Source organism: Ptychodera flava, chromosome 1 (genome assembly GCF_041260155.1).
Source record: "Ptychodera flava strain L36383 chromosome 1, AS_Pfla_20210202, whole genome shotgun sequence".
Taxonomy (NCBI): domain Eukaryota; kingdom Metazoa; phylum Hemichordata; class Enteropneusta; family Ptychoderidae; genus Ptychodera; species Ptychodera flava.
The window spans coordinates 19,946,384-20,018,472 of NC_091928.1; the positions used below are offsets into that span (position 1 = coordinate 19,946,384).

A 72,089-nucleotide genomic window follows, 5' to 3' on the forward strand; every position below is an offset into this window, starting at 1 on the left:
TATATATATATATATATATATATATATATATATATATATATATATATATACAATTTCAAACAAGGCGTTGAGTTTGTACACATCAGTGTAAATAAATGTACAGAGGTAATTATTACTTGTTGGCGACTCCACAAGAAACACAAATTTTATAGAGGTTCCTACTGTGTATTATAGACTGACAGAAAGACAAGATATGTACACGTAGCTTTAGGCAATACTTTTTAGAAGTAAAAAGAAGGAACATCGAGTGTATTAACTTTGAGAAATAGACATTGAAATAACTTTTAACAGTTGACCTAAAGGTTTATTTACTTGTGTGTTCAAAAATATGGGCTGGGGTGGATGGATTGATGGATGGATCGGGATGGATGGGGTAACTGCGCGGCACAAGCTTGTTTTCCCGAGGGACTGCTAATCACCCCGCCCCAATGCACATGTTTCCCGAGGCCGCAGAGGTCATGGGAAATCGACATGTGTAAAAATATGTATGCAATATACGAGAAAAAAATTGCTAACGTCTCCAAGGTCATTAAATAAAACAATATATAGTTTTACTTCTTTCATACCTCATCAGCCAATACGGGAATTTATAATCACGTGGGACTTGGCACTGGTGCATTAATTGCAAAGAGACATAAAGCCAGTTGATAGTTTTGGAACGGTAACTCCCCGGATAACAGTCAATATGTGTGCAATATAAACATTTATTCCTAAGAAACGAACCCGTAAACTCTGAAGAGCCGTGAAAATGTTAATCTAGCTTTCCATGCCAAAAGAACCGTCTCTGACATTTATAACTACGTTATAAATCGCCGAAAATATTTCGTCGTTATCCTTGACGCACTTTAACTTAGTATGCGTATCGAGAGTAAAATACTTAAACTTTCGCTCAAAATTTCCTCAAGCTTTCAACCATTCATTGTCAAAATCAAGAACAAAAACCGAGGGTCACCGTGCAATTTTTTGTGGTAGAGAAACAAATTTCCAAGGTTTATCGGTACTTGAAATTCAAAATGGCCGCCATCCCTGTGTTAACTCTATGGGCAAAAATAAAACTTTCGATTTTCAAAAAAAAAAAAAAACTAAGACAGTGAAACTTTTTTATACAAAGAGCTTTAAAATGAACCCACACAAGTGGTAAATCAGGAAAGAATTGAAAAGGTTTGAGAGTTCGAATATCTGTCCCCGAGGCGCATTCTACCATAATATCATCGTCCAGTTTCTTTATCCATCCATCCACGTGAGTTTCCAGTTGAGTAGCTTCGACAGATGCCGGTTGTAGGGTCTGTAGAATTCCCGTAGCACCCGCAATACCTTCTCATCGGCTGTTCTCAAAGTCCGTCCATGTACTGCAGATGGGCATATTTTGATTGGGAAAGTGAGACAATAGACTTCGCTGTCGGAGTTGTAGTAGAAGTGGCTTGCATTAAAGTAAGCTGGTACCTCCAAAAACTTCTCCAGTCGTTGCATTTCTGAGACGATATCAGATTTGAATAACCCCGCATCAACAGCATGTATCTGACTCGGTGGAAAATACTCTAACCATCGCAGTATGTGCTTAATATATATTCCAGTGTCGATTAATTCGTTGTAGTAGTTTAAATTCCCGGATTTTTCCATGACCGACTCTGCAAAATTCGTAGCCAAGAAGTAATGATTTGGAATTCTTGAGGTTTCCATGCGCTGTCCTACTGACGAACGTATGAGACTTTCGTGAAGAAAATCGGATACGGCTCGACGAACAGGGTCGCAGAGAATAAGAACTATTTTCACAGTCGGAGACAGATCAGTGTACATTTTCCTGGGCACGTCGTGCGGAAAAACAAAATATTTAGGTGTTTTCTCAAATACGAGCTGCTTGGCTGTTGTGTAAGGCATACGTTGTGTGTACCAGGACAATCCCTTGTCGTAGTTTGCGTCAAAGAAGTGGATTTCTCGTCCTGCCCAGGCAATTCCTGGGTGTGTGTTCAAAAAATAAGTCAGCGCGCCCGTTCCACATTTCTTTGCTCCAATGATGACAAAGTCTGGAAGCCGCTTTCGGCAGCCGCGATGTTGCCTCTCTACGTCTGGCAGAAGCGTTTCTTCACTGTGTGCAAAGGGACTCGCCGAATCCGTCAAACTGTAGCAAGAGTTGTAAGACCGAATCTGAAGATAATCTTCAACGTTCAGGCGCCCATACAAAGACTTAATGTCGCTGGTAGTTTTTGCTGTGACATGGATGGACGAAGAATCGTTCTGATCCAGGAAAATATTGCTTCCTTCTCCGACGGACAACTTTTTAAAGTGGTTCCTCAGATCCACGGTGTCTAAAACGATGTAAACTAGTGCAGCAACAGCACAGGCCACAAAAATAGTTAGGTTTCTCATGCTAAATATATATTTCCACTCCATTGCCGTTGGATGCCGGCGCGGCTCCGATTCATCGCATGGGTACTTGCAGTCTGCTTTGCACTGGACCATTGTCAGTCTCTCACAGACCTTGATCCGCTGGTATCAGTGGTCGACAAACATCGGAATCAACAGAAGTCCATGAAGAGGTAATATTTAATGGAATGACCTCGATCGGATTTATCTTCAGAAACTTCTCACTCTGCCATAAGAAACCCTCTGTTGATGCTCAAAAAACGAAAATTGTCATTGCATCATGATGATTTAATTTTCATCTCCGTGGCAACTGTCTACGAATGGATCAAATACGTCCATAACACTACAATGCAGTCTCCCCAAGCGCCCGTATATTTTCCAAAGCCTCCCTAACACTCTCATGATGGTTCGATATTTCACGACCTTGAGAACGCATAAAAGAGATTAAGTTAACGAACTTTTCTCAGTACAACGGTAAGAATAAACTCGATAAGTACAAGTCAGTTACCGCTATCGTTCTTTTGAATACAGGTCAAATATTAAGGACATCCAGTTTTCTAATGATGTGCATCATCTCGGAATTGTTTTTTCATGCTATTTCAAAAATGGGATGATTCAAAGTTTATGAACGAACATTGAAATTTATTATGTCTAAGAACTCATTCAAGTCTAATTCATCAGAAAGCACACCTGCACTTGTCTTTATGAACACTTCATTTCGTCTACTCATGTTTGTCGTTGTTTTATATAAAGGTGCCCCTGGAAAAATAATTGCGGACTATTTAAACGTTTACTTTTACTTTTTGTCTACCACTTATTGGGGCTTATTTTTCTTGTGGAACAAATAAAGTTTGTATCGGATTATGTTGCGAAAAACCAAAAAGTTAATTTTTCCTCATAATTATCACACGGATAGAGACCACTTTGAATTGCAATAACAATGGTTTGTGTCTTCATCTACAGCTAGTGCCAAAATTTCGCACGGTGATCCCTGGTTTTTATTTTCCATGAAAGGGAAGTGGTTTAAAGTTCTAAAGGAAAGTTTGAAAAGGTTATTTAAGTCTAACACGATTGAAAATAATTTGGGATAATATGGATTTTCATATTTTTCAAATTTCTCAAAAGTGTTAGGTGCCCTATAATGCCTGAATGTTGCAATATTGCAAATTACTCATAAAAACAATTAGTGTATAACTTAAAAAGGAAAGCAGATGAGATTACATTTGTAGGTTAAATCGACATTACTTCACCATCCAATTATCCCAAATTAGTTCCAATCGTGTTGTCTTTAGATTTCGAGGCGTGAACCACCTTAAGGTATTATGCACCTCGAAAGTGAAAGACTTAAACTTTTGCTCAACTTTCCTCAAGGGATCTTTCAATCATTCTCTTTCAAAATCAAGAATAAAAATAGGGGGTCACCGTGCAAATTTTTGTACTAGAGAAACAAATTACACAAGATTTACCGATTTCGGAAATTCAAAATGGCCGCCATCCCTGTGTTAATTCTATGGAGAAAAATAAAAATAAGCCGGTAAAACGTTTTCTTTCACCAAGAGCTTTAAAATGAACCCCCACATGTGGTATATAAGAAGAGAATTGTAAAAGTTTGAGAGTCCGAATGCGCCTCGAAAGTATAAGACTTTTGCTCAAACTTTCCTCAAGGAATCTTTCAACCATTCTCTTTCAAAATCAAGAAAAAAATCGGGGGTCACCGTGCAACTTTTGTTACTAGAGAAACGAATAATCCAAGGTTTACGGATATTTAAAATTCAAAATGACCGCCGTCCATGTTAACTCTATGGAGAAAAAACAAAAAATTTCGATTTTCGAAAAACTAAGCCACTGAAAATTTTCCTTACACCAGAACTTCAAAATAAACCCTCATAAGTGGTAGATCAGAAAAGAATTGTAAAAGTTTGAGAGTCCGAATATCTGTTCACAAGGCGCGTTCTACCTTAAAGGGGCAGTCCCCAATCCTTGGTTCTGGCATTAGTACTTGTTGAGTATTTACATGATGTTAGTCCTCTGCTTTCCATTGAAATTTTTATCAAGTTGGTCCTGCCAATTTGCTTTGAGATAAAGTTGATAAATAATCTGCAGTTCCACTTCATAGTTTTGAGGTCTCTTGCAATGCATTGTTCAATGAACAAAGAATGCCTCTATTACACTCATTACAAGCATTCTTCTAATTGGCAGTGTTCGTCATGAAATTAATGAAAATATTATTGAGTGGCCCTCCTAAATTCACAAGTATGGAGACAATTTCTAATTAACCCAAAATGAAGATAATTTACTCCTTTCTTGTTCGTTGCTGTCTCCGTCGTCTCTGACAGTAGGGGAACAATCGATTTGGCTTTGAGGAGGTCAGATACAGACCTCCTCAGCACAAAATCGCTCACACATACAACCGATTCGACAGTCCCAAACTGCAGGTGATCTGACCCACGCGGATTCACCGATATTACATTTATCTATGAACTCGTGCTAACGAGCTGTTTCGTCAGGGAGATAATCAGTGGCGTTGGTGATCGGTAGAAAAAACTAATGAAGGGATTGGGGAGGGTAATCAGCATATATAAAGCGTTTTCTTTGAAATACTATACAGAGATAGGCACACATTCGACCCAGGTAAGGTTTGCATAACGAAACAATGTTTAACAATTTATTATAAAAACGAGGCTAATGCATTGTTTGCAAAGTCCTGTTGGCAGAGCACAATACTTTCGCTGTGTACCCTGTTTTCATTTCGTACTTATGTGGATATATTTTTCGCAAAAAAAGTGGGACTACAATTCTAATTTTTTTCCTTTCAGGTTTTATCTTCAACTTTGGCAGCCCAGTCCCGAGATCCAACGGTTGCTGCCAGCAAAGAAGTGGGGTCAAATAGCTATAAAACATTGAAGCGTTTGACAAGATGATTTTCTTTTTATTCTTCCGCGCACTCACCTCCAAATCGGGTACAGTTGTATCTTAAACAGGTCAAACCATAAAGCACAGACTACAATTTACCGTCCAATCGGGAGCTAAAAGTCTATATGTCCTAAATACTAGCGTAAAATCTCTATATCTTCTTAAAAGAAATGGGCCAAAATCTTGTTCGAGGCAAAAAAGGTTAAAAAGGCCACAATTTGTCAACATCTTTTTGACGGTAGGTTTACCTAATGAGAAAAAAGCGGGGATCAATTCAAAACCGCATAACATAAAACCATGTGCATAGTATTCCTATATATGGCAGTGCCGTTACCCCGAGGGTTGTCACATTTAAATTAATCCTCATCTATTTGCCATGCGCATTTGTCTGAGATGCAATATATGCTTTTTTCAGAATTGAATATTGGGCCATACTCAGTCTGTTGATAACAGCCATTCATGAAACCATTGAGGTAGGGTGATCTCCCTGCATGACGGAACGTACAGTTTTACAGAAAGATACCATTTTCACGTGGCGGGGCAGGGTTTGAGATGTCGAAAATATGAATGCATGCCGATCACGTCAATCTTTAAGGTAAGCGTATATATATTCACATTTCTACTATCTAGCCCTTTGGTGTGAGCCGTAAGTTGTTGGCAGTGTATTACTACACGTAGTGCCACGAGATCATATACGACACTGGGGGCGCTATTCTGTCAGCATTCTGAACTGCACTCGGAATTACACAATGCCTCTGGCATTGGCGCTCCAGGATTATTGTTAGGGGACTTTTAGGTTAGTATCAATTATGAAACATGTAAATACATCAAATACGAAGATAAGGGAATTTATTCTCAGTATGGCAAACTATTGTTACAGTAATTATTTCTCTCCATTAGGACAGTGTAGAGAGTACCCTACTTCTAGGTAAACAAAAGAGGGCTGGAGTTTCATGATCTTAAAATTTCACGAAACTGACTGTTGCATTAGAATATTAGCAATTGAACCAACATGAGTAGATTGTAATAGGCACAGTGCAAAATTACCAATATTATAAGAAGACTATAAACAACACACCATTTGGGAAATTCCTCATTTAATGGTTTTCGGGGAATATGACTATTGGGTACTAGCTAAGTGTCAAAATAAAGTACTGAAAATAATATAATATCTGCGTCTCCGACAGCAGGGGAAACATCGATTTGGCTTCGAGGTGGTCAGATACAGTGCAGTCCCCCTCAGGACAAAATCACTCACATATTCAACCGATTCAATAGTCTCAAACTGTAGGTGATCTAGGCTAACCAACGCGGATTCACCGATATTACATTATCGATGCGACACCCTATGAACTGCTAACGAGTTATTTGGTCAGGGCGATAAGCCCCTGTGTTGAGTGATCGGCAGAACAAATTAATGAAGGGGATTAGGGAGGGTAATGTAAACTATTTTCTTTGAAATTCTATACTGAGATAGCGAGGGTAAAGTAGTAGGCACACAGGCAACACAGGTAAGGATTGCATAATGAAAAAAAGTTTAATGCATGAAACATATAACTTCTACAAGAATAATGCTTGCAATACCCTGTGGTCAGAGTGAGAAAATTATTTGTCTTGCAGTCACTCAAATTCCAAAAAAATAAGTGGGTAAGGTGTTAATTTACGGCAAAAACTTCAGCAAAACTTTCCCAAAAACTTCAGCAAAAAATCAGATACCGTCATTTGACAGTTTTCCCATGGTCTGTTCATTCCTATAACTATATGTGCTGCATGGTGTCTCATTAAGTGATGAAGTGTTGGTGAGAGTGATGACTAGTCGACAAACACAGGGTTTTATATGATCACTGCTGACCTAGGGAGTTCATTAGTATTCATAAAAAAAGATGACATAGCCAAGGACCCCCAAGAAAGCCTTTCTTGTTTGTATCCAACGATTTCGAACGCTAATCTTCACTCGTGCAAGAACGTTTTTGTTGGGGTTTCCACTGTGAAGACCAAATAATGGCATGAAAACCACGAAATAAGAATATGCATCCAGCAGTGATTCTGTTGTACAGCAAGATGCTTCATGTATCGTACAGTACTGAAACTTTGATAACAGTAATCAAAGTTTCGTACAACTTTTTAATTGATTTAATCTTATCATGGATAAATAATTCAAGATCAGGATTTTATTTTTAATCAAAATTTCAGAGCACTGAAAATAAGGTTGACATGAACGAGGGTGAAAACTACAACATTACTCTATTTTTGTGGCCTTATCGAGGTAAACACATGACAAGTCTGCTTCGTTCCTCACAATCATGGAGTCACTCTAATGTACCTAACTGGTACGGATCTGTCTGTGCTGCCTGAATATTTACAAAATATTCTTCAGAAAGTCATTGAAAACCTCCCCTCCATACCCAAGCCAACAGAATTTGGCGATAGAAAAAATGACCAAGAGAATGATTAAAAGTAACACTTGATACTTTACTTTACTTTGACAAATGATCGCTTCTCCAAAGTTGAAATGTACTTCTAGAAATGAAACTGCTATCACAAGTTTCTAAAATCCATAACTTATGCAGCTGACTATTGAAAACCATCAAATTTTCATGGCAGTTTAAATTGCTATAATGTTTGGTCTTTTACAACTGATTCGAGTTCTATATCAAGGGTGAAAGTAGAAATCTTTTGAGAATTTCTTCCCGGTTTTACACAGAGATATTTTTGCTGGAGAATCCAACCAACATGACACATCCATACCATGAGCAGTTATTTGTATGTTGAAAACATACAAATCTTAAATTATTTCAGTTTGCCATTTTTCAAACTCAGAATTTTACTCCAAAATAAACTGAAGATACCAGTGCGATGGGTATTGAATCTTAGTCGAAACTCTGCTTTAGTCTTTCCTACGTACGGTTTTTGCATCTGTGGCAGGTTATGAGATATATTATGTTTTTAGATTTGCATGTAATGTTTTGTGTAATGGTGGGAACTGTGTTGTTTGAGTGGCTATGAAAACTGGTGGCATTTGTCGAATGTTTGCAGATGTTGCAGCCCCTGGTTGAGCCACATTTGTTAAAACCTGAAGGTTAATCGGACTGTTGTAGCTCAGTGTGAACCAGTAGATCTCGCAGGTTTCTACTACGGCGGTATGCTATGATGTAGAAGTTTCCGCGATCGCACTTTTACAATGGGGTGATTTTTGTAATATATTGAAATGAGTGTTAACGATCTGTTTGATGTTTGGGTTGCCTTGGGTTAAAGGTAACTACAAATGGTATACGTGTTTGCTGTGGTTTATTTTGTATTTAGAAGGGTGTTTCTGGGAATTGATTTGCCCCGATTTATTTTGTCTATAACCAAGCTTTCTGGGTATCCCCGCTTGATTAATGATGTTGTCAATTCCTTTAAGCGGGTGTCCCTCCAGTCATGCCTGGAGCATATTCTACATATGCAGATGGCTAATCCAGAAGGTATGCCTAGATTTGTGTGTCTGGGATGTGATGACGTGAATGCTAAATGTGATTAGTGTCTTTGGTTTTTTGTACAATCTGTTTCTATGTTACCCTCTTTATCTAAGTGTTGCGAGATGTCAAGAAAGGGACGGAAGTTTGTGGGAGCGTCATAGGTGAATTCTATTGTAGGGTGTATATAGTGTTAATGAATTGATGGAATGCATTGACTATGGAAATATCATGTGCCCAGATGGAGTTAATATCATCTTAAATCTGGCCCAATCAAGTGGTGTTGTGGCATTTTGTATAGATTTGCATTTCCAGTTCGCCCATAAAAATATTAGCATAGCTAGGGGCCATCTTTTGGCCCATCGCTGTGCCGAACACCTGTAGAAAGTGTGAGTTATTGAAAGTGAAGTTATTGTTGTGGAGAATGAGTTTGAGGAACCTGATTATTGTTTTTGTGGGTGGAACCTGTTCTGTGCGTTTGTCAAGTGCTTTTTGACATGCTGCAATACCCTCATCTATGGGAATGTTGGTGTAGAGGAAGTGACGTCAAAGGTGGCGAGAATACGTCCTTAGGTACTTGCCCGAGGTTTTGAATACGTTGAAGGAAGTGGGTTGTGTCTTTAATGTATGAGGGTAGAGTGAAACAAGTGGTTGTAGATAATGGTCAACATATTCAGAAATTTTGAGTGGGATGATTAATGGTAGAAAGTATAGGTCTGAGTGGGATGTCGGGTTTGTGTATTTTTGGCAGCATATAGAACTTCCCTGGATTTTGATTCGTACATATAAGATAATCCCTAGTATCTTTGCATATGTTACCTTCTTTATATTCTTCCTCGATTGCTACTCTAATGACTTTGTTTATTCTATCAGTTGGCTCTGAATGGAGTTACTTGCAATGCTTTGGATTGTTGAGAATTTTCTCTGCTTCTGAGACGTAGTGGCTTTTATTCACAATAACAATTGATGACCTCTTGATACACTCTACAATAAAATATATATATATATATATATATATATATATATATATATATATAATATATATATATATATATATTATATATATGTATTTCTAGAGCCTGATGAAATATGACTTTGATAAGGTCTGAGGCGACGACTGCTGTGGCTCTTTCTTGTATTTTTGTAAGCAATTGTTTATATTGAATGTAGTAGTGTGTATGACAAGAACTGCTTCTTTGCTACTCTTGTTTTTCTTGTATTACATCAATATCAACACATGGTACAGGAGTTACGGCTATTACTACCGGAACTGCTGGAATAGCGGCCATTATGGCAGAGCTTGTTAAGAATATCTTTCGTTATGTTAAGACCCATGTCAATTCGCCCCATTAATTTAAAACTGCGACGATATCCAGCACTGGTTCTTTCGATGTATTAAAAAAAACAAACCCGTCCACCCTGAAGAGCTGCAAAATAATTTTTTCCACAAAAAATGTGTCTGAAATTCATATTTACGATGTATATCGCAGCAAATATTACGTCGGTATCCTGGACGCACTTTTAATATATCATCGCTAAGTTTCTTTATTCCATGTGAAGTCCCTGTTGAGTAACTTTGACAGATGTCGGTTGTAGGGTCTGTAGAATTCCCGTAGCACTCGCAATACCTGCTCATCGACGGTTCTCGAAGTCCCGCCATGTACTGCAGATGGACACGTTTTGATTGGGAACGTGAGACAATAGACTTTGCTCTCTGGGTTGAAGTGGAAGTGGCTTGCATTAAGTAAGCTGGAATCTTCAAAAACTTCTCCAGTCGTTGCATTTCTGAGACGATATCAGATTTGAACAACCCTGCGTCGACAGCATGTATCTGACTCGGTGGAAAATACTCTAACCATCGCAGTATGTGCTTAATGTATATTCCAGTGTCGATTATTCGTTGTAGTAGTTTAAATTCCCGGATTTTTCAATGACCGACTCTGCAAAATCGTAGCCAGGAAGTAGTGATTTGGAATTCTTGAGGCTTCGATTCCCTTAGTGGACGAACGTGTGTGACGTTCGTGAAAAAAATCGGATACAGCTCGGTGAGTAGGGTCGCAAAGAATAAGAACGATTTTGACCGTCGGAGACAGATCAGTGTACATTTTCCTGGGCACGTCGTGCGGAAAAAAAAAATATTCGGTGTTTTCTCAAATACGAGCTGCTTGGCTGTTGTGTATGGCATACGTTGTGTGTACCAGGACAATCCCTGGTCGTAGTTTGCGTCAAAGAAGTGGATCTCTCCACTGTCCAGGCAATGTCCGGATGTATGTTCAAGAAATAACTCAACGCACCCGTTCCGCATTTCTTTGCTCCAATGATGACAAATTCTGGAAGTCGCTTTCGGCAGCCCCTAAGTTTCCTCTCCACGTCTGGCAGAAGTGTAGCTTTTCTGAATGAAAAGGGACTCACCTGATCCGTCAAACTGTAGCAAGAGTTGTTAGACCGAATCTGCAGGTAATCTTCAACGTTCAGGCGTCCATAGAAGGAATTTATGTTGCTGGTACGTTTTGCTGTAACGTGGCTGAACGAAGAATCGTTTTGCTTCAGGCAAATGCTGGTTCCTTTTCCGACGGACAACTGTTTTAAATGCTTCCCAGACCCACGTTGTCGAAAATGACGTAAAGTAGTACAAAACTAGCACAGACCACAAGAATGGTTAGGTTTCTAATGCCGATATGTCTCGACTCCATCGCAAAATGACAGCGGCTCTTCTTGTACGTATACGGTAAGCCCTCTTTTGATGTGCGCAAACACGAAATTGTCATATCAACTTATGATGATGTTATTCCAGTTCCCTATGGGCAGCTGTCTGCAAAAGGATTATATTATTAGGGGTGGACCATTTGATATCCTGGGGGGGGGGGCTTGGAAGATTTGGGGAAAAAAAGATGCCAGGTGGAGTTGCTCGAAAAAAAATCTGGCTTTAAGTGGCTGATGAGAAAACAATTATGGACCATTGCGACTCGGAAAAAAAAAATCTTGGCAATTGTTCGATGCACACTGCAGCATCAATAAAAATCAAGCAGTCGCTCTGGAGTTTTATAAAGCATAAACCATTTCAAGCTTGAGGAACAATAACTGAATATGAACAATTGTACAGTATACATGACCTTCTGATTAGAGGAAGTATGCTGAAATTGAAATTGCTCACCAGTGTTTTCCAGAAATGTGTAAATCTGAATGTATGGATTTTGTCAAAATACCACAAGAAGAGAGACAGCCTGCAAACATTTTACTATTATCGTTTGCGTATAGAAAACTCATAACAATGAAAAAATGCGTAGAGACTCAATCCAATGCGTAATATTATTACGCATTGTATCGACTCTCTACACATTTTTTCATTGTTATGAGTTTTCTATATACGCATGTTTTATTCGTAAATGAGAACACTGTTATAGTGAATTATCTTACCAAAGTTTCTCTTAACAAAAGCGAATGTGTTTTGATTAGAATTGAATGAGTTTGATGGTTTTGGGGAAACTACTATGTGGTAATGAAGAATGGGAAATGAGCAATGAAATGAGCAGACAGCAGGTGATTTAAGATTAAATGTTGACTGCAAATAAAACCATAAGTGTGTCATAAATAATACAAACAAAACAAAATCATGTTTGTTTGTTTTGTTGTATGTGAGCCACGTCTAAGACACACAACAAAAGTACTGTTTCAGTCTATAAATGTCACCTCAGATGCCACCAGAGAAAACATTTCCACTCCAAAATTCATTTTTCGCCTCACTCTCCCCCCCCCTCCTCGTTCGCTACGCTCACTCGCCACCATACGCTTCGCTCCCTCGCAGTCCACCCGTCTACTTTCTTAAATTACCCGGCTACTTTCAATGTAAGGACAACACTGACAAGTAAATGCCATAAATGTACATGATTTTACAAATATGTTTTTGTAAAGTGAATCAAAAATGTACATGTATTTACATATCTTTATTTAGTTTCTTGAATATAGTCTGTGTGCGATAGAACAGCATCTTGTTACTGGGTGTGAAAACCAAGCAAACAAACATTGCACCGAAAGTTGGTAAAAAAAAATATATCTCGAAGAAGGAAAGTGAAAATAAAGTTGCCAGCATATGCCCTGTAGAAAAAAATAATTCATGGTGAAGCACGTGGGAAAAAAAATAATGGCTCTCCACCAATCTTCCAAGCCCCCCCCCCCCCCCCAGGATATCAAATGGTCCACCCCTTACGTTGGAAACACCACAATATCAGTCTCCCCAAGTGAATATTTATTTCCAAAAGCCTCCCTAACAATCCCATGATAGTTCGACATTTTGCGACCTTGACAACCAAAAAGAGAATAAGTAAAACACAAATTCTCAGTACAACAATAAGAATAAACTTGACAGGTGATGTCAGTTACTACCATTTTCTTTCGCATACAGCACAGGGCCTCATAAGTGTCTATTTAAGTCAATATTACAGCGTTTTTCTTTCTTTTTCAATGTTACAAATAATCCAGCTGAAGAGCACAACACTTGTGTAGCTGTCTTTTGTGTAGCGTGTATTGGCATGTATAGTGCGTCCTCGTAAATGTGACCTTTAGTTCCGTGACCTCTAGGCCGGCTCTAGCCATGCCTACTTCCTGCCCTGCCCTCGCTATGCTTATTAAACACAGCGACGTCTGTACACGTGTCCAGAAGGCATGACCAGAGGAATTGGCTCGAGGTCACGGAACTAAAGGTCGTATTTACATAGGATCACATTCCCCATTGAGGGCGCACTATACATGCCAATACAAGCTACACAAAAGACAGCTACACAAACGTTGTGCTCTTCAGCTTTATTTGTAATATTGAAAAAGAAAGAAAAACGCTGTAATATTGACTTAAATAGGCACTTATGAGCCCCTGTGCATACAGGTATAATATTATGGTGTTCAGTTTCTGATAATGACGTGTATTGCGGCATTTTTCTTGCCATATCAAACGGAACAATTCAAATTTTGTAAACGAATATTGACATTCAATTCGTATTCCTTTGAAGGCGAATTCATTCAAATCGAATTCATTAGAAAACATAACTGTACTTGTCTTTATGAACACTTATTTCTCTTTGTAATTCATCTTTGTCTACAATTAAAGGTGGAATACGCCTCTGGGATAAATAATTCGGACTATTTAAACTTTTGCAATAGGCTTTTGTCTATCACTTATTTGGACTATTATTGCCTGTAAAGTACAGAATGTTTCACTCGGCTTATGTTGCGAAAGCGAAAATTTAATTTTTGCTCAAAACTTTGATTTTCAAAATATTGGATAATGTCTTTCTGTATTGCCAAATTGCGCACGGTGATCCATGATTTTGATTTTGATTTTCGAAATGGGTCGTTGTGGTTGTTGACATTGACTGTTATGATATTTTTGTCTTTTGTTCTCCTTTGAAAGTTGTGCACGATTAGTCAATTTGCTCAGAGAGAAAACTGATAAAAATCCTGCCCCTGTACCTGTAGAGTTTTCTCACGGAAAGTTTGAGAAAAAGTTTTAAGTCATTAAATTTTGAGGCGCGAACATACTGTACTGACGGCTGAGCTTCATAGCTTCGAGGTCTCCAGCAATTTATTGTTCAATGCCTCCATGACGCTCATTACAAGCATTCTTATTGACAGTGTAAGTAATGAGATATTATTATGCGGCCCTCATAAACAAAAAATCTGGAGACATTTTCTGATTAACCCCCAGGGAAGATCACTCGTTTCTTGTTCGTTGCTGTCTGCGTCTCTGACAGCAGGGAACAACCGATTTGGCTTTGAGGTGGCCAGATGCAGTCCCCCTCAGGGCAAAACCGCTCACATATACAACCGATTCAATAGTCCCATGGCCAAACTGCAGGTGATCTAGGCTAACCCACGCGGATTCACCGATATTACATTTATCTATACGAACCTTATGAACTGCTAACGAGTTGGTCAGGGCGATAGTCAGTGGCGTTGCATGGTGATCGGTAGAAAAAAAGCTAACGAAGGGATTGGGGAGGGTAATCAGCATATATAAACTGTTTTCTTTGAAATACTATACAGAGATAGCGAGGGTAAAGTAATACGCATACATCCGACACAGGTAAGGCTTGTATAATGAAACAATGTTTAACACATGATAATTTATTATAAAAACGAGATTAAAGCAAAAAACAGGATGGTTGAACAGTCTCATATACATTACGTTTACTTTTTTGTACGTGGCACACAAGTTTTGTAGATAACATTGTAGATAAAAAGAACAGAGTCATTTGAGTGTCTGGACTGAACACACAAGGGAATTGCTAAATTAGTTATCGAGTTGATAGTAGAGACCGAAGTTAATTAGGACAGCACTCTGGCTAAACAAAACCATAATACAATGTATACGTACTGATGCCAATCTGTCTAGACACACAAAGATAAACAGTGGAGTGGAGAGTTACATGATAGTATTTCACTCAAATGAGTCGGTTCTTTTTATCTACAATGTATCTACAAACTTGTGTGAGACGTACAAAAAAGTAAACGTAATGTATATGAGACTGTCCAACCATCCTGTTTTTTGCTGTAATGTATTATTTGCAAAGTCCAGTTGGCAGATGATCATACATACTTTCGCTGTGTACACTGTTTTCAGGTTGTACCAAAGTGGATATATTTTTTCACAAAGAAGTGTGACTACAATTCTAATTTTTGCTTTTCAGGTTTTATCTTCAACTTTGGCAGCCCAGTCCCGAGATCCAACGGTTGCTGCCCCGAAGAAGCAGCGGGGTCAAATAGAAATATTGCAGTGTTTGACAAGATTATTTTCTTGTTATTCTTCAGGGGCACTCATCTATAAAGCACAAACTACACTTTTCCGTCAAATAGGGAGCTAAAAGTTTATATGTTGGCCTCATTACTAGCATAAAAACTCTATATTTTTCTTCTAGAAAATAAGTGGGCCAAAATCGTGTTCGAGGCAAAAAACAGGGCTCAAAAGGCCACAATTTGTCAACATCTTTTTGTTGGTAGGTTTACCGAATGACAAAAAAGCGAGGATCAATTCAAAACCGCATTACTAAACTATGTGTATAGTGTACCTATGGCAGTGCCGCCACCCCGAGGGTAATCACATTAAGTCCTCTTCTATTTGCCATGCGCATTTGTCTGAGATACATGAGCAACACGTATTGCCACGAGATCATATACGACACTGGGGGCGCTATTCTGTCAGCATTCTGAACTGCAATATGCCTGTGACACTGGCGCTCCAGGATTTTTGTCAGGGGACCTTTAGGTTAGAATCAATTATGAAATATGCAAATACAACACATACGAAGATAAGTGGATTTATTCTCAGTGTGGCAAAGTATCGTTACAGTAATTATCTGCCTTCATTAGGACTGTGTAGAGAGTACTAGTACTTCTAGATCAGCAAACGAGAAGTTCCATGATCTTTAAATTTCATGAAACCAACTGTTGCATTAACAGTCACAGCAAATTTAATCCATGGAAGCAAAGTGTAATTGGCACAGTGGAAAAAAACAACACTTAAGTTTAAATATCGGGTGTATATTTGTTCCCTTGAAATTTAAATAAAAACATCATCAGATAAGAAATCTTAGTTTGAGACAATTTTTTTTAAAAGTGTATGAGACATGGATGTAAGTAGCTGCATTCATTGAGTCGACATCTGATATCTCTGACAAGTTTCACCTACAATCTAGAACAGTGGAAGCGTTGCTTAAAACAACAACAAGCTATTGATTTCATCAGATATTATCAATAACCCACCATTGTCAGTTTGCAGTCGGAATGCTATCACCAGGTATTTCCACATATAATAAATTAATTTCAGTTGATAACTGCTGCTTGGGATTTTTGCTACAGAATATAGATAAATACTCAGACGATCTCCCTCATCCATTTTCTTGCATATAGTATAGCACTTTTTAGAAGTACTGGGATAACAATTGTATTTGCCAGTGGGTTCAGTGTACTTTCTGTGGCATGGTGAAGATGGCGGCTGCTCATGTGTGATGCTGATTGTGCTGGGCTGATGAAGACTATAAACAACACAGCATTTGGTAAATTTCTCATTTAATGCTTTCCAGCGTACGGAATAATACTGGGTAGCTACCAAGAACTGGAAATAATATCACTTGACTTAGAGCTGAACTGTAACCATTCTCTTCCTAATCTGAAAAAAGAAGACCTGGCAAATGGCCCCTATCTGAAATCTCAATTTTTCAGTTTGTGTGCACTAAAATGATAAATTTTTAACTTACTGCCACCTAAATACTAAAACAATTGAACATTTCTTTAACGGCACAATCAAGAATTTGACTTCCCTCAATCTAAGTCATCAGAAAATCACCTGCTTTATACTTGTCAGTGTGCCATGTATGAGCTCAACAGAAAATTGTTTTGCTAGGCTTTTAAAAGCACTGTTTGGATAAATGTACATACTTTCTACTAAATGAGGCCAGTAACACAGTACAATATTCTAGTCTAGTTCTCTATACAGCAATAAATTCAGAGTGAGTAAATTCTGTCTCTTATATCGAATCAAAATTCTGAAAATTAGTTGGGTATGGTGCTAAAAAACCCACTTTAAGAAAACAACTCGCCACAAAATCAATATGCCATTATTTGACAGTTTTCTCATACAAGCTGCTCATTCCTGTGACTATATGCTTCTAGAGGAGAGAGAGTTTTTTGTCCCTACATCATTGTTGTAACATGACTGCTATCAGGATATGTTTTATTACAATGTAAAGTTACAGCATTTTTTGTCAACATTGGAAAATTCTGCAAGAAAAGTTAGTTTTCTCTTGAAAACTCAAAAAAGCTATGCCTGCACTGACACAAAATAAAGAATTTACATATTTTGGCCCAGTGAACATATTAACAAGAGAACCCATAGCAAAGTATGTTTGTAAGGTATTGAAAATCTACTGACCAAACACCCCTTGTCAATATTACACTACATTGTTATGTCGATGTATATTTCCAGGCTGATGAGGTATACATGTACCGGTATATGGGGAGAGTTTTTTTTTCAAATCAGGCAAAATGGTTTATTGTTGGATATAATATAGCTTATGTGCACCACAGAGCATTTAGCAAACAGGATTGATGTCTCAATGGGTGAGGAAATGTGGTAGAGAGTGAAGACTAATACAGGGTTTCAAATGATAGCCGCTGACCTAGGGAGTTCATTAGCATTCATAATATAGAGTACATAGCCAAAGGTTCCCCCAGGGAATTCCTTTTTGTTTATATCCAACGATTTAGAATGCTAATCTTCACTCGTGGAGAATGGTTTTTGCAGGGTTTATCACTGTGAAGACCAAATAATGGCATGAAAACCATGAAATAAGAATTTCCATGCAGCAGTGATTCTGTTGTACAGCAAAATGCTTCATATATTGTACAGTCTGGAAACTTTGATAACAATAATAAAAGTTTTGTACAACTTTAATTGATTTAATCTTATCATGGAATAAACAATTCAAGATCAGGCATTTATTTTCAATCAAAATTTCAGAGCATTGAAAATAGTAGTCACCTCAGATGGTTGAAACTGACATGAGCAAGGGTGAAAAATACAATATTTCTCTGTTTTTGTGGCCTTATCAGAAGTCTGCTTCATTCCTAACAAACATGGAGTCACTCTGTAAGAATTCAACAGTAATGTACCTAATTTGTATGGACCTGCTGGTGCTGCATGAATATTTGCAAAATATTCTTCAGAAAGTCATTGAAAACTTTCCTCCCAATATCTCAGCCAAAAGAATTGGTGATTGAAAAAGAATGACCAAGAGAATGATTCAAAGTATTAGTAATACTTGATACATTACTTTGACAGATGATTACTTGCATGTACTTCTAGAAATGAAACTACGGAACTATCATAAGTTTTCTAAAATCTACAATTAATATAGGTGACTGTTGAAAACCATCAAATTTTCATGGCAGCTAATTGCTATAGTGTTTGGTCAATTTACAACTGATGCAAAATCTATATCGAGGGTGTAAGTACAGTAAAACCTGTCTAAGCTGAACCATTCAGGGACTGGGAAAATTGTTCTGTTTGGAGAGGTGTTTGGTTTATAGAGGTCCTTTTTACATAGAGTTCTATTGAAATGGGACTGGGAAAAGGGTTCAGTTTAGACAGGTTTCCAGTTTAGACACGATTCGCTTTAGACACGTTCAACTGTAGCAATCTTTTGAGAATTTCTTCCCAGTTTTACACAGAGATAAGATGTTTTTGCTGGAGAATCATACCAACATAGCAAATCCATCCCATGAGCAGTTATTTGTAGGTTGAAAAAAATAGAAATCTTAAATCATTTCAGTTTGCCATTTTTCAAACTCTGAATTCTTTACTCAAATATAAACTGAGAATGCCAGTGCAATCTTATCTACATAACTAACTAATGCCCTAATCATTATTAAGGTAGTATGCACCTTGAAAGTGAGACTTGATACTCAAACTTGAAACTTTTGCTCAAAGTTTCCTACATGAAACTTTCAACCATTCTCTTATCAAATCAAATCAAATCAACAATAAAAATCAGGGGTCCCGACTCACCAAAGTTTGGAAGTAGAGAAACAAATTTCCTAAAATTTGGCGATATTTGAAATTCATAATGGCCACCATCCCTGTGTCAAGCTATTGGAAAAATTTTAAATTGGATTTTTGGAAAAAAGGGGTAAGGGGAATTTCTCTTTCTCCAAGAGCCTTATTAAAAATGAGCCCCCACATGTGGGAGATCAGAAAAGAATTGTAGGAATTTTAGAGTCTGGATTTCTGTTCCCGAGGTGCATCCTACCTTAAACTAATGAAACAAAGACAGGATGATGTATATTAGGAACAAAGTTTCCACTGTCATGGGAAATATTGTGAAATGTAAGGCATTGCAATGGTGGTAATCAAAATATCCCCACAAGGAATGCCTGGAGTATTGACTTTGTTGCTGTGAACCACACTAGCATTGCATGTATTAGAGAAATTTAGGAGAGGAATAACAAACCAACAAACCCCTACAGAAGTCCAACAGATCATACCAATAATCAATATACTACGTGTTATATACTGGTACAATGTATGTAGGGTATAATATTTTGATATGTGAGAAGGCACTTCTATGTCTCTGCGCTTTCTTAAGGTAGTATGCACCTAAACAAACAAATTACATGACATAAACATATTTGAAATTCAAAATGGCAGCCATTACTTTGTTAACTCTGACAGGCAAAATAAAAGTATTGATTTTCGAAAAAAACTAAGAGGGTAGAAACTTTTCTTATTCCAAAAGCTTTAAAACGAGTTCCAACAAGTGCTAGATCAGACAAGAATTGTAAAATTGGAGAGTCTGAATGTCTGTCCCCGAGGCGCATTCTACCTTAAGGTACTATGCACCTCGAAAGTGAAAGACTTAAACTTTTGCTCTAACTTTCCTCAAGGAATCTTTCAATCATTCTCTTTCAAAATCAAGAATAAAAGTAGGGGTCACCGTGCAAATTTTGGTACTAGAGAAACAAATTACCCAAGATTTACCGATATTAGAAATTCAAAATGGCCGCCATCCCTGTGTTAACTCTATAGAGAAATAAAAATTTTCGAATTTCAAAAACTAAGCCAGTGAAAAGTTTTCTTTCACCAAGAGCTTTAAAATGAACCCCCACATGTGGTATATCAGAAGAGAGTTGTAAAAGTTTGAGAGTCCGAATGTCTGTCCCCGAGGTGCGTTCTACCTTAAAACTGCCTGTGGTTTGCTACCACTCAATTCTTGGAAATTACCTTAGCTTCGACAAAGTATAAAAAATATTTGATGTCATCAACTTGATTGTATCTTTTAAGCCTTGAAGGAAATCCTGTATCTTGTGTCTAAAAGTGTAATCCCTACTACATGTGACTTACATAACGAACATTAATGAAACACTTGTACCTTTTCTGGCATGCATTACTCACTCAACTTTACATAAAATAAAATGTAATAGCTCAACCCCAGAATCTAAGTAAAGGGGGCGTGGTTTCATAGTAAATAAGGCCCAAGATAAACAGAGAATAAGTTGATTCGACAAAAGATATCCTTGATAATCTTCTCTGGACTCTGATAGCACCAGAAAATTTGTAGATATTTCTCTATCCAATGACAGATTGTTTTTTTCCTAAATGAATTTCAATGTTTTCAAATATGTCTTACAATTGGAATATGAATGGTGCATTGTAAGAGCACAGCTGTCGTTTGGTAAGTGAGCAATTACAGGGTGCACAACAAATGATGACAAATTGCACATCAAATGATGACAAATTACACACCAAGTGATGACTACCTGCACATCAATTGATGACTCACTGCCCTCAAATGACCTTCATGGAGAGCACATCAAATGATGGCCAATTTACCGTAATTGCACATCAAATGATGACAAACTGCACACAAGTGATCACTAACCTTCATATCAAGTGACCACCAAGTGCCCATCAAATGACCTTCATAAATAGCACAACAAATGATGACATATTGCACACCAAGTGATGGCTACATGCACATCAAGTGATGACCCACTGCCAATCAAATGATGTCCACTGACAGCACATCAAATGATGACCAACTCAGCTGCACAACAAATGCTGATAAAGTGCACGCCAAGTGATGACTTTGTGCACGTTGAATGATGACTCACTGCACATACAAGTATACTGTCTTTACAGTTACTGTCAAGATAATGACAATTCTAGTCACCCAAACTGTGACAGCAGAGCCCTGTCAAAGCACACATCAAAATTATTTCAGTGTGAGCAACACTATTCATATTAAACAATAAATATCATGAAAATGGTAAAAGATAATGATTTTATCAATCATGAAACAAAAATTTTTACTTCTGAAAATTGGAGAAAATTTTCAGTGTTGAAAATTGGAGAATTATATTGCACGGCAGAAAATACCAGACACTATTTTCTACTTTTTGGCTTTTTTCATGGCACGACGTTTCATCTCTTCCTTTTCCTTCCTCAGCTCTTCCATGTCTTCCATCATTGCAATTCTGGCACTGTGGATGGACAAAGAGAAAGAAATATTTCACTCTTGGTATCACAAGCCTACAAATATGAATCATTGCTTGTAATGATGGTGTTTTAACAAAGTGAAGTTATCCCAGATACAGGTATGCTACTGGAGTTCAAAGGTCAATTTCTTGGTGGGTACTGATGCAGTATATAAATGAAAAACAGAAATGTGATGGTATTTCGATTATTTACTTGCACTACAGACTAACAGTAGTATTCTACTCAGGTTATATGTAGCTCATAGATTCCCTAGGAAAGTCTAAAACTAGCACAGTGCCAGTCAAGCTGTGGCAGAGCTACATGTACAATGTAGCTTGATGCCACTAGATCAACAATATTAGACTTCTGTGTCTCCTAAGGACAAATTATTCTATGAACAATATGATTGTAATTATCAAATGATAGGACAGCCTTACAAGCATAATTGTTGGCTAGACAGAACTCTAATCAGTTGGTGGCTTGATGGTTGATGCAGGTTTGTCAGCTCTATGGTAAAAGGTGTCCCGCACTGGGCAGGCCTGTGGCTCGTGATGAGCAACAATTCTATGAACAACATTACTGACAGTATCAACAACAGGACAGCCCTATAAGCACCTTTCTTCCATAGACAGAGTTCTATTCATAGGGTGACATGATGGTTGATGCACGTACATTTAGTACAGCTCTATGATAAATTTGTCCCACACTGCGGCGAACCTGTTGACTTCCTTCTAGAAAGCTAATCTCAATCTCTACTGTGTGTTCTCAAACTATCGAAAAGACGCAATAAAAGATATTGGCAGTTCGAAAAGACGCAATAACAGATATTGGCAGTGTCAGTTGCATCCTATCTGATCCTAGTCTTCTTAAAATGGTCTTTTTTTTCCATTTTAAAACTCAAGACACTCTTTGAAATCCACTGTACCTTCTGGCTTCTTCCTTGGCAATCTGACTGTAAGAAGCATCCATACTGCGAAGGGCGTAGTCACTCTCATAGCCGTACCTAGAAAAAAAGGGACAGCACACATGTGAGATGCAAATACAATGATTTCCTGAAATAATCTACATTGGCAACTTTGGCAAATTTTATGAGTCTAAACCATAGACCCTTGTTTCTTTATGGTCTATGTCCAAACAGTAAATTTCACTGATAAGCTACTATAAACACAATACATTTAAATTAAGAAATTTATTTGCAGCTCAAAGATATTTCAAGCTCAAAGAATCAATATTCACTAGAAGTGTCTTACCAGAACATTAAAATCAAATAGGCACTTTCGTATGATTGAACTGTATTGAAAGGCACATACTGCCTTTAACTTGTGCCAGCTTGTGCATGTAAAAGGGGCATTCAAAAAGTGGTTGTGGCTGTCAAAATGTGTTATACTGTGTATGTTAGGCTTGTTTTTTTTCAATTTGACCTACCAGCAAATGAATCTAGCTAACAAATTGGTTATTAGTTACACAACAGCAAACAACATATGTACTATTGCCATTGAAAAAGTTATTCTTAATAAAAAATTAGTTTAGTTTGTTTCAACTTACTTTGATTTATCATAACCAAAGATTTCCTTTATAAAACCTGACACATCAACATTGTCGTCTAACGGCGTATCATCAATAAAACCATCATCTTCGTCTTCTTCACTTTCACTGTCCAACTGACGTCTTTTGAGTTTGACATTAGCAGGTGGTCTCGCTGAAATACAGAAAGGAATAGATGATCCGATGAAATATTGACTCTACAGCAAATCAAAAGACATGTAACCATCTTTGGCTGAGAACAGTCACCCACTGGATAATCATACATAAATACATGTACTGGTGTAAATACACCAATCCAATGACGTATCAAATGTTATTGCTACTGAAGGTTTATGAGTGGATTATGATACTGTAGTTTGGTGGGTGTCAAATTCAATGAACTAAATTCTGTATACCTTTCTGTAATTTCAGACGTTAGAAAATAAAAAGGGCCAGAAACTGAATGTTTGATGATTTTCCTCTATCTCTGTTTTTCCATGTCTTGTACGTCAACCCAAAATTGTTCTATTCCCCACAGCATGTTGAAACACCATCTAGCTAGCTTGACAAGACTGTCTATATGTGTACAGTGGTTTGCGTTGAACCAGTGGTGACATGGGAACTGGACATACTGTCTAAATTGAGTAGTTATCAGGTGTAACTGTCAGTCAGTCACAGAGAAACCAACTCTCGGAAAGTTGAAACATTGTCTGGAAGTAGGTCAGGTATAGTTAAAACACAGCCACCAGATCTGATCCACACAAACAACCCTTGCATTTGATTGTGATGTGTTCTAAATGCAATGTGTGTGGATATGGGGTGTTTTCGACCACTCGTGACTTCCCTTCTGAGAAAATGCTTCAATTTTTCCGGAGTTGATTTCTTTGTTATTGACATAGTGTTTTTTGCTAAGGTTGGGGAATATTGGTAAATGATTTCAGAACCCTGGTAACACTGCTGCTGTCCCCCTATTTGATTACATTGATATAACAAGGGGAACCCCGGTACAATGACTGGGGGTTCCCGGTACAATGACTGGGGAACCCCGGTAACATTTACCTGCTTTCTGCCCTTAACAAAAACACTAACATATATTACCATGCAGACGATAATCACCCCTGACAGTGTTGGCAACTCCTCAGTTCAGACAGTATGTTGAGTTCCCGTATTGCCAACAGTTTAACACAAATCACTGTGAAATCATGCACAGTCAATGTTTACATTCTTGCCCAAACCAGAATTCATTTGTCAGAAATAAAAATGCATTCTACACAGGTTGCGTTGACAAGCTCAGCGTTGTACATCTCAACATGGTTTTGGAACAAGAACCTGTAGTTGACATTAAAAACAAAATCGTGAGAAAAATTTATAGCTACTGGCCTTCTATCTAAGCATTAAAGCCAGTAAAATAAGACATGGTTACAGCTTTGATAGCAGATGGAATGGATACAGAAAGAAATTGTATCCATTGAAATTTTGGTAAACATGTTATTTACAGAAAAAAAAGTCATAAATTCATGAGCTAAAACGGAGTTCACAATAATTAAATACCTGGAGGTCTTTTGAAAGGTCCTGAGTTTGTCATATCTCTACCGTATGGTGGGGGAGGTGGTGGTCTATGTCTTGTGCTAGGCTGCCCCACCTTCAAAGTTCTAGAATTAACACTGGCACTTGGAGCCTGTTGAGGGCGCTGTTTGTCCACCACTGAGCTGGGGCCTGATTTCTTCCCCAAACCATATTGACCCTCTTTGGCCCCAGCCTTGTTAGATTTGCTCAGTGTTTCCGTCCTGTGTTTTTGTTGTGGATGAACACCACTGCCGTTCTTTGTAACAGGTTTGGCATTGTTCATGCTCACTCCATTCAACCTCGGCTTTTTCCCAGATGGAGCGTCATTCATTGGGACGCTCCCACGATCGTTGGCTTTCCGTTTTCCAGTGTGCGTTCTGGACGTCTCTTGTTTGTTTTTCTGTGCTTCCCTGTGGTGCATTGCGGGTTCCCTGTGTTGACCCTGTGGTCTATTTCTGCTTGCCTCGCTACGAGATGTCACATCATCTCTGTTTGGTTTCGCAGACTGTTTCGGTTCATGCTGCTTTTTAGCAGCTAGCTCCATCAGTTTATTGAAGTCTAGGGGTCCGCCACCCGGTGGTGGTTTCTTCATGGAGCTCTTTGATGTCTGTTTTGGACCACGTATTTCCTTTCTCGTCTCTTTTTCTTTCACCTTATGTCCAATGTCTTGCACTTTTTCCATGAAATGTTTGTGTCTTTTTTCATGATCCTTGTTTTTGTAAGCACCTGTTTGCCCATTCTTTCTGTCAGTAATCTCCTTGCCTTTTTCTGGCTGAGGAGGTTTAGTCCTAGCATGTTTTTTGGAGTCTGGTTTTCTGTCTCCTTTAGACTGTGAATTCGCTAGTTTTTGCTTCTGCTTGACTTCTTGCCTTTTCTTGGCTGCTTCTACAGCTGTTGTGGATGAATTAAAAAATAAGGAATAATAGATTTTAGTAAAACAATCATACTGAAAGGGTTAAATGTAGGGGTCGTCCCGTTTGCGGATGTGCGTGTGGGACATATATGGCACGTCTGTCGCCATGTTGTGCATGTCAAAATGTTCAAATGGCAGCTTTCCTGCAACTAATGAACAGCCAAAGCAGCTTCACAAAAACAAACGGACGCAACCACAGTTTATTTGGCAAAGTTTTGCAGTGATTGGGAAGCTACAGTACATGAATTTGCTTCTCAGTTGCTCGACATTCACTGCCAACTTCTGAGAAGAGGAAATGTTTGTCAACAAGAAAGTTGCACAGCTCCGGATGGGATGACCCCCTCCCTCCCTTAAAACAATTTGTATAACTGTGCTACATTCACACCACTAACAACTTATGTCAACATTGCGATACAGTATGATTTTTCATCAGACATCATGACGTATATATGTACATGTACATGTATGCCTCAGAAAGCAAAGTCAGTGAAAACTGTTCTTTATACAATGTATATATTTTTAAAGTTTTCCAAGAGCACAATCATTGAAACCCACCGTTATCTAATGTTTTTACTGGTTGTGATCACCATGGCATGTAAGCAACAGATGAAAATATTGAATAGTTGAGTAAATACCAAATTGTGTGAAGAAGCAAACACCTTGGATATCATTATGAGCAACAGGAGAGCAATTGAACAAGAAACTGATCAGATTTTGGCATTTTTTGAGGACATCATTACCATCGAAGCTTTATACCACAAAGACAGGAAAGACGGGAGTTTCCCAGTACGGTTTGCTGTTCCCACAGACCTTTGTGGATTATAGATTAACTGAACGTCTCTTCTCCATGTTTTTTTTGGTCAACTGGCAGTATTTCATTCACCACATTGCACCTATGCTACAGTATAAGAGACTGTCTTCTGAGTTAAGACATTTCTGCAGTCTGGGAATTTCTCAACATTCCTTGTGTCAGCTGTATACAAACGTGAGGTGCCATACCACTTGTACATGTAGGTAATATTTTCTTTAATGTCAAAAAGGGTCAGCATCCCTCAAATCTGTCAAGGAGAACACACTGTATGTTGAAAAGAGACACAAAGATCATGGCAACATAAAATGATCAACTTATGATTTGATGTCATACGTACACTCTTGTACCATTTACCATAGAGAGGATCAAAAAATTACCTTTATTGTGTTTTTCTCGTTCTTTCTTATTTAACACTGCTTTGATGGCCTCGGTGTCAACTCTCTTCACCTCTTTCTTGGGAGGGGGTACCACAGTACTGTATCTCTTGTTTTGTCCAAGCTACATGTACAGACGAGAATGGATGACTATTATATAGGGTACAATGTACATGTAGTTACCACTGTCTACCTTCCTACAAAGCGGCAGAGAAATGCATTTTCTTTAAAAGGAACATGTTAAATCGAGGACACATTCTAATACAGAGCAACAATGAGGATCGTATTGTTTGTTTAGTCAAATTTTGCCACAAACATATGACATTCTTTGAAAACATATGGCAAAAACATAATCTGACCAACTCATGCGACATTTCTGTGCACAACAGATCTGCTGTGCAAAATTCTGGCGTTTGCCGCGGATTGTAGCCTTACGGGCCAGCTACACAGCCAGCAGAAAAAAGCTGGCACACGGCAACAATAATTACAGCTACTGGGACTATGGCTCAGTGTACAATGGTGGTTTGTAATAATCCCTATTTCCAAACATATTAAATTTTTTTTAGCCTCCCAGTACATATGGTTATAAATCCAAAGCCCTATGAGTACAAACTAAATTATGTTTCTGAGTTTTTATTACTCTTTAAATCCACAGTTAACATGAGGTTGGAAATACTTTGTATATTTGTAAGCCAAAGGAGCCCTTTCCCCTTCCTTATTTTTCAGATTCAATGTAGGTTACAGGTTGCTCTACTCATGGAGGTAAAGGAGACCTCCATCCTCTACCCTATGGCCACAGCAACCCTGTTTGAAGTTGAACCATGGAACTAGAAAGCAAAACTCGCTTCCACTTCCGTGTTTAAACTAACCCTCATTATTAATCCCCAGAAAGTTGAATTTGATCTGCTTCCTCCAAGGAAAGTCCAACTACAGGAAGGGGGACTAAAGGAAATTTCGCCGGACTACATCCATCGATAATTCTCGAGTATTCTAGGGTTTTCCCCGTGAATCTATCCGGAAAGTGACTGAACACACGCGTTCCTAGCACTGCGTGCAACTACATGATTATGAATCGTATTATTCCCGCAAAAAAGCCTCTTTAACTTGATTGACTTTAAGAAAATATTTCCTTTCAGATAAAATGATGACGATCCAAGTGACCAATGGAGTATTTGTTGGACTAGCTCCGGACCCCTCCCCCGGTGGGAGGGGGTATATAATGGGGTTGGTGTATCGGGTTGCTTCAGTCCAGTCTTAAACTGTACTGTAAAACCTAATTTTAAATTTAAGGCTGTCTGAAGCTTTTGAGGAACATGGCCGGAACAACAAACACAAAGGACAGTGCATAAAACGATTCGGAATGCAATTCCGCACGCGCACTTCACAGCTGGCTGCATTTTTTAGATCTTGGAGAACAGTTTCAACGCTGAAACAGTGACAATGCATACATGCAGTATGTACGCTTCGTATCGCTGTCTCAGTGTCTGCATATTACACCATATGAATCCGGAAGTAGCAATAACTCACCTTCTTTTCGGCTTGTTTCTGGTTTTGGGCGGCAACAGATAACAAATCATGAAAGTTCATGTTGTATCAAACGCCAAATGGGTGAAAAGTGTGCTTTCCTACCGATAACTCAGTATTTTTGGGGTGAAATAGCAACACAAATGGCGAGACAGTCCAGCCCGGAATTTAAACCTCAGAAAACCATCTTCCGGAAAAGCAATGTGGGTAATAGTCCGCTATGACGTCATATACAACTGCGCCGCCATCGGCTGATTGAGCAAGATGGATCGTTTGCTAGTGAGGAGGCAGCAAATCAAATTTGGGGCTGATTTTTTTAAAATATGCCTTCAACAACAAAGTCAATTTTGTTTGTTTCATAATATCTCCCAGAATTTTTCCACACGTTATGGTCAATAACATTTGTTGTTCTATGGTATTTTTTTTTATTCTGGTTTTGATAAAAATTGAAGAGGAGACATAGGCCCTACTGTTTAATTAACAGGAGGAATTACCCAAATGTAGGCATGGGCTTTCAGGTCTTTCATCACTTTTGCACAAGGTATGTCGGTTTCAGCAGCAATAGTGTAGTCCGGGGGTCATGCGACGGTTGTTGTTGTGCTCGCACCAACTATTGCAGCTGTGTTCGTTGATGATTCAAAAAGCGACTTTTAGTCTGTGAAATCGTTCATGACTTATCTCGAATTGTTTACACAGGTTATTCGCGTTCAAGCGCTTTGAGAAATAAAAAATTTTACAGTCTTAGTTTTTTGAAAATCGAACATTTTATTATTCTTTATTCTTTTTTTTCCTTTTTCTTTATCGAGTTGACGCAGGGGAGGCCATTCAAGTACAGGTAAATCGCGGGTAATTTGTTTCTCACTGAAGTACCAAAATTTGCACGGAGACCACCGAATTTTATTCTTGATTTTGAAAGTGAATGGTTGAAAGATTCCGGGAGAAAAAAAATGAGCAAAAATTTAGGTCTTTCACTTTTGAGGCGCATACTACATTGAAAACAATTTTTTGTTGATCAGGGATCGATAATCATACCGGAATGTCCAAACCAAGCAAATAAAAACCATAACGAACAAAACAAACACAGGTGATTCTCCTCGATTTCAAACCATTTTATTTATTTTCCTCGATTTTTTTTCTTTTCTTCTTGATTTTTGATCCATCGTGATCTAATCACCGACATCATGATAAAACAAATGAACCTAGAATTTTGAAATTTAGCTAGATTTGGATTATATGCGGCTATCGATGGTCACTGAGGATTATACAGTGTGACTGTGTAAACATGATTCTATACGAATAAAATTGTCTGCTGTGCCTTAGAGCACTAACATTTTTGTATGTTTCATTCTATTTTCGAGCGCGAGAATGAGAAAAAAATGTTTGTGTGGACTTTGGTTTTGTTTTTTTCTTGTGTGTTTGTTTGTTTGCTTGTGTGTTTGTTTTTCTTTGATTGTTTTTTTTTGCCTTATCGATGAATCACGACAATTGCTTGTATCACACTGTCAGGGATCAGTGTAAATTATTCATCAAGAACTTTCACAGGCAAAATCTTTCACAAATTTTCATACACCTGGCGGTGGTTTGAATTCAATGTTGACGGAACACCAAATGCGACATTGACAATTAAAACACTTATAAGACTTAACTATAAGTTATAGTTCATTGAGATTGATCAAATAGAAATATTATTTTTCCAAAAGAAACCAAACAAAAATTGAGCTAATGTTAAAACACTTGTGGTTTTGTCTGTGTTTGTTTTTTCCCTTGCTGGCTGGTAGGTTTTTCAAAATTCCATGGACGGCAAACAAATAATTTTCTTTAAATGGCCTTAGTCTACAGTTTGGTTGATCTGTAGTTTGCCATAGCCCAAGCAGTGACAACACCTATGAAATGATGAGGGATACTCAAATCTTCAGAGTGACTTTATCGTAACTGGCCACAGTCATCGTTTTTCTGTGACTAGGCCTAGATCTTTCACTTACCAGAAAATTTTGATTTAGGCTAGATCTTGGTTTTTCACCCGAAAGCTTACGCACTGTATTATAACACGGCCCGGTCCCTCCACTAAAAGGAGGGACCGTGGTAATAAGTACATAAAATTCGGATTATAATGTCAGCACGATAGGAATGGCTGACACTGGAAAAAATACTCATATATGCCCTAAATACATCAGTGTACAAAGAAATTTAGTTTTTGAATATTAATACATGAAAATATTGATGAACAAATGATTGTTTCTTTTTAATACTTAATGTTACACAAAACTATTAAAAAAGACCATGCTATAGGGCCTAATGCGATTGATGTCGCTTGTTATTGTGCATGTAACTTCCATATTTGTCAGGAATGGGCTTAAATCAATTTTTTATTTTTCTGTATACATATTGCAGTTTATTCTCTCATCCAGATTTGTCGAGCGATTTTTAGTTCAGAAACGAAAAAGGCTGGCTTCCCGTCGAACGTTGAACGCCGGTGCAGCAGCAGCAATGTGTACAGTGGGTGTCATGATTGCTTTTCCTCCCAGACTGCCTTGCGGTGCTTTAAAAAGAGGCGCGTCCAATTCAAGATGGCGGACAGTGCACTGGAGAGTGAGTTTAGAGTTTACTATGCATTGTTTCATAAGTTTATAAAATAATTTTGGGGTGGAACACCGTGTGTCCCTCTTGATCAGCTAGGCAAACCTGCTGATATTCTGGTACGAGTGTTTTGTACCAGAGTTGCGTTGAAATGCTGCTGCCGAAGCTCGTTCGTAAATTTTCGTCTACGCTAAAATTTGGTCGTGTCACTACATTTCTCGGTTTCAAGATTTTATGTATATCTTCATTTATCATGGCTCACCTAAGACATCTGTCCGGGCATTCGCGTCTCTATAACCACCCAGAAGTCGACGTTGGTGTCGACACAAATCAAGTGGGACATGAAACAACAAAGTAGAATGCTGTTTTGTGTTTTGACGGAGTTTTCAGACAGAAGTAGTGTTGATCCGTAATATCAGAGAGTCGGAGAGGAAAGCATTCATTGCAGACCGTAGCTTTAGCCTGCTACTTTCTGTAATTTGATTACCTAGGGCACATGAAGTAGAAAAATTGGCCGTAAAGTTTGCACGGTAGTCATTGTAGCGGAGTGTACTGTAGGTTTGCAGCCATTGGCAACAAAAAGGGAACAGAAAGACACGTACGCAGGGCTACAAAGGGGATTTTTACAGTTCCAACTTCCATACCAACAATAAGGCAAAACCCGGTCCTGCAAGTGCTCGGCTCACTCAGAAGTCTACGTAAAGCCCAGCGATTGCTACATCCCACTCAGGGTCGTATACAATGTGAGCTGAACGCCTGTGGTGCCCTGCCTGTGCAATTGACTGCCGCAACACTGTTTCCCCGAATCCCCTAAAATGATTACAAATACATGTACGGTATGTTTTAAATTTGTGCAGGTAGCTCAGCAGAAGCGCTGATCAGCCTAAAGACTGCTGGAAAGAACTCGCCCAGTGCTCACTATAGACGTGTAAGTACAAACTAATCTAGTCACAGATCACTAACATTAGTCATTGGCATTTGTGAGATTTTAAACTTTAAATTTCCATATCTAAACCAACCATGGGGGTTGTGAGGTACTGTATGGTACTACAGTAAAACCACAGGGGGCTTCTAAACTGAATATCAAAGGGGACTGGAAAATTGTTTACAGAGGTGTTAAGTTTACAGAGGTTCCTTAAACGTGGCATTCTATGTGGGACAAGTAAAGGTGTTCAGTATAGTCAGGTTTCCAGTTTAAACAGGGTTCGGTTTAGACAGGTTTCACAGTACATGTAATACAAACAACAAGTTCTACTGGTAATCAGCATTGCAAATGTAGGTACCATTGCATTTATTTTTCACACGTATAAAGCTTCTCATTTTGACCGTAGGAAGATTTTCCCAATGTTGTATAATGTTATGTATAATATATCCAATTTTTGACATTATTAACCACTTGATCTGAAGCAAGGACGTTCTATTATCATTTATCCATAGTGGTAAACTGTGTGTACAGGAAATAGTTGTCATCAAGTTGTGAATAAATTACTGATGTGGATGAGAGACAATCATTTAACCATTTCACCATCATGTTGTCTCCAAAGGCTGATGTCATCAATATTGAGAGTGGATCTGTTTATAGGGAACTGGCTGACTGGGTGTAAAAAATACATCTTATGTGAGCAGCTACTTGTGTCATGATAGTGTGACAAAGTGTTGACTGTGGTATACAGTAAATGCTGTATGGAACATGTACATGTATTTGACAGTGCTGGCTTTGTGATTACCAACACAAACATGTTCCTGGCGGCGAACGATGTCAAAACTTTTATCAAATTTGGTGTGATGTTCTCAATGTGTCTCGGAAGTATCATTTTCAATTCATACTTTTATTTTTAATTTCACAGACGGGGAGAGACCGGAAGCGGAACCGTCGTCTGGATGACTATGCTGATGTGACATCAGTTTCCATAAAATCCCCACGGAAGGCATCCAAGATGAGTCCCAATTCCCACCCTGTAAGTTCATATCAGCGCACGGAGAACAGAAGAACTACACAGGTGCATTGATATCATTGAAAAAGAATTTTAAAAAGTCTACTGATGTACACACTGATACATGGAACTATGTTCTGTGCAAGCACTCTGTTGTCTACTGACTTAAACGAGTTATTTCTTATCCAATAAGGTGTTACATATTACATGTATCAGTGTACATGAAGACCGACTCAAGGAAACCACAAGAAATTGAGATAAAGAGCGTAGAAATCTCACAAACGAGAAGAGGTAGTGATTGTGTATGACCTGTTGTAAAACAGTAAGGAGAGTGTTTTCAGTGTGGTTGAGTGCATCATACAGTTAAACTGGCATACCAGTGAAGAGAGCAAATCTTTCTTGTAAACTTTAATCATAGACAGTAGAGGGGGAAGACCCTGTACTGCCTCTGCTGTGACCAGACTGTGCCTGTCTGTTTTACAACTTGACATTTTCTACAAAATTCGTATGTGACATGATACATAAAGTCCTTGAAAATTACTGAAACTTCTTGAAAGTCTTTGAATTTAAGTGACTCTGAGAGTATGGACCCTGATGTGCTTCTAGAACATGTACACTGCTTTCTGTCAGCTGCAAGCTATCAACATCATGTTACCTTTACTATCCACATCGACAATTGAATTTAACCCTTTGAGTGCTATAATTTTTCCCACCAAAATTTTAGTGCAACATTTTACCAAATTTTATGAAATTTTTCTGTATTTTTTGATAATTTTGGACCAAATGGAAATAACATTTTCTTGGCTACAGTTTTTTATCAAAATTTTAGCAAAAATCTGAAAAAAATTTGACTGAGGTATATTCTATAAAGGCGACAAAAATTGACTTTGGCGCTCAAAGGGTTAAGACTGTTTTTTTCTTCCACATGGCATGTACTGAACCTCAGCACAAAAAAATGCAAAATATGCTCAACAACATGACCAATGCTTTGTACTCTTCTGTTATACAGAGACTGACACCAGGGCTGATGAGCACACCTGATAAACGTGCCGCTCAAAAAATTGGCGCCAGACTGAAAAATCTATTGAAGCTCCCAAAAGCTTACAAATGGTGCATCTATGAATGGTTTTACTCCAATGTGGACAGGTAGGAAGATATGTAGTATGTTGTTGAAGGAGATTTTTAATGATGTTTCAATAAATACCAGTGTACTCATATTCTTTTTAAAACAACTTTGTACCTCTCTTGTTTGTGACATCTTTCTACAAAGATTTCAGAGAATTTTTAGGATTTCTTTGTGTGTAGTGCACAAACTATAGAGCCTTCAACTCTAAAACACATGTATGCACCGTACAATGCCCTTAGGTTGTTGAATTCTGCAATGCTGCAAGTACAAACAAAAGTTTCTGATTTTATTTCAAACCTTTTCTCTTTAACAGGCCATTATTTGAAGGGGAAAATGATTTCTGTGTTTGCTTGAGGGAGAATTTTCCACAGCTTAAAACAAGAAAGATGAGCAGAACAGAATGGTCAACAATACGAAGGTTGATGGGCAAGCCAAGGAGGTAGAGTATCCTCTTGCAAATCTCAGTGAGCTGTCAAGATTGTCACTGGTTTTATGGATAATACATCGACCATAAAGACACTTTGACTGTTTTTAACGGTTAAAAGCAGGGTCCATACACTCCTGTAAAGTTTGCAAAGTCCTTGAATTTTAAAGCCTCCTCAAAAGTCCTTGAAAAGTCCTTAATGAAATTGAGTCCTGGAACGTTCTTAAAAATTGACAAGTCATCCATTGTTTTAAAAGATCACAAAGACCAGTCATAAGCTTGTGAAATTGATTAGTAAAATGGTCTATGAAAATGGTATTTCGCAAAAAAACAATTCCGAGAAAAAGTCCTTGAAAAATGCTGAAAAGTCCTTGAATTCTAGGTGACTTTGGATTTATTATCCCTGGAAAAAGTACATTGTAAGGTATTCAAAAGAATTTTTTAAATGCACACAACAGACATTTCTACTGTCTATCAGTTCACAAATTACATCGATGCAATTACTTTATAGGATTTTTTTTGTTCATTTGCTCTTTTAATCTTGCAATTAGTCAGTCTTTGCTGAACCGGAAAAAAGATCTTGCAGCATCTGACCACTGAAAAATATGGAATGTATAAAAGCATCAGAGAATTCACATTTTATCACCATGAACTGTCTCACTCCAATCTTCTTGTCTCTTTGGTTGGTAGTATCTACTGAAACACCACGCGGTTAACAGTTGGTGTGTATGAACAAATAGTCCCACTTACAAGACTTCTTTACTTACAAACTGGTTCATACTGTTGGTTTTTTTGTCAGGTGTTCACCAGCATTCTTTGCAGAAGAGAGGTCAGCATTGGCAGCTAAGCGGAAGAATGTGCGTCTCTTACAACAAAGGAAAGCTCGTGAGTTGTCAGATTTCAAAGATCTCCCAGATGAGATCCCGCTACCCCTTGTGATTGGTACAAAGGTGACAGGTGAGAAGTCAATAATTATGTCTAACTCTTTCACAATCATAGCTTGGCCCAAACACATTGTTATCAAAAGGAATCGTGGACCTGTGGGTTACATGGAATTTTCGGCAAACAGGTTAAACTTTACATGGCCAGAAAACATTCATCCCTGTAGCGGACCCTTTTATATATTTGTACCGTGGCCGAAAACGACACAGACCCTCTTCAGTTTGTAATTGCGTCGTTCTGTTAGAGCTGCGTCGTTCTGTTTTGACCTGCGCTCTTCAGTTTGTAATTGCGTCGTTCTGTTTGAGCTGCGTCGTTCTGTTTTGACCTGCGCTCTTCAGTTTGTAATTGCGTCGTTCTGTTTGAGCTGCGTCGTTCTGTTTTGACCTGCGCTCTTCAGTTTGTAATTGCGTCGTTCTGTTTGAGCTGCGTCGTTCTGTTTTGACCTGCGCTCTTCAGTTTGTAATTGCGTCGTTCTGTTAGACCTGCGTCGTTCTGTTTGAACTGCATCTTTCTGTTTGATCTGTGCTCTTCAGTTTGTTTTCAGCATAACTTGGAAGTACTGGAGTAAACATTTTGTAACAAACATTGAACGGTCACTTGGAGAATACCATTGCAACTTTGCAGGGGTGCCCGTGGAATCACAGGTAGTAGAGGGAGAGGAGTTTAGTAGAGGGAGAGCAACTCCACACATCGTTCACATCTTGGTTGTTTGCGTTTAATGTATGGCGGTGTGTATTTTTTGTTTCACTGTCTTGTGTACAGAACAGAATAGGTACTGCGAGACAGCTGAATATGAATCTCAGTGCAGTCTGTAGCCTACTCCAGAGTTGAGACACTGCGTACGACACTAACGGTATGTTTCGAAAGTTTCCAGACTTTCTTTATCAATCGCCTCAAGTCAGGTTCAGTGGATAAATTTCGTGGTATATTGGCAGATTGTACGTATTCCTATGTTGTCCCACTGAAGGTTTGTTCTTTCATTCTGGAAGCTAGGATGTCTAACTTTGTTCTATTGTGTTCGTATTGTGTTTACTAGACTGATATATATATATATATATATATATATATTTTCGAATCTCAAATTATGATTCAAAGTACATTACCAGAATATGCCAGCGGGTCCTATACTTTTCAGTTGTGCTATTTTTGTAGGAAATATTTCTCTCAACTTTGTACTTTGTGCTTTTGTTTGACCTCCGTTATAAATAAATAGAACGGAAAAATTTCTTTTTGTCTACACATTTAGACAAGAACTGTTTCCCTAAGATAATGTGCACAGTAACAACATATTTTTACTCTAATTTAAATAGCAGGGAGAGAGGTTATGCCTCCACTGTAACCCTTGGACGAGGCTACCTCGTGGTCGTCATCATCACTTGCTACACGTGGTAGAGCAGATAGTTTACATCCTGAGCATTTTTTGAGCAATTTTATAAGAAGGAAAGTGAGGGCAACTTCACACATCGTTCCTACCTTTGTTAAATGATGCAGTACATTGAGTCGATTAATGTGTGTATATACAATCTCTCTTACTACCTAACCATAGTGCGTTACTCTTTTCCTTATTGATCTTCTGGCCGAGGATGTTGCCGAATGAGTCAACTATTCTGAGAAACTCTTCGGCAGATTTCACATCTGATAACATTCGAGTGGTGTCATCTGCATATTGTGCGATTTTAACTCATTTTGTTCGATTTGAATGCCCTTAATTGTTTTGTTGTGACGAATGGCAATGGACAAAATTTCTAAACTAAAAACAAGTAACATGAGTAGGTGAAAGAGTATCACCTTGTCTTGAACCGCTGCTAACTTGAAATTAACCAGAGGTGACACCATTATTAATGACTAGAAATATCGCAGTATAAAACTTTGACCCATAGAATAAAAGATTCACCAAAATTAAATTTCTTTAAAGCAAAATAAAGGAAAGGCCACTCGATAGAGTCAAATGCCTTGGCAAAATCAATACAAAATAGAATACCAGGAATATCGTTTTCATTTGCAAAGTGTATCGAGTCTAAAATCTTGCAAAGAGCGTCACCGATGTAGCGACCTTTCACATATTAACCAGCTTGATTTGGGTGAATCATTTCCCATAAAACTTTGAAATTCGAATTAAAAGGCCTTGGCAACAATTTTTATAATAACAGTTTAAAAGATAAACAGGTCCCCAATTTTTCAGTTACAGACGATCTTTTTTCTTTTTGTATCAATCAAAGTAATGGTTGCTTGTCTTTGGGAAACTGACACTGACAACTCTCCATATGGACGTGTACATATAGTTGACACTCAGTACAGTTAAATTACCATACAAGGGCCAGAAACGCCATTCCCCGGGCTTTTATTACAGGACATGTTTTTCGAAGCTTGGTAGCACTCTTCGAGACTCAAATAACCCTCACAAATATTTGTTCTGTAATTCTGACAGTGGAATATGCAAATCGCCAGTGAACTCTTCTGGTTTTTCTTCAGGAAAACAATGTGTAGTCTGGTATAAATTTCGATAAAATTCTTTCTGCGAATTATAAAATTTCATTTAAATCTGTAGATGCTTGAAGTTTACGAATGTCATCTTACTCTAGCACGTTGAATAATACCTTGTGTTTTGACTTTGTAAATATCATCTAAAGCTCTCTGAACTTCATCAATGTCTTTTCATGTTTTTCTATTTCACTTTCTAATTTCGAGGTCCTTTTTGATGCTCCAGCTTTTTTCCTTGTGTCTTTGACACTTAGCCATTTTTGCTGTATTTTATACAAAAATCCATGATTTTATACTATTTAAGCCTTGGATCAAGAACGTCAGTGAAATCTTGTCCCAAATATTTTTTTCATGCTGCAAACCTTCGAGCAACCAATAATCGCATACAGAAGGAACAGAGTATGCGATACACTTATAAATGCCAGACTTCACAAAAGCTACAATAGATGGCACTCCGATTCACATGAGCATACACAAACACAACAAGACCAAACCGTAGACATAGCTTCCGTAATTGAACAACAAACTTTAGTGGAACAACATATTAACACATAAAATCAATCAATCATTCAACATGTCTCACCAATCAAAAATGAATTTTAAGTGACTGATGAAGAAAACTCTGTTTTCGAAACGTAGCTTCAAAGGATCGCAGTGTAACGCTAGTCTCTCCGCTCCAATGTGGGTTAACAGCAAGACACGTAAATTACGGGTACGTCTCGCCATGCCTAATCAACCCTTTACATAATCAACCCTTTACATAAAACAGCTAAACATGATATACACACACATAGAATCATACACAAAACGCAAAGAATTCACATATGAACGATGTGAGGAGTTGCTTTCCCTTTATTACAACAAAACAAACCGAAGAGCGACGATCAAACAGAACGATGCAGTTCAAACAGAACGACGCAATTACAAACTGAAGAGCGCAGGTCAAACAGAACGACGCAGCTCAAACAGAACGACGCAATTACAAACAAGAGCGCAGGTCAAAACAGAACGACACAGCTCAAACAGAACGACGCAATTACAAACTGAAGAGTGCAGAGTCAAACAGAACGACGCAGCTCAAACAGAACGACGCAATTACAAATTGAAGAGCGCAGGTCAAAACAGAACGACGCAGCTCAAACAGAACGACGCAATTACAAACTGAAGAGGGTCTGTGTCGTTTTCGGCCACGGTATATTTGGGTACAGGCTTGTGTCACTGAAGGTTGTACAGGACTGTTACAGTGCTATACACGATGCTGTATATTACTGTAACGTGTCTACAGTGCAGATGACATAGGTGTGTGACAGGTCTGGATTTCATTCTTGTGTCAGTAAAGTGTTTGATTTTGCATGATTTTCAAGGCTCTAAGGTGTTTTCAGTAATGTTATTTGACCCAAATGCATGAGAATGGGGTTTAGGTAATCCAGCATCTATGCATTTTGTTTTCAACCCACAAGAGTTCAAATATATTATAGGATACTAGACTAGGGTTCAGATGTATAAAATCATGTGCATTTAAGTGACTATATGATTTATCGTGTTAGAGATTTCACTATTTTAAATTGCCACATTTAGAAACCTAAAGGTTGCTATGTGTTTTGACTTTTCACTGCAGCTCGTCTCAGGGTGCCACAAGATGGCTTGTTCACAGGTCAGATAGATGCTGTAGATACCCAGAATGCAACATACAGAGTCACATTTGACAGGCCAGGACTTGGTACACATACTATTCCAGATGTGGAAGTACTGGTAAGCTACTTCTAAGTGTTTGTAACAACCCAACTCGAGCCATATTTTTGTAGCTAATCTCTGTGTTTGAAAGTCTTCAGTATGTTTTTTTTGGTCCCATAATTACATCCATGTATTTGTACCATCTAGGCATATACCCCAGTAATGCTGTAAAATTATGATGGAAACTTTACTGATTAGTGAAGGAATTCAATAGCTACATTCTTTTGTCTGTCCAAGCGAATGTTTTTTTCTTTCAATCTTGTTGTATTACTATCAGTTTAATCATGTTACTATTGCCATTACAGTCTAATGAACTCCAAGAAACTATGCCCTTAGCTGCATTTATTCAAAAGCAACGACCAAGGTCAACATATTTAACGCCACCCAGGTAAGCCATGGATGTTACTTTGTTTTCCTGCAACGGTCAGAACTCTTCTCAGGCGCTGAACTTTTCTGATATGTGTTTTCCTTGTTTGTCTCAATATATTTGCCATATAAACAGTACACCATACACAAATTATGTTCATAAATAATGTTTGAATTTCACATAATATTTTCAAGACATTCATGAAAGATCACATGAATTGAATCTTTCTAAGACTTTATACACATTTTAAATCTGTCAAAACTTAGTTTGCCACAGTAGTAACAATGATTTCTATCAAACTAAGAAAGAAGCTGTATTTATGGTAGATATTTTTTACTTATTTTATTTCACCAAGGACATTAGGGATAGAGTTGACCGTGAACAACTGTTTTATGAATACTTTTTTGATTAATAAATTTGCTAAGGTTACCTTTGACTTATTCTGTCCAATTTGAAAACAGGTAAGAGACAATGTTCTTTAACTTTGCCAATAGAAACCCTGGTATATTACATTTATCGTTAGTGTCATGTATGGCACAGTTCAGTGTGGGAAAAGTGACAGTGAATGAAGTGTCTTAACATTGCAAATGATTCCTGGCGTAATTATCGATATGGCCTCTCTATGGATCCAGCACCTTTTAGTAACAGGATCATTTCTTTCATGGTGTACTAAACTGTACCTTCAAATAATCTTTTTGTGATCTGTTATCATGATGCATGCAGGTTAACAATGGGCACACTACAGTCACCTCAGTTAGAACATGATCCAGTTTTAGGAACCTCGCCGCTTCGGAGTCGTTTGCAAGGCCTTGATGGAGATACACTTGGTGGTTTTCCTGTCAAATTTCTTGTCCTTGTGGTGAGTGCCTTTTGTGTGTAATGATATTACCATTAGATAATTGTACACACTTCTTTTAGAATCACTTTTCACCGGTCCAAGTTGAAGACTGTACAGAAACATAAATGTACTGTAATCCATGTCTGATGGGGCAGTACTGCTCCCATAAAATTTTTTACAGGAAATTTATTACAGGAAGTTGCTGTATCCCAGTATACATGTAGAACAACTGTTCAGAGTCCGGCTTGCCCCATGTACGTGACTCTGGGCTCTTAATCATTTAATAGCTGTAAGTTTAACTGTTTTCAGAGCAAAGCAGGGAAAAATTGATCAATGAATTTCAAAGAAAAATGATACACTTCAGAGATTCCATTTGTTGTTGAAGATAAACCTGTATCACAGTGGGTAGTGGCAAAGTCAAGTTTCTGATTGGTTCAATTTCTATATGATAGTAAGACACTTGTTGAAAACCATGGGAGTGAACTAATGTGCCTTGTTCTAGTAATGGCTAACTTGGTGTATTGCTCTTCTGAACTGCTTTCAGACAAGGCTGTCAAAAATTTTGATGATCAAGAAAGATCAACTAAAAAAACTAAAAGAGTTGAACACAGAAGCAGAACGACTGGTAAGTTGAATGCTACAGTTGCATAGTACTTTTACAAGATGTGGTGTGATCTATAACAGTATTTTCTATAAGGTTGTACTCACCTTGAAAGTGACCAACTTAAATTTTTGCTCAAAATTTCCTCAATGAAACCCACAACCATTCTTTTACCAAATCAAGAAAAATAGGGATCACTTTGCAGTTTTAAACTTGAAAAACAAATTGCCTTTCATTTACCGATATTTAAAATTTAAAATGGCTACCATCCTCATATTAACTTTGCCTGGAAAAATGAAATTTTGGATTTTCAAAAAAACTAAGAGGATGAAATCTTTCAAGCACTTTAAAATGAGCCTGTACAAGGGATAAAGCTAAGAATTGTAAAAAATCAGGAGTCAGATTTTATTCCTGAGGCACATTCTACCTCAACTACTTTCTTGTTATAAAGAAGGATAAAAAAGCACCAGTCTATGATTTTTCATAAAATCGTTCTTTTGACTCTGTCAATATTTATTACACTGCAGAAATCATATCAGTCACCAATCACATCTGAGTTTCAACGTAAATATGCTGGCGTGGTGTTAGAATTAGAAACACTTAACAAGGACCTCAACACATACTTACTGGGAGTTCAACAGTATTGTCAAGAGGTAAGTTAATAAAGTTAAAATGTTGCTTTTTCCATCCTGTTGTAATATGTTGTGAATACTGGTGCCGGAATTTGACTGTATGACAGAAAGCACTATAAGGCGACTTTTTACCACACTTTGTGTGTGTCTCAAATGTTCCCATAATTTAAACTCAGTATCTCAGTTCAAATCTGTCAACCGGTTTATGGATTCTCTACTTTGTATGTGCATTTTTTGATGTGTAGAGGAAATGCAGGATTGGGGCATTTATTACCAGGGTTAAACAGTGTGTTCATATGATTCATATAGATATGATTTTACAAGAAATACTTGTATATGCTGAGTAACTACGATGAATGCACTGGTAAACAAAGTCACGTTTATTTTTTTATTTGCTGTATTGTCTAAGTTTATTTTATTTTGTTCAGCAACATACATTTTTAGTACAACATAGCAATATTTAGAGCTTGCCATGCTGTATGTTTGTTTTAACACATGTTTGATGAGACTGTGCACTTCTTCATTTCACTCATGATTTGGATAAAAAATTGAGTTTCCATTGTAATACATTTCAGCAATGAAGCACACCAAGTGACGGTATTCCACAAGATTTTGACCAGTTCACGACATATATGAAGTGAACTCTTCGAAATCGAGTGGTATACCGTCGCTGGGTGTGATTTATTGCTATTATATCATAACAGTATATTGTGAAATTCTGGTGTGGAACGTCAAAAAGGAATTTTTGCACAAGCTGGGAGCTTGCGGGTACGCCAGCCGTGGTATATTGCCAATATACCATGGTTCTTTTCGTGTCTTGACCAATGAGGTCAGTGTATTTACACTATCAATATACTGGTATGATATAATTATATATCTACCATGTAAGTGATGGGTATTGTGAAATTGTCATGTTTGAAGATTGCACCAGATTGATATCAAAAGACGGTAGTATCAAATTGTTCTGCAAGGGGACGATGCAATCAAGGCATACCGTCTTGTCACACACACACACGAGGCATGTCATGACACCGAGTGATTTTTTCCTCCCAGATTGCACCAGAGCAAGGTCTACAGCCAATGGACCAACCGACAGAAATGAAGAGGAAATGTGAAGAGGAAGCTAAAGAGATTGTTCGTAAAACTAACTTGTCCCTCGGTCCTAAGACAGTGAAGAATGAATCACTGACAGAACTCATTGCAATGTTGACATCACTGATGCTCCAAATTAAGGTACAGTGAGATATGGTCATTTCATTGAAGCTCCCTGAGCTATAGCTTTCTGATGTACTTTCATGCTTTTTCTTTCTGTTTGTAAAATACATTTTTCGTTCTCCCAAACACTTTGTTGAAATCTGTACTGTTCATCTTGTCAAACAAAGCTGAAGTCTAGTCTGGAATTTATTTGTCATCAATAACAGTGCTTTCAAAGTTAAAAGGTCGAAAGAATGTGAGACACTATCTTGTTGATTTGATCCTAGGGGCTGCACCATGGGGTGATAGTCAAATATGATTGCATAAGTGTATTTTTATATGTATAAATGTTGTTTTATTTATAGCAGTGTGGTTGCATTGACTTAGAGTAATAAAAATCAAATACAAATCCAATCCAAAGGTCTAACCATAGTGATGATTGGTTTAATGTCATTAAAAAGACCTATTTTATCTATTGCGTAAATATCTTGTTCAGTAAAGGTTGCTGAGTTCACAAGTGAACTCGTCTGATTTCCTCATCACAGAACCTTGCAGAGAGTGATCTGAATTCATTTGAATTGAAGACGTTAACAGAGTCATTGGATGAGATTAAGAAGAAAATAGACCTCAGAAACCACAGGTATGGATGTAGTTAGGTACAATGCATATTAGTGTAGATTGCTATGGTATGGTGTGCCTGATATGCATGCATACATGTTTGTGAGGTATGCAATAATACATGATTGGGATTGGTAAAATATTACTTTCATTCACTTTTAATGGCCACCATCCCAATTTTTTGCAAAAGTAAAATTTCCATTTTCAAAATTAGCAAAAAAAAATTGCTCCATAAACTTCAAAATGAGCCCATATAATATCATGCAGTGGACTGGACAGCTATTGTAAAAATTTCAGAGACAGAATACCTTTCTTCAAGATCCATTGGTAATGCAGCACCACTGTGCTACAAAGGATGCAGTGATTCATGTATCTCTACTCTTTCTTTTCTTCAGCTGTTTCCAAGACAGTGTTGAGATTCACGTGGCCCACATCCAGAGTGGAATGAGTCAGATGGGTAACCTCCATGCCTTTGCAGCAGAGCAACCTCTCTTTCTGTGAATAGACAAACAATGTCACAATACTGCTGTGCGCTCTTATGAACTGTTCGAGTAAAGTTCTCGAAACTTCTTCATGTCAATGCTATGCCGGTATGAGTAAGATGAAACATTTTCTCGCCTCAAAGGGAACTTTGTTGATTCTATGGCATGTCAATTTAAGTTAAAGAGCACAATGTATTACTGTATGGTTCAAACCCACCCATTGCACTGTGCTGTGGAGGAAGACTTTGTTTGTTGTGTCTGTGATTACAAAAAAACTGAGACAGTTTTGTATTCCCACCCACCAGTGAGATTCAACCTTCTGCATACAATAAAATCTGCTTCTGACATACAGCCATTCAATGCTTACAGCTTACAAAACAGAATTAAAGAATTGTGAAAGTATGAGAAGACAAATCCAGACAAGTTGTCCCAAAATGACTTTTTGAACTTTTGTCAAACCATTTTACACAAATTGAGAATGCCCAAATAATTTTATTTCATATGTTTGGTGTGTCTGCAATTAAAATTTTGTTTCTGACTAGAATGTCGCAGTAATTTTAACCTTTAAATATCATTGAGATCCCCATCCCTATAAAGTTGTGATCCAGTTCCACTGCATTACGTGTATGAAGATAGGGGAGGATGGACCTTACCTAAAGCCAGTTTAACTAACTACACATTTACTTTTCCGGAGAAAGTTTCCTTTAATGTCCAGCGGCAAAATCTATCGATTTCTCAGCTGATTTGCTTCTGTATGTCTTGTGTGCCAATTTCAAATCTCGGAGTAAAGGTCCTCAACAGCAAAGATCTGGCCGGAACTAACCGTAATTTATATTAACATCTCTGAAACTTTGGAAAAAGAAAAGAGATTCTATTTGTTGTAATGTTTCACAGCAGTTTCATTGCAGAATGATTTATTCTGCCTGTACTCTGTGAAGGCTGAAAGTTCACTGCCATCTGATATCTTCAAGTCATTAAAAAAGCGGTCATCAGCAGTTTGGTAGTGCAATTGAATTTTAATCTTTACACCATATTTGTTTGCTAGTAGTTCCATCATGTCATAAGGTAAAACTAAATCTGTTTGTGTGCTTTAAAGGATCCGGCATAGGGTAAAAATACATGTCACCTGCTTCCTCCTGTGAATTTTGGTGAGTAAATTTGGTAAAAAAAATACAGCGAATGGGGTTTTAATGTGTAAAGTCTACGGGTAATGATAGGTCACATATTTGTTTAAGTCTTCCAACTTGCCATTCCTGATTGAATTTCACATATGAAATGGCTTGCATGTTACCGGTAAATGAATATTTTGGTTGGAATTTCATTATCTACGTGTGCCCAGAATACAAACAATGATGCTCAGCAGTTTCATCACAGACTAAATTCATATGCACATTAAGGAGATATTAAAATCACAGTCATTCATAAGGCTCATCCTGCAAGGCTGTATCACTTCCATATTTACTGGGTTGGTAACAAGCACTGATGAGCCAAACCATACATGTATGTATTTTCACCCACTCTGTTTTCAGGGGCCTTGAAATGTCCAAATGTTTGTCAAAATGCAGCCAGTGAGATCTGTTATTCCTCAGTGGCTTTGTCCAACTGGACCTGTTGGTGAAATCTGAACTTGGCAGGATAACTGATACTGCGCCTACCTTATTCCAAACACTTTTTTAGCACCACATAGTTTTTTGGTATACTGTTAATGACTTCATGCACAATCATCATGTTCGTATGTTATTAAAATCAGGACACATTGTCAACAACCACCTATATGAAGTTTCATATACTAAACATTTGCTGTCTGGATACAGTTATCCAATCTTTTACTTTACATTGTATCATGCTACTGGTAATATTGGAAGTTCACACTTACAGTAAGTCTTATTTGGCAAATTTTCAAATAACGTTATCTTAAAATTCCTAATTGAAGCCGTGGCTGCTATTGGGAAATCTTTCCACTACCCCAAGGAGAAAAAGTCTGAAAACCTCAGGTGGTAGTAATTATTTCAACATAATGAGTGCTTTGATAATTAAATGTTTCTGTTTGTTGTACAGTTTTGAAATATATATAGAAAGGAGGTAGCTGATAGGGTTTGATATTTTATCATGGTTTTCATGTTGTGATTTTGAAGACATTGGTGTTCTGTTTGGAAATCGTAGTGAATAAAATATCTTCCAATAATCAAAAGATGCGTATTTTGTGTGTACAAATGAAGTGAGTCAATGTTTATTACCCAAACAGATGTTCTCAGTGTGAGCAAACAAACAAAATGAGTGAACTGCATTCATAGTCTGTATCCTTACCATTCCTTAGAAAGAATTCATGATCCCAATCTTATCATTTGCATTCTTGAAATGCTGCCCCAACAGAGGATAGCATACATGTTGACAGAAACATGCACAAATTAACTTGCCCTGTGTTATCAGAGAGGACAAATCGTATCACCCTATGATGTATCTTTACACCAGATACTCAGACCTTAGGTGCTACGGTTTCTCAGTTTTGGACCACATACATAGAAGCAAACATTCATTTTCTAGCCTAATAAGTATAGCTTCCATTGCCATATATACATAATGGCATATGGGAGTTAAAATGGGCTGAACTCTGTTAGAATCTGTTACACTCACAAGCACCAATGTAAGCAACAGCTGTTTATGTCAAATCACTACAATTCAAATGGTAAAAACTGAAAAGTGTTTTACATGTCCAATTATGATGGAATTCTGCTTATATTAAACTACCTACAACCAGCAAACTAGAACCATTGCAAGATTGTCTTCTCTGCCCCTCACCCTGGCTAGATGATCTGTAGAGCACCTGCTAACCAACAGCTGACTAAGCCTGTGCAAACATTGCCTGCCCCTCCCTCAGGTCTTATTCAAAGATGACTTAATTTTTTATCTGAAGATTTTTTTGTCTATATGTTCAGTAAGGCATAAACACAAGGGCAACGTGTACTATGAAGCAACACAAGAAACAAAGGTGTCCTGAAATATAAAAACCTAATCATGCACAATTGGGGATATTATAGGTGTCTATTTCCTGTCATCTCTCTGCTCCGACACTCATCAACTACCGACAGGTGCAACTTATTTAGATCGACTTGCGCGAGGATGAGAACCGACTGTTTAACTCTAGCGTGCCTTACTGCTATATTTGAAGCGTTTGATTTTGGTATGAGGAAAAAACACCTACCAGTATTGAATTGAATGGTCATAAAACTGACATAGCAGTCACCCACTTGCCACTTTGAATGTTATATGTTTTTATTGACGAAGTAAAACCCTCAGCGGTACTGAGGAGTCATAAAACTGGGTATAACAAGCTACTTAGGCCAATAGGATACAGTATCCAAGCAGGCTGTAAAGATGATAAATAAGGAAAGCAAATGAGTGTTTTCGCTATTAGCTGAAGAAAACAGAAAACCACAGCTACAGTAATAACTGCAAATTTTATAAATTTTAATTTTGGTAAGATGCATTAAATTGCATTAAGTATAAGTACTAGTAATACATTAAATTACCTATAGCCGCCAGTATACAGGGGTCACTGGGGTACGCGCTGCAGAGCTCGAAATTTCAGAAAATGGGCCGTGATGCCAACTACATGATGGTAGGCCACTATAGAGAAACATAGGTTGGTGTACACAATCTATTCTGTTCCAGTCATCCCTTCAGTGCATCGGTACAACGGGTCTCGTTTCTATCCAACCAAACGTTCAAGAAGATTGCGATACCGAATTACAGACCTATACGTAAAGGTATGCATGCGATCATACATGCAAAGGTTTAGTCTGGTTAGAGTTCTTGTTTAGAATTTGAAAATGTACATGACCATACTTGGAATAAACTCACACTCACCTTGGCCACGAGCATCTTTTGGGGGGGTTTGTGTAGTACGATCAACAGTTTCCTTGGTAAGTTCATCATGTTAGGTATTTCTTAAAATAGCATTGTCGTAGAATTTCACCATTTGTATACATGATTTTATCGGGCGTTGTTACCCTGTAACAAGGGTAACATATACCCTACTTAAAGACTCTTCGCCATTTCCTTATTTATGTCCAGTGCGACCACTCAAGAAGAATTGCTCACACCTAACACTTTGGAATTAAAAGGGCAGTGAAAGACCTCGCCCTCTTGTTCTCCCTTTTATGGTGACCCTACCAAGTGTTTATGCGTCAACATCATAAGATAATGCGACCGGGGAAATCCATGGGGAGTCCTTGGTTGAAGTGATTTTGCACAGGTGTTTTACGAAGTAAAGTAATATGGAAATCCTTTGTGTCCATTTTCCTCCTAAAATCGCCAGACTTATAGGTTTCCACTGAATGCGTTTGTATACTCCGAAAGAAAGAGTATACATTGTACATAGTGGCCGACATGCGATCACTCGAACATTCGTACGTCCAAGCATCATACTACTGGTAATATTGGAAGTTCACACTTACAGTAAGTCTTAGTTGGCAAATTTTCAAATAGCATTATCTTAAAATTCCTAATAGACGCCGTGGCTGCTATATTGGGAAATCTGTTTAGGCCTACTACCCCAAGGAGAAAAAGTCTGAAAACCTCAGGTGGTAGTAATTATTTCAAATAATGAGTGCTTTGATAATTAAATGTTTCTGTTTGTTGTACAGTTTTGAAATATATATAGAAAGGAGGTAGCTGATAGGCTTTGATATTTTATCATGGTTTTCACGTTGTGATTTTGAAGACATCGGTGTTCTGTTTGGAAATCGTAGTGAATAAAGTATCTTCCAATAATCAAAAGATGTGTATTTTGTGTGTACAAATGAAGTGAGTCATGTTTATTACCCAAACAGATGTTCTCAGTGTGAGCAAACAAACAAAATGAATGAACTGCATTCATAGTCTGTATCCTTACCATTCCTTAGAAAGAATTCATGATCCCAATCTTATCATTTGCATTCTTGAAATGCTGCCCCAACAGAGGATAGCATACATGTTGACAGAAACATGCACAAATTAACTTGCCCTGTGTTATCAGAGAGGACAAATCGTATCACCCTATGATGTATCTTTACGCCAGATACTCAGACCTTAGGTGCTACGGTTCTCAAGTTTTGGACCACATACATAGAAGCAAACATTCATTTTTCTAGCCTATAAGTATAGCTTCCATTGCCATATATACATAATGGCATATGGGAGTTAAAATGGGCTGAACTCTGTTAGAATCTCTATTACACTCACAAGCACCAATGTAAGCCAACAGCTGTTGATGTCAAATCACTACAATTCAAATGGTAAAAACTGAAAAGTGTTTTACATGTCCAATTATGATGGAATTCTGCTTATATTAAACTGCGTACAACCCAGCAAACTAGAACCATTGCAAGATTGTCTTCTCTGCCCCTCCCCCTGGCTAGATGATCTGTAGAGCACCTGCTAACCAACAGCTGACTAAGCCTGTGCAAACATTGCCTGCCCTTCCCTCAGGTCTTATTCAAAGATGACTTAATTTTTCATCTGAAGATTTTTGTCATGTTCTGTAAGGCATAAACACAAGGGCAACGTGTACTATGAAGCAACACAAGAAACAAAAGTGTCCTGAAATATAAAAACCTAATATATCATGCAACATTGGGGATATTATACATTTATATTTCCTGTCAACATGTCTCTTACACTCCATCAACTACCGACAGGTGCAGCTTATTTAGATCGATTTGCGCGAGGATGAGAACCGACTGTTTAACTCTAGCGTGCCTTACTGCTATATTTGAAGCGATTGATTTTGGTATGAGGAAAAAACACCTACCAGTAATGAATTGAATTGAATGGTAATAAAACTGACATAGCAGTCACCCACTTGCCACTTTGAACGTTATATGTTTTTATTGACGAAGTAAAACCCTCAGCGGTACTGAGGAGTCATAAAACTGGGTATAACAAGCTACTTAGGCCAATAGGATACAGTATCCAAGCAGGCTGTAAAGATGATAAATAAGGAAAGCAAATGAGTGTTTTCGCTATTAGCTGAAGAAAACAGAAAACCACAGCTACAGTAATAACTGCAAATTTTATAAATTTTAATTTTGGTAAGATGCATTAAATTGCATTAAGTATAAGTACTAGTAATACATTAAATTACCTTTCGCCGCCAGTATACAGGGGTCACTGGGGTACGCGCTGCAGAGCTCGAAATTTCAGAAAATGGGCCGTGATGCCAACTACATGATGGTAGGCCACTATAGAGAAACATAGGTTGGTGTACACAATCTATTCTGTTCCAGTCATCCCTTCAGTGCATCGGTACAACGGGTCTCGTTTCTATCCAACCAAACGTTCAAGAAGATTGCGATACCGAATTACAGACCTATACGTAAAGGTATGCATGCGATCATACATGCAAAGGTTTAGTCTGGTTAGAGTTCTTGTTTAGAATTTGAAAATGTACATGACCATACTTGGAATAAACTCACACTCACCTTGGCCACGAGCATCTTTGGGGGGGTTTGTGTAGTACGATCAACAGTTTCCTTGGTAAGTTCATCATGTTAGGTATTTCTTAAAATAGCATTGTCGTAGAATTTCACCATTTGTATACATGATTTTATCGGGCGTTGTTACCCTGTAACAAGGGTAACATATACCCTACTTAAAGACTCTTCGCCATTTCCTTATTTATGTCCAGTGCGACCACTCAAGAAGAATTGCTCACACCTAACACTTTGGAATTAAAAGGGCAGTGAAAGACCTCGCCCTCTTGTTCTCCCTTTTATGGTGACCCTACCAAGTGTTTATGCGTCAACATCATAAGATAATGCGACCGGGGAAATCCATGGGGAGTCCTTGGTTGAAGTGATTTTGCACAGGTGTTTTACGAAGTAAAGTAATATGGAAATCCTTTGTGTCCATTTCCTCCTAAAATCGCCAGACTTATAGGTTTCCACTGAATGCGTTTGTATACTCCGAAAGAAAGAGTATACATTGTACATAGTGGCCGACATGCGATCACTCGAACATTCGTACGTCCAAGCATCATACTACTGGTAATATTGGAAGTTCACACTTACAGTAAGTCTTAGTTGGCAAATTTTCAAATAGCATTATCTTAAAATTCCTAATAGAAGCCGTGGCTGCTATTGGGAATCTGTTTAGGCCTACTACCCCAAGGAGAAAAAGTCTGAAAACCTCAGGTGGTAGTAACTATTTCAACATAATGAGTGCTTTGATAATTAAATGTTTCTGTTTGTTGTACAGTTTTGAAATATATATATAGAAAGGAGGTAGCTGATAGGCTTTGATATTTTATCATGGTTTTCACGTTGTGATTTTGAAGACATTGGTGTTCTGTTTTGAAATGGTGGTGAATAAAGTATCTTCCAATAATCAAAAGATGTGTATTTTGTGTGTACAAATGAAGTGAGTCAATGTTAATTACCGAAACAGATGTTCTCAGTGTGAGCAAACAAACAAAATCAGTGAACTGCATTCATAGTCTGTATCCTACCATTCCTTAGAAAGAATTCATGATCCCAATCTTATCATTTGCATTCTTGAAATGCTGCCCCAACAGAGGATAGCATACATGTTGACAGAAACATGCACAAATTAACTTGCTCTGTGTTATCAGAGAGGACAAATCGTATCACTCTACGATGTATCTTTACGCCAGATACTCAGACCTTAGGTGCTACGGTTCAAGTTTTGGACCACATACATAGAAGCAAACATTCATTTTTCTAGCCTATAAGTATAGCTTCCATTGCCATACATAATGGCATATGGGAGTTAAAATGGGCTGAACTCTGTAAGAATCTCTATTACACTCACAAGCACCAATGTAAGCCAATAGCTGTTGATGCAAATCACTACAATTCAAATGGTAAAAACTGAAAAGTGTTTTACATGTCCAATTATGATGGAATTCTGCTTATATTAAACTGCGTACAACCCAGCAAACTAGAACCATTGCAAGATTGTCTTCTCTGCCCATCCCCCTGGCTAGATGATCTGCAGAGCACCTGCTAACCAACAGCTGACTAAGCCTGTGCAAACATTGCCTGCCCTTCCCTCGGGTCTTATTCAAAGATGACTTAATTTTTTATCTGAAGATTTTTTGTCTATTTATATGTTCAGTAAGGCATAAACACAAGGGCCACGTGTACTATAAAGCAACACAAGAAACAAAAGTGTCCTGAAATATAACCTAATATATCATGCAACATTGGGATATTATACGTTTATATTTCCTGTCGACATGTCTCTTACACTCCATCAACTACCGACAGGTGCAGCTAATTTAGATCGACTTGCACGAGGATGAAAACCGAATGTTAAACTCTAACGTGCCTTACTGTTATATTTGAAGCGTTTGATTTTGGTATGAGGAAAAACACCTACCAGTATTGAATTGAATGGTCATAAAAGCGGACAGAGCAGCCACCCACTTGCTACTGTTACGACTGACTTTTCGTAACTTGTGATCGTGGATGGATAGTCACTCACTCAAAGTCACGCAACCGAGAGGTACTACGGGAATCGTAATACTTTCAGTAACTGGAACGTACACCAAGTATCAGTTTAACTCACCACTTCAGATCTTTATTACTAAGGCAGAGCGGCACCAAGTCCGTACTCAGGATACAATTATAGATCAGCAAAACCTCTTCCAAAATGTCTCAGATTCTCTCTCTCTCTGTCTCACGTTCCCCTCGAACAATCAAAATCATTGGCTTTTATACATTGCTTCAAATTATATCACGTTTTGACTTCATGTGACTTACGTTCATTGCACGTATATAATGTCACTCGTGTACTTACAACGTGAAAAGATTAACAGACCATAAAAGTTATACAAGTTTTGAAAGTCGGTAAAAGGTTAAAGTAATAAAATCCTAAATATCGGTAAAAGGTCAATTGTCATCATTTCAAGGCGTTACACTCTCCCACCTTTTTAATAACCAGCGTCCTCGCTGGTCAAATCAAAGAGCAGAATCAATCAATCATGTCTAAAAATAATAATAGGATGAAAAAGTAAGTACAAGGAATTCTAAATTAAAATGAGAAAATACAAGGAAGGAACACCAAAGTTATAAATATCAGGTACATAAAGTGATAAAACTGTTGAATAAACGAGCGATTAAATTTAAAATAAACTTAATAAGAATTAAAATAAAAGATTGAAAATTAAAGTGATTATAAAATTGTAATCAGAAAAATTAATGAAGTGGTGGTAATAATATAATAAAATAATGGTAATAATGAGAATACAGCAATAATAATAGTAATAATATACTCAATAATAACAAAATAATAAATCAAATGAATAAAATAAGGGTATACAGTCCACGATCGGAAAATTAAAATAATGATCAGAAGCATAAATTGAGAAACCAGTAATAATACAATCGGTAGTAGAATTAAATGAAAACGATACAATACTTGAAATTAAACTTATAAGACAGAATCAATAACGTCATTGTATTTCAATATCAAAGGAATTAAACACCGAACAAAATCACAGTTGCCAATAAGGTGGTGATCGTGTCCTCGCAGAATCAGGCAATCGGACAGTTTCGAGTCGTTGGGGAGAGTCAGTCTGTTGTTAGGATCAAGTCACGTCGTATGTCAATATTGAGTCGGGCCACATAGCATTGTAAGTTTGAACAAGGTCATTGACATCTTGGATATCACGGTCAAAGGCGTTAGGGTAACCATAACAACGATCGATAGGCATCACTAGACTGCAGCAAATATAGCAACTTCCGTGCCAAAATACGAGGCTCTTTCTATCTCCAAAAATAAAACAACAAAAACGAAACATCAACACAGAACATCATCAAAACTTCAAAAACTCCAAAAATACACGCGATGAACCTCAATATCGCGACATCTCCAAAAACTCAATTCCTCAGGCCATTCGGTCAAATCTAAGGACCATTGTATCACTTACGGATCACTAGCACTGGCATTTTTAGCCAACTGAGGGGAGATAAACAACAAAACACCAAACTCCTGTACGCGTACTTCAACAACAACAAAATACAACTTCAACACATCATCAACAAAACAAAACAACACTTCAAAAACAAAGAAAGATACCTCGTTTTGCGTACAAGTCCAGAGTATCAACCTAATAAAAAGTGGTTTTCCAAAGTACACCATTGTGACCTTTGATGTCTGTACAAATGCCAGAAAGTGTTTGATTGAACTACACCTAAACCTATCTCGTATCATAACGTTATCCCGACAATGTCAATTTACACAATTTGTCATCCAGGGTCTGGTTTATAGCCTTCGATTGACTTCATACTATTTCAAAGGGCATGGACCTTTCATCTTACGTCAGGGGGTGAAGGAACTCATTAAATACAGTTAAACTAATAATGGACCCCACGAAAGTGTTTACTGTAGCATCTTAATCTCAGGTGGCAAATATCGCATACCACCATCGCATTGTTCTTATTTATTCGAACCATAGTTTTTATTATCGCCTGACTTTTGTTTTATCGCTCGGAGCTCCAGAGATTGGTACTGGGTTTCTCCGTAAACTTGTCAATGCGGCCTCATTCAGATTTTCTTGCGGTTCCCAGGTATTATGATTGTCATCATACCCGTGCCATTTTATGAGGAATTCCAATTTACCGTTACGATACCTGCCCTTTACTATTTTCTCGATCCCGAAATATTGGTTTGCCTCCCTATCTGTACTTTCCTCGTCACTTTGAGAATTAGAAAGTCTGCTCAGACGTTCCTCTGCGCGTTTACGTACGTCGCGCCGATATCGTCTCCCATTGTTCACGGTAGGCGACGAATCTAAAGGCGTCTCACTAGCACTATAATAAATCTCTGTATCGGAATCCATATGATAATCTACCGGAGTTTGATTTTGCGGTTCGGTGACTCGGTCTAAATCATCATCGACGTCACTATCGTCAGCGCTATATTGAACAGATTGTGGCTCTATCAATCGCTCTGGTCGTATATGCGCATACTTTAATCTATTTACATGTACAACTTTAGGGTACGGCTTATTATCGTCAATGTATTCTAAACGGTAATTTACCGGTGAAACTTGCGCACTAATTCTGTACGGTCCCTTGTAAGGATGACGAAATTTCGGACTTCGGCCTACTGCTACGGCTGGACTGTATAAGTAAACAGTATCCCCTACCTTGAATTTTACTACCCTGCGTATTTTCTTATCATATCTTTCCTTCATTGCATTTTGCGCCTTCGCTATATTCTCCTTTGCCAAACCGATTGCGACATTTCTCTTTTCTGCCAAATCCTTTAAATGCAAAACTAATATTTCGAGTTTTACCTGGCTGGGGTAAAATTTCTACGTCTACCGGAAGTCGTGCTTCGTATCCAAACATGGCTCTAAAAGGACTAATGCCGGTAGTTTCGTGCGGGGCAGCGCGATAAGCAAACATAACCGAAGCCAAATATACATCCCAATCGTCTTCTTTTTCAGATACATACATGGATAACATGCTTAAAAGGCTTGAATTCAGTCTTTCAACTGCCCCGTTACACTTAGGATTGTACGGCGAGGTCACCTTTTTCGTAATATCGAAATATCGACAAACTTCTTTTACTATTTGAGACACGAAAGCCGATCCTTGATCTGAGAGAATAATACTAGGGAAACCAAATATGCACAGGACTTGTTCAAACAGTATCTTAGCGACCGTCTCAGCCTTCATATCGTGCGTTGCAAAGGCCAAGCTAAACTTAGTCAAATATTCAGTGAACAATAAAACATATTTATTGCCTTGAGCGGTCGGTTTCAAAGGACCTAAGAAATCAACGCCTATACGTTGCATAACTGATGCTACTGGGATTGGGAGCAAAGGGGCGTTTCCCCTAAGACCACGCTTGCGCGAATGGCAAGGAACACACGAGTTAACATATTCAGTAACGTCTTTGATCATATTTTTCCAGTAATATCGCAACCTGATCGTTTCCAATGTACGACTAACGCCTTGATGACCAGCGGTCGCGTCATCATGCATCCTACGGAGAACATATAATTGTAATGCTTTCGGAACAACTAACTGCCTAATACATTTCTCCTTTTTCGCTGCCTTTCCAGTTGCATTCCAATAGTGATAGAGTACACCATTTATAATTACATAATTATCACTATCACAAGCAATGTGTCTCGCTAATTTGTCGTCTGTCGGCAATACACCATTCTCAAGGAAATCAAACCACGGTTTTAACTCTTGATCCTCTCTCTGTACACTCACTATTCTTTGTTCCGCGGCATCTGGTTCTCCTACCTGACTTTCATCGGTACTAGTGTCATTATTTTGTTGGGGGTCTAGGTTATCTGTGTCGGGCGCTTGTTGCTCATGCGTCAAAGCCTGGTCTCCTTCATACAATTGTCGTACGTCCGTTACAACATCATTATCTGAAACGACCTCTAACTCATTAACTGGGGCAACCGACTTATCTTGATCTCCTGCAAGCGTATCATTACTATCGCGTGAAGTAGCTACCTGTCTTTCGACGTCCATATCAGCACTCGTTTCTGCCTGTGTGTTATCTAAGCCATCTTTACAACTGAAATCTGAGCTATCATCGCACACTTCAGAATATTTCCGTCGCGATAATCCATCAGCGTGAGCAATAGACTTTCCCGGTTTGTGGACAATCTCATAATCGTAACCCTGTATCTTAAGAATCCAACGAGCAATTCTACCTGACGGTTTCTTTATTTTGAACAAATACGGGAGATTTGCGTGGTCCGTTATAATCTTGAACTTTGTCGAACGCAAATAGGGGTCGCATTGAGAAAGACCGTTAATTACTGCGATTGCTTCGCTTTCGGTAGTGGTATAGCGTTGCTGGGCGGCTGTGAGGGAACGCCCCCCGCATACAATGGGCTTTTCCACACCGTCTTGTTCTTGCGCAAGCACGAAACCAACACTATATGTTGACGCATCCGTATACAATTTGAAAGGTTCGCCGAAATGTGGATATCCAAGGACGGGAGCGGTGATTAAGGCTAGCTTAAGGCAATCAAAAGCCTCGCAGCATTCCTTGCGCCAAGAGAACTTTACATCTTTTCTCAATAATTTATACAAAGGGCCTGCGATCTTAGCAAAATCCCTAATAAACCGACGATAGAAACCAACACAACCTAAAAATGCTCGTACTTCAGAACATTCCTAGGACAGGGAAATCTTGCACAGCACTTACCTTTTTCGGGTCTACTGATATTCCCTCCTTATCAAGACGGTGCCCTAAGAATTTCACTTGCTTTCTACCGAAAAAGCATTTCTGTGGACGAAGTTTCAACCCCACCTCACGAAGGCGAGTTAATACTGCGTCAAGATGTTGCAAATGCTCCTCAAATGATCGTGAGAAAATAATCAAATCATCGATATACACCAACACATGCCGCCATAACATATTCCGAAAAATGAATTGCATAGTGCGCTGGAAAGAATTCGCTGAATTCCTCATACCCTGGGGAAGTCTATTAAATTCATACAATCCATCATGACAAACAAAAGCAGTCTTATGTGCATCCCTCTCGTCAATTGCAATTTGCCAAAAACCGGACATCATATCCAAAGTAGAGAAATACTTGGGATTTTGGTCACCTATCATTTCCAGTGATTCTATCAAATTTGGAATGGGGAAAACGTCGGGTTTAGTCAAAGAATTAACCTTTCTGTAATCAACGCAGAAACGATACTCGTTACTTGACGGTTTTTTCAAAATCACGACAGGGCTGGAGAATTGAGACGTACTCGGTGAAATTATACCTTGCGCTAACATATTATCAACTTCCCTCTCAATGGCTTTCCGTTTCTCCGGGTCGACTCGGTACGGTGGCATCTTTACGGGTTGGCCCCTGGGACTAACTCAATACGATGTTTGATCACATCGCAGTAACCTAATCTCTTATCATCATCAACAAACGCCAAATGATTCTTCCATAAAACATTGTGTAAACTCTCTGTTTGATTTGCATCCAGGGCCGAATCACCAAAGTCAAATTTACTCAAGAAATGTCGTTTTAGGGCGTCATTTGTTAAATCATTAGGCAGGGCGTCATTTTCAACATCCAAATTGTGAATAGTAGCTCCCTCGGGAAGCGGGCAGAAAATCCCCAATTTGGTCCCCTTTCTAACATATACGTCTCTGTCGGTCGAATTCACCAGCCTTATTGGAATCTTATTCTTGTCGGTGACAGCTACAACCCGCGCTGTCGCAACTCCCAGGTGTATTAAAGATTTAGTAGTTTCCGTATGTCCCACAATTCCGTCGGGCATATTACAATTTAACTGGCCAGGAACTTTTCGTTCAGACCGAGGTGAAATAACAAACCCCTGGGCAGCCTTGACAACGAGGGAGGAACGAAGTTTCAACTTTCTTTGTGCCACATCTATAATTGCTCTGTATTTCGCCAAAAAATCAACACCAATAATTAATTTCTGTTTCAAATTTTTAACCAAATGAATCGACATCAATGCTTTCTTACCGCCGATAATAACACGTACATTTACAACACCCTTTACAGGTATTTGTCGACCATCGGCTAATTTTACGGCTTTATAATTAGACTTGAGAATTTTAGAGTGGCGTAACTTCGGTACCTCTGATAATAATCGCATAGGGGCGACAGTAATGGCGGCCCCAGTATCTACAATTGCCGATATACATTGATTCATTACAGTTACATTAATTACATTAATTCCTTGCATACATTGATCATTAATATTCAAATTACATATACTCTTCACAACATTATTACTCCCCGTCCTTCGCCGTTCACAGGTATTAAAATTTCCAGATCCATTTCTAAAACCTGCCGGCCTTATTCGTTTTTTCGCTGAGAATTTCTGCCTCCAGCGAAACAATTGCGTGCAATATGGCCAGGCCGATCACAATTGTAACAAACCTTAGCAACTCGGCGGGGACAATTTGAACTTATATGACCCGCAATCCCACACGTATAGCATATAAAATTACTATTTCCATTCCCATTCCCCTGGCGAAAACTTCGTGGACCACCCTTAAAATTAGCGTCATATCTATTTCCCCTCTGTCCTTGACTAAAATTATCAAAACCATTTGAAAAATGGTCACGTACCGTATCTTCCCTAGGCGTTGCCGCTGGTTGAAGCCCCGTTGCCGCTGCTGATGCTTGCTGGCTTCCGTTCTTTTCTTCCATTAGTCGTCTATTCTGTTCGACTAACATCATCATGACTTTGGTCAACTCTGACTCGTGCGATGCCGTTGATCGTCGATCTTCATCCGGCAAATCAACCACCAGCTCCCCAGTTCTAGCGAACGCGAACGCTGCCTTGAAATCTTCGGGATCTCTTCCCGCGACGAACTTCATCAGCTTGGGGCGTAACCCTTGCAGGAAAAAACTTAAAAGTTCAGCGTCTGTACGACCATACCTGTCACACTTGTCTTTCAACCGTCCAGCGTAGGCTTCTACCGTCTCGCCGATCCCCTGTTGAATACTACGGATCTCTCGGTCGTTCCTCCATCTCGGTCCCTGCTTCGCAAATCGCTCTACAAAAGTAGCCCTCAGGACGTCCAAGTTCCGTATGACGTCGTCAGGCTGAGACGTAAACCAGCGCTCAGCCTCATCGGCCATAAGAAGACCGAATACATCAATCCGGTTACCAATCGCCAACCGTTTCAAGTTAGAGAACATCTCAAACTTCTTTAACCATTTGTGGGGACAGTCACTTTCTCTCCCAGTAAACTTCGTTGGCATGATATGGACCCCTCCATTATCAGTATGAAATCGCCTACCTAGATTGTCCATTTCTTCGGCCCGTTCTCTGCGGTCCCTGTCATGCATGTCTTCCATGCGTTGGAATGCAGACTCCATGCGTCGTTGAAGGCCGCCAATCTGGTCGTATTGCTGATCTAACGGTGCCTCGGCTTGTTCTGCCATGTTGATAAGTTGTCGTTGATTTATTCGTCCGGATCTCAAAATCATATAGTGTTTTTCCAGTTACCCGGATTCTCCCACCAATTTGTTACGACTGACTTTTCGTAACTTGTGATCGTGGATGGATAGTCACTCACTCAAAGTCACGCAACCGAGAGGTACTACGGGGAATCGTAATACTTTCAGTAACTGGAATGTACACCAAGGAATCAGTTTAACTCACCACTTCAGATCTTTATTTCTAAGGCAGAGCGGCACCAAGTCCGTACTCAGGATACAATTATAGATCAGCAAAGCCTCTTCCGAAATGTCTCAGATTCTCTCTCTCTCTGTCTCACGTTCCCCTCGAACAATCAAAATCATTGGCTTTTATACATTGCTTCAAAATTATATCACGTTTTGACTTCATGTGACTTACGTTCATTGCACGTAATATAATGTCACTCGTGTACTTACAACGTGAAAGATTAACAGACCATAAAAGTTATACAAGTTATGAAAGTCGGTAAAAGGTTAAAGTAATAAAATCCTAAATATCGGTAAAAGGTCAATTTGTCATCATTTCAAGCGTTACACTACTTTGAACGTTATATGTTTTGATTGACGAAGTAAACCCTCAGCGGTACTAAGGGAGGAGACATAAAACTAGACACAACAAGCTACTTCGGCCAATAGGATACAGTATCCGAGCAAGCTGTAAAGATAGCTAACAAGGAAAAGAAATATGTGTTTTCATTATTGGCTAAACAAAACAGATATCCATAGCTATAGTAATAACTGTAAATTTTAATTTTGGTAAGATGCATTAAATTGCATTAAGTATAAGTAATACATTAAATTACCTATAGCCGCCAATATACAGGGGTCACTGGGGTACGCGCTGCAGAGCTCGAAATTTCAGAAAATGGGCCGTGATGCCAACTACATGATGGTAGGCCACTATAGAGAAACATAGGTTGGTGTACACAATCTATTCTGTTCCAGTCATCCCTTCAGTGCATCGGTACAACGGGTCTCGTTTCTATCCAACCAAACGTTCAAGAAGATTGCGATACCGAATTACAGACCTATACGTAAAGGTATGCATGCGATCATATATGCAAAGGTTTAGTCTGGTTAGAGTTCTTGTTTAGAATTTGAAAATGTACAAGACCATACTTGGAATAAACTCACACTCACCTTGGCCGCGAGCATCTTTTGGGGGGTTTTGTGTAGTACGATCAACAGTTTCCTTGGTAAGTTCATCATGTTAGGTATTTCTTAAAATAGCATTGTCGTAGAATTTCACCATTTGTATACATGATTTTATCGGGCGTTGTTACCCTGTAACAAGGGTAATATATACCCTACTTAAAGACTCTTCGCCATTTCCTTATTTATGTCCAGTGCGACCACTCAAGAAGAATTGCTCACACCTAACACTTTGGAATTAAAAGGGCAGTGAAAGACCTCGCCCTCTTGTTCTCCCTTTTATGGTGACCCTACCAAGTGTTTATGCGTCAACATCATAAGATAATGCGACCGGGGAAATCCATGGGGAGTCCTTGGTTGAAGTGATTTTGCACAGGTGTTTTACGAAGTAAAGTAATATGGAAATCCTTTGTGTCCATTTTCCTCCTAAAATCGCCAGACTTATAGGTTTCCACTGAATGCGTTTGTATACTCCGAAAGAAAGAGTATACATTGTACATAGTGGCCGACATGCGATCACTCGAACATTCGTACGTCCAAGCATCATACTACTGGTAATATTGGAAGTTCACACTTACAGTTAGTCTTAGTTGGCAAATTTTCAAATAGCATTATCTTAAAATTCCTAATAGAAGCCGTGGCTGCTATTGGGAAATCTGTTTAGGCCTACTACCCCAAGGAGAAAAAGTCTGAAAACCTCAGGTGGTAGTAATTATTTCAAAATAATGAGTGCTTTGATAATTAAATGTTTCTGTTTGTTGTACAGTTTTGAATATATATAGAAAGGAGGTAGCTGATAGGCTTTGATATTTTATCATGGTTTTCACGTTGTGATTTTGAAGACATCGTGTTCTGTTTGGCAATCGTAGTGAATAAAGTATCTTCCAATAATCAAAAGACGCGTATTTTGTGTGTACAAATGAAGTGAGTCAATGTTTATTACCCAAACAGATGTTCTCAATGTGAGCAAACAAACAAAATGAGTGAACTGCATTCATAGTCTGTATCCTTACCATTCCTTAGAAAGAATTCATGATCCCAATCTTATCATTTGCCCCATGGTGGCGGGTTAAAATCGTAAAAAGTCAAAACCAGCCCGTAAAAGGCAGGAATCCCGTCCGAAAACACCACAGCTATGGACCCACAGCTACGAAACGTCATGCAGAGCTGTCACCGGCACAGTTAGACGATATTTTGATGCAAGTAAACAGCAAATGAACGAAAATGGCAACAATGAATGCAATTTCTGTGTTCAGCGACTATGCAAGCAAGAAATTTGGATACGCCACCGAGGAGATTGGCAAACTTTCAGCGGCAACTCTAGACTCGGCACTGACAACATTTTACGCTGAGGTCCGGACTCAGAAGGCGAACTGTACTCGAAGAAGTCTTTGTGTTTTTGTTTCTTTGCATGTTTGCTTGTTCGGTGTAATAAAAATAATAACACATGAGAGCTAGGGCAATACGGCTCGGGCATCATCAATATTTCGATCATGACCACCATCCCTTGGGCAGGCAGGCAAGAAATCGTGATATTGCCCTCGCTCTCATGTGTTATTATTTAAATATTTCCTGTCGACATGTCTCTCACACTCATCAATACCGACAGGTGCAGCTAATTTAGATCGACTTGCGCGAGAATTAAAACCGAATGTTTAACTCTAACGTGCCTTACTGTTATATTCGAAGCGTTTGATTTTGGTATGAGGAAAAACAGTATTGAATTGAATGGTCATAAAACTGGAGAGAGCAGCCACCCACTTGCCACTTTGAACGTTATATATTTTGATTTATGAAGTAAGACCCTCAGCGGTACTATGGAGTCATAAAACTTGGTATGACAAGCTTCTTCGGCCAACAGGATACCGGATCCGAGCAGGCTGTAAAGATAGCAAATAAGGAAAACAAATGAGTGTTTTCACTATTAGCTGAAGAAAACAGAAAACCACAGCTACAGTAATAACTGCAAATTTTTTGAATTTTAATTTTCCGTAAGATGCATTAAGCAATAGCGTTGATCGCGATTTCGGATTTGTTACTAAATATAGCTGCACGCGCGCGACTTTCGGACAAATATGCTGAAATTCGGACAAACTTTGTTGTTGTATGCGCGGCTGCTGTTGCAGCTTGTAGTCTCAGTCATCAATTCATACGAATAAGTGTGATGCTAAATAGCCATTCGAACACTCGCAGGTTTTATTTTCGTCGTTTAATGCGGAAAATGCGGAGAAATGTTTATTTATGCATATTAATGAAGAGAACAGTGACGTCATTTGCGATCAGCGCTATTGCATTAAGTATAAGTAATGCACTAAATTACCTATAGCCAGTATACAGGGGTCATCAGGCGGTAAGCGCTGCAGACTTCGGAATTTCAGAAAATGGGCCATGATGCCAACTACATGATGGTAGGCCACTATAGAGAAACATAGTTTGGTGTACACAATCTATTCTGTTCCAGTCATCCCTTCAGTGCATCGGTACAACGGGTCTCTTTTCTATCCAACCAACCGTTCTTGCGATACCGAATTACAGGCCTATACGTAAAGATATGCATGCGATCATACATGAAAAAGGATTAGTCTGGCTTGAGTTTTTGTTGATGCAACGTTTCCTAGTATTTCTGCATATAAACCTTATGTTAAAAATCCATTGTCATGAGTAAACCAAAGTTCGCGTCATTTTTAGAATTTGAAAATGTACATGACCATACTTAATTGGAATAAACTCACACTCACCTTGGCCGCGAGCATTTTTTTTGGGGGGGGGGCGTTGTGTAGTACGATCAACGGTTTCCTTGGTAAGTTCATCGTGTTACGTATTTCTAAAAATAGCAGTGTCATCGAATTTCACCATTTGTAGGCCTATACATGATTTAATCGGGCGTTGTTACCCTGTAACAAGGGTAAAATATACTCTACTTAGAGACTCTTCGCCATTTTCTTATTTTTGTCCAGTGCGACCACTCAAGAAGAATTGCTCACACCCAACACTTTGGAATTAAGAGGGCAGTTAAAGACCTCGCCCTCTTGCTCTCCGTTTTATGGTGACCCTACCAAGTGTTTGTGCGTCGAGATCATAAGATAATGCGACCGGGGAAATCCATGGGGAGTCCTTGGTTGAGGTGATTTTGCACAGGTGTTTACAAAGTAAAGTAATATGGAAATCCTTTGTGTCCATTTTCCTCCTAAAATCGCCAGACTTTTAGGTTTCCACTGAATACGTTTGTATACTCCGAAAGAAAGAGTATACATTGTACATAGTGGCCGACATGCGATCACTCGAACATTCGTATGTCCAAGCATCATACTACTGGTAATATTGGAAGTTCACACCTACAGTAAGTCTTAGTTGGCAAATTTTCAAATAGCATTATCTTAAAATTCCTAATAGAAGCCGTGGCTGCTATTGGAAATCTGTTTACTACCCCAAGGAGAAAAAGTCTGAAAACCTCAGGTGGTAGTAATTATTTCAAAATAATGAGTGCTTTGATAATTAAATGTTTCTGTTTGTTGTACAGTTTTGAAATATATAGAAAGGAGGTAGCTGATAGGCTTTGATATTTTATCATGGTTTTCACGTTGTGATTTTGAAGACATTGGTGTTCTGTTTGGAAATCGTAGTGAATAAAGTATCTTCCAATAATCAAAAGATGTGTATTTTGTGTGTACAAATGAAGTGAGTCAATGTTTATTACCCAAACAGATGTTCTCAGTGTGAGCAAACAAACAAAATGAGTGAACTGCATTCATAGTCTGTATCCTTACCATTCCTTAGAAAGAATTCATGATCCCAATCTTATCATTTGCATTCTTGAAATGCTGCCCCAACAGAGGATAGCATACATGTTGACAGAAACATGCACAAATTAACTTGCTCTGTGTTATCAGAGAGGACAAATCGTATCACCCTATGATGTATCTTTACGCCAGATACTCAGACCTTAGGTGCTACGGTTCTCAAGTTTTGGACCACATACATAGAAGCAAACATTCATTTTTCTAGCCTATAAGTATAGCTTCCATTGCCATATATACATAATGGCATATGGGAGTTAAAATGGGCTGAACTCTGTTAGAATCTCTATTACACTCACAAGCACCAATGTAAGCCAACAGCTGTTGATGTCAAATCACTACAATTCAAATGGTAAAAACTGAAAAGTGTTTTACATGTCCAATTATGATGGAATTCTGCTTATTTTAAACTACCTACAACCCAGCAAACTAGAACTATTGCAAGATTGTCTTCTCTGCCCATCCCCCTGGCTAGATGATCTGTAGAGCACCTGCTAACCAACAGCTGACTAAGCCTGTGCAAACATTGCCTGCCCTTCCCTCAGGTCTTATTCAAAAATGACTTAATTTTTTATCTGAAGATTTATTGTCTATTCATATGTTCAGTAAGGCATAAACACAAGGGCCACGTGTACTATAAAGCAACACAAGAAACAAAAGTGTCCTGAAATATAAAAACCTAATCATGGAACATTGGGGATATAATAGGTTTTATAACACATGAGAGCGAGGGCAATATCACGCACGATTTCTTGCCTGCCCAAGGGATGGTGGTCATGATCGAAATATTGATGATGCCCGAGCCGTATTGCCCTAGCTCTCATGTGTTATTAATTTTATTACACCGAACAAGCAAACATGCAAAGAAACAAAAACACAAAGACTTCTTCGAGTACAGTTCGCCTTCTGAGTCCGGACCTCAGCGTAAAATGTTGTCAGTGCCGAGTCTAGGGTTGCCGCTGAAAGTTTGCCGATCTCCTCAGTGGCGTATCCAAATTTCTTGCTTGCATAGTCGCTGAACACAGAAATTGCATTCTTTGTTGCCATTTTCGTTCGTTTGCTGTTTACTTGCATCAAAATATCGTCTAACTGTGCCGGTGACAGCTCTGCATGACGTTTCGCAGCCATAAGTTGCCGACTGCAAAGTACAACAAGCGAACGACAATTTGTTTTGCGCAGAAAAGATGCGCAGTAAGTAAAATGACGTCATCCATGCAATATACACATATTGACTGGCTATGAGGGCAACAGCATACGTCTGTACCCCGAGGGACTGTGAGTCACCCCCAAAAACAGTCTGTTTTTGGGGGTGACTCACAGACCCGAGGGGTTAAAGACGTATGCTGTTGCCCTCATGCCAGTCAATATGTGTTTTGTAACACACCTCATCCGTAGCCATGCATAAGAACGTACTATACACAAAACTTGTCGCATGTAGGTCTATGATGTAATATGTTGGAGTGGTTCAGTAAGAAAAAGTTTTTCCTAAAAAGACTGCAATACTTCTGCAAAACGTTCAATTCACCTTTGATTATAGTTTTTGTCCGTATCGAGTCCTTGTTGGAAACCAAAGCATTCAATTCTTCTTCAGAAAGTAGGATAAACCAAGAAATTTCTGGATTATCGTTTCGATCGGCCACAGACGACATCTTTGTTTACATTCCGGTCCGCGTTCGCGTCAAATATCGTTTTTGACGTCAGCGGGCATCATTTTTCAGAACTGATGCCTGGCAGGCAACAGTTCAAATGGATGATGCCTGATGACGTCGTTTACGTGGATCAGCACAAAAAGAATGCATCCCACGTGACTATCAATTGGCGAATTAGAATACAGACTGCGGATGAGGTGTGTTACAATATCAAATGCGGAGGGCATCATCAAGTTCGCAGAGGGCATCATCACATTCGCAGAGCCGAGGGCATCATCACGTTCTTTTACATGTCACGTGAGTCGTGTTTAACAAATGGCAGTGCACGCTGAATGAGTGAGGTGTAATATTAAATATTTCCTGTCGACATGTCTCTTACACTCATCAATACCGACAGGTGCAGCTAATTTAGATCGACTTGCGCGAGAATTAGTTAAATAATTACACATGAGAGCGAGGGCAAGATCACGATTTATTGCCTGCCCAAGGGATGGTGGTCATGATCGAAATATTGATGATGCCCGAGCTCTCATGTGTTATTATTTTTATTACACCTTACCTTTACTATTGAACCACTCTTTTTTGGGAGTGGAGATTTAGCCGACTGGTTCTGTCTCTGGCCTCTCAGCTAGGCGACTGATGCCGTATGTTGTGGGTTCGAATCCGATTGAAAACTATCCGTATTGTTTAACAATGGCAGTGCACGCTGAATGAGTGAGGTGTAATAAAACCGTTTATTACACCTCACTCATTCAGCGTGCACTGCCATTGGTTAAACACGACTCACGTGACATGTAAAAGAATGTGATGATGCCCTCTGCGAATGTGATGATGCCCTCTGCGAACTTGATGATGCCCTCTGCATTTGATATTACATGGATGACGTCATTTTACTTACTGCGCATCCTTTCTGCGCAAAACAAATTGTCGTTCGCTTGTTGTACTTTGCAGTTGGCAACTTATGGCTGCGAAACGTCATGCAGAGCTGTCACCGGCACAGTTAGACGATATTTTGATGCAAGTAAACAGCAAACAAACGAAAATGGCAACAAGGAATGCAATTTCTGTGTTCAGCGACTATGCAAGCAAGAAATTTGGATACGCCACCGAGGAGATCGGCAAACTTTAGCGGCAACCCTAGACTCGGCACTGACAACATTTTACGCTGAGGTCCGGACTCAGAAGGCGAACTGTACTCGAAGAAGTCTTTGTGTTTTTGTTTCTTTGCATGTTTGCTTGTTCGGTGTAATAAAAATAATAACACATGAGAGCTTGGGCAATATCGCGATTTTTTGCCTGCCCTCGGGCTGGTGGTCATGATCGAAATACTGATGATGCCCTCGCCTACGGCTCGGGCATCATCAGTATTTCGATCATGACCACCATCCCTTGGGCAGGCAATAAATCGTGATATTGCCCTCGCTCTCATGTGTTATTATTTAAATGTTTAACTCTAACTTGCCTTACTGTTATATTCGAAGTAACGAAGCGTTTGATTTTGGTATGAGGAAAAACACCTACCAGTATTGAATTGAATGGTCATAAAACTGGAGAGAGCAGCCACCCACTTGCCACTTTGAACGTTATATATTTTGATTGATGAAGTAGGACCCTCAGCGGTACTATGGAGTCATAAAACTTGGTATGACAAGCTTCTTCGGCCAACAGGATACCGGATCCGAGCAGGCTGTAAAGATAGCAAATAAGGAAAACAAATGAGTGTTTTCACTATTAGCTGAAGAAAACAGAAAACCACAGCTACAGTAATAACTGCAAATTTTATGAATTTTAATTTTCCGTAAGATGCATTAAATTGCATTAAGTATAAGTAATACATTAAATTACCTATAGCCAGTATACAGGGGTCACTGGGGTACGCGCTGCAGAGCTCGTAATTTCAGAAAATGGGCCATGATGCCAACTACATGATGGTAGGCCAGTAGGCCCTATAGAGAAACATAGAAGGTTGGTGTACACAATCTAATCTGTTCCAGTCATCCCTTCAGTGCATCGGTACAACGGGTCTCGTTTCTATCCAACCAACCGTTCTTGCGATACCGAATTACAGACCTATACGTAAAGATATGCATGCGATCATTAATGAAAAAGGATTAGTCTGGCTTGAGTTCTTGTTGATGCAACGTTTCCTAGTATTTCTGCATATAAACCTTATGTTAAAAATCCATTGTCATGAGTAAACCAAAGTTCGCGTCATTTTTAGAATTTGAAAATGTACATGACCATACTTAATTGGAAAAACTCACACTCACCTTGGCCGCGAGCTTTTTTTTTGGGGGGGGGGGGCGTTGTGTAGTACGATCAACGGTTTCCTTTGTAAGTTCATCGTGTTACGTATTTCTAAAAATAGCATTGTCATCGAATTTCACCATTTGTATACATAATTTAATCGGGCGTTGTTACCCTGTAACAAGGGTAAAATATACCCTACTTAGAGACTCTTCGCCATTTTCTTATTTTTGTCCAGTGCGACCACTCAAGAAGAATTGCTCACACCTAACACTTTGGAATTAAGAGGGCAGTTAAAGACCTCGCCCTCTTGCTCTCCCTTTTATGGTGACCCTACCAAGTGTTTGTGCGTCAAGATCATAAGATAATGCGACCGGAGAAATCCATGGGGAGTCCTTGGTTGAGGTGATTTTGCACAGGTGTTTTAAAAAGTAAAGTAATATGGAAATCCTTTGTGTCCATTTTCCTCCTAAAATCGCCAGACTTTTAGGTTTCCACTGAATACGTTTGTATACTCCGAAAGAAAGAGTATGCATTGTACATAGTGGCCGACATGCGATCACTCGAACATTCGTATGTCCAAGCATTAACTTGAACCTGTTCACCCCCAGTTCCCTGTAAACAGGTCCAAGATCACCATTGATAACAATGGGTTCGGGTAAAACCATGGTGGTGAAAGGGTTAAGACGTCTTTATTTTCACGTTTTTCTTTGGTAAAGCGAATTTCAGAAGAATGATATCGTTCTCAAGAATTTCTAGACCTGGAAACAATGCTGCTCAAAAATAGCTTTGTCATTTTTAAAGAGATTAATTGAATCACTGGTGTGGGCATGCATTGTAGTGACTATGGGATTTAATTAAAATATGCGCTGACGTTGCAATGCAACATGTCTGGATACCTAGCACAAGTGCGATTTATTACAACAATTTAGGTGATATTCTATGATTGTACTTGACATTTTCGTAGAATTAGTTCGCCGACAGGTACTATTCCGTACCAGTTAGCTATAAATAGTTACAGAACCTTCATCACACATATAAATACGCACCCCAGACAGACCGGCCAATACTTTAAATCAGTCAAAATGAAGGTACATCCAGAGACGGACGATGGCGTTCAACAACCAGTCGCTGAAAGTTTGTCTAAAACAGCATCGAACCGCAGACGAAGAAACGTCATCGTCGTTGTATGCGTGGTTGTGCTCATCGCGGCAATTGCGGCAGCAGTCGGCTTTTTGTATGTGATGTTTAGCAGACAGAAAGGTACGTATGACGTTGTGTATCCAGTGTCACGTCGTGTATTTTCATCGACGTTCGACAAGATCAAGAAAGACCTCATGCTGAACCAAGATTCGCATCAAAGTAGATATCTATTCCAAAATCCTTGTATATTATGCATGTGCACAAAATCTTTGTAAAGACTTATATGTAGGCTCCATTCTACACTTTCAGGGCCGTTGAATGAAAGTGGTACAACTTTGAAAGTAATTTATAATTTCAGAAGTGGAACTATTGAATGTAATAATCTCCAACCCATTGTTATGAAGCTAGAATATCCCGCTCATGGTTCAGATGATACAAAAATGTCCATAGGAACAAGGCCGATGCGCCACCTTTTCAATTTCAACTTTTAGTGAAGCCCTTTTTCAAGTTTTGAGGTTTTAGAATCAGTTCGGTTATCGAAAGTTTAATTTTCTTTCAAAAATAGGGTAACTTTTTTAGTCCCCACGGACACCGTCCGTGGGGACTTATAGGTTTGGTCGTTTCCGTCCGTGCGTGCGTCCGTCCATCCGTGCGTGCGTCCGTTCACGCAGGTATCTCAGAGATGCCTGGAGCGATTTCATTCAAACTAGGTACAAGGATTACTCCTTATGTCATACATATGCACGTCAATTTATTTTGTGATGCGATCCCACATGGCCGCCATGCGGCCATTTTATGACGATTTTTTCATGTAAGGAGCCATAACTCAAGGAGCCATATCTCAACTGATTTCATTGTAAGTTGGTACAAGGATATCACCCTTTGTCATACATATGAATGTAAATTTGTTTCACGATACAAATATGGCCACGTGGCGGCCAATTTGTAACGATTTTTCATGTACAGAGCCATAACTCAGGCACATCTCAAACATCTCAAGTTGGTACAAGGACTTAACCATTGTCATACATATGCATGTCAATTTGTTTATCGATACGATTCAATATGGCCGCCATGCGGCCATTTTGTTACGACTTTTTCATGTACAGAGCCATAACTCAGGCACATCTCAACCAATTTTATTGTAAGTTGGTACAAGGACATCAACCTTTGTCATACATATGCACGTCAATTTGTTACACAAAACGATTCAATATGGCTGCGTGGCGGCCATTTTGATACCATTTTTTTCAGGTCCCGAACCATAACTCAGACATGTATCAACCAATTTTATTCAAAGTTGGTACAAGGACGTCGATTTGTTTCACGATATGATCCAATATGGCCACATGGCTGCCATTTTGTTACAATTTTTTCATTTCCTAAGCCATAACTTAGGCATGTCTCAGCTGATTTATTCAAAGTTGGTACAAGGACATTGACTATTGTCATACATATGTACGTCAATATGTTTCATGATATGATCCAATATGGCCGCGTGGCGGCAATTCTGTTACAATTATTTCATGTACAGAGCCATAACTTTGACATATTTCCACCGATATCATTTAAAGTTGGTACAAGGACATTGACCTATTTCATACATATGCTCGTCAATTTGTTTCACGTCATGTAGCAGTATCATGTCAATCATTGAATTTTCGTAATTAGGCTGATATGTCAAGAAATACTGCATCAAATTTCATGAAACTTGGTACAGATGTTAAGGTCACATTG

At 38.6% G+C, this 72,089-nt stretch overlaps 3 protein-coding genes across 4 annotated transcripts; 1 reads left to right on the top strand and 2 right to left on the bottom strand.

The window, feature by feature from the left end:
* Nucleotides 1-1,224: 1,224 nt before the first annotated feature.
* Nucleotides 1,225-2,460, bottom strand: LOC139143343 (heparan sulfate glucosamine 3-O-sulfotransferase 1-like). Its single transcript, XM_070713587.1, has one exon. The coding sequence runs from the start codon at nucleotides 2,458-2,460 to the stop codon at nucleotides 1,225-1,227; it is 1,236 nt and encodes a 411-aa protein (XP_070569688.1).
* Nucleotides 2,461-21,531: 19,071 nt separating this feature from the next.
* Nucleotides 21,532-28,660, bottom strand: LOC139132278 (protein SPT2 homolog). The gene is made up of 6 exons (XM_070698670.1): nucleotides 28,469-28,660; nucleotides 26,945-27,065; nucleotides 24,829-25,734; nucleotides 23,299-23,452; nucleotides 22,679-22,756; nucleotides 21,532-21,758 (listed from the first exon to the last, which is right to left on the bottom strand). The coding sequence occupies exons 1-6, from the start codon at nucleotides 28,526-28,528 to the stop codon at nucleotides 21,668-21,670; spliced, it is 1,410 nt and encodes a 469-aa protein (XP_070554771.1). The 5' UTR covers nucleotides 28,529-28,660; the 3' UTR covers nucleotides 21,532-21,667.
* Nucleotides 28,661-30,975: 2,315 nt separating this feature from the next.
* LOC139132289 (protein lin-9 homolog) lies at nucleotides 30,976-45,244 on the top strand. Of its 2 annotated transcripts, none has more exons than XM_070698681.1 (14): nucleotides 30,976-31,054; nucleotides 31,900-31,970; nucleotides 32,890-33,042; nucleotides 33,986-34,122; nucleotides 34,416-34,541; nucleotides 35,326-35,483; nucleotides 39,568-39,701; nucleotides 39,989-40,071; nucleotides 40,774-40,909; nucleotides 41,433-41,513; nucleotides 42,017-42,142; nucleotides 43,175-43,354; nucleotides 43,861-43,955; nucleotides 44,329-45,244. In XM_070698681.1, the coding sequence occupies exons 1-14, from the start codon at nucleotides 31,033-31,035 to the stop codon at nucleotides 44,432-44,434; spliced, it is 1,608 nt and encodes a 535-aa protein (XP_070554782.1). In that variant the 5' UTR covers nucleotides 30,976-31,032; the 3' UTR covers nucleotides 44,435-45,244. The 2 variants fall into 2 exon arrangements, with proteins under 2 accessions (XP_070554782.1, XP_070554790.1); XM_070698689.1 differs by having other exon boundaries at nucleotides 32,890-33,000.
* The last annotated feature ends 26,845 nt before the right edge of the window (nucleotides 45,245-72,089 follow it).

Coding starts and splice junctions, on each gene's coding strand:
- LOC139143343 (XM_070713587.1), bottom strand. CDS start 2,460: ATGGTCCAGTGCAAAGCAGACTGCAAGTACCCATGCGATGAATCGGAG.
- LOC139132278 (XM_070698670.1), bottom strand. CDS start 28,528: ATGAACTTTCATGATTTGTTATCTGTTGCCGCCCAAAACCAGAAACAA. Junction 27,066..28,468: donor AGAAACAAGCCGAAAAGAAG/GTGAGTTATTGC, acceptor CTGTACATGTAG/CTTGGACAAAACAAGAGATA. Junction 22,757..23,298: donor TTTGGTTATGATAAATCAAA/GTAAGTTGAAAC, acceptor CTTTTTTTCTAG/GTACGGCTATGAGAGTGACT.
- LOC139132289 (XM_070698681.1), top strand. CDS start 31,033: ATGGCGGACAGTGCACTGGAGA. Junction 31,055..31,899: donor GGCGGACAGTGCACTGGAGA/GTGAGTTTAGAG, acceptor AAATTTGTGCAG/GTAGCTCAGCAGAAGCGCTG. Junction 40,072..40,773: donor ACATATTTAACGCCACCCAG/GTAAGCCATGGA, acceptor TGATGCATGCAG/GTTAACAATGGGCACACTAC.